The sequence below is a fragment of the Vicia villosa genome, linkage group LG4, assembly GCF_029867415.1.
Source record: "Vicia villosa cultivar HV-30 ecotype Madison, WI linkage group LG4, Vvil1.0, whole genome shotgun sequence".
In the NCBI taxonomy this organism is placed as follows: Eukaryota; Viridiplantae; Streptophyta; class Magnoliopsida; order Fabales; family Fabaceae; genus Vicia; species Vicia villosa.
In genome coordinates, this window is record NC_081183.1 from 11,081,152 (window position 1) to 11,152,135 (window position 70,984).

The following is a 70,984-nucleotide window of genomic DNA, read 5'->3' on the forward strand; positions in this document are numbered from 1 at the left end:
GATATGAAATTTTATAATGTTTTTGTTACTTGCCTTGCAACCTTTGCTAGGCGCCTTGCAGGTGTGATAGTGTTTGACTTGAATTTTTTTTTTCTTTTTGATGAGAGATTTTAAAGCTTACATAACACTTGATCCTGACTAACACGTGAAATTGGTCGATGTTCTTTTGAAATTCCGAGGAGTGAGAAGTCTTGAAAAATGCAAGATGTTTGTCCTCACTTTGAAAGTCGTGGCTTGGTTCAAAGGGATGAGAAATGAGTCAATTAATTCATGAGGAAAACTTTATAAGTATATTTTTGTGCCTTTTATGGAACCCAAAATTCAACCCAAGTGAGTGGAGAGATTGAGATCTATCGGATAGGAAAAAGATGAGTCACTATGATCATACATTTAGAGGTTCAATAGATAAGCATAATACTATTGAAAAATGTTGATGAAAAGATAAAGAAATACATGTGACACTACGCCAAATGTTACATTTAGCAGCGCAGCTACGACAGCGCTTTTGAGAGAAAGCGCTGCTATAGCTTTCACTAAAGACAACAATATAAAACAAGGGGAATAAAGCGCTGGTATATGGGGGACCTACGAAAGCGCTTTTAAAAAGCGCTGGTAAATGGGGGACCTACGAAAGCGCTTTTAAAAAGCGCTGGTATAGGCTGGTCTACAAAAGCGCTTTATAGAAGCGCTGGTATAGGGTAGTCTACGAAAGCGCTTTCAAAAGCGCTGCTATAGGGATATCCTACGAAAGCGCTTTTCTCTTAAAAAGCGCTGGTATAAGGGGTGTTACTAAAGCGCTTTTCAAAAGCGCTGTCGTAGCTATTATAAAATTAAATTAATTAAACTAATGAACAGGATAACACGTTTTGCCCCAAATTTCTCAGTCTCTCTTCTTCTCCTCGCGTACGGCCTGAAGCCCTAACCACCCTCATCACTGTTTCCGACCGTTCCCCTCCGTCACTCCGCCACGACATTCATCTTCAATCGCAGCTCTCCGACCGTCCCTCCCCCTCTGGTTCGCCGTCTCAGCCGCTGGTTCCCCGTTCTCAGCCGCTGGTTTGCCGTCCCTCCGCCTCTGCTGTGTCGACATTTTTATCTCCATTTTTGTTCAAATCAGGTTTGACAAATTTCTTGATTGCAAATATTTTGTCATTGGATTTGGAAGCATACTTTTCAATTGTGAATCTGAATGAATTTGGTATTACATGAATGCTTTGAATCAATGAATTGGTGTAGGTTTTGTTGAAAAATTAAGTCACATTTTCTTTTGGATTTCTTCTACCTGGTGCTATTTGTGGCTTATAGAGCTACTGTCCTTACTAGAGTTAATTGGCTTATAGAGCTACTGTCCTTACTAGGGTCTATGGCATATGTTTTGATACATTATTTTGATACATTGTTTTGATACATTGTTTTGATACATTGATACATTATTTTGATACATTGTTTTGCTCTGTTTGAAGACAAAAGAGGTTTAGTCACAACAACTTACAAATTATTATAGGTTTTTGAGTGAAGATAATTTGAGTGATTGTAGGTTATGTTGTGTGTAAATACAACACGACACCGACAAATTAGTGAAGATATTTTGAGTGCTATCTTATTGATTATTAAGATTTAATAGTATCCTTTGAAATTAACGATAGAATAACATTCTTAATTAGATTTTTCCAACTAACATGTATATAAATATTGTTCACATCTTTTCATTGTTAATGAGAAATATTCAATATTCAAGTAAAAAGAAATTAATATCATTGATGTTAGAAGTGACTCTTAAACATAACTTAGGCACTATTTAGATAAATAGTTTAATTAAGTACTATATTACATTAGTGCATATCATATAAGTGCCTATCTATAAGCTATTTCTATAACAAAAGATAAAGATAAAGCATCTAGCCAAAACATATTTGAGCATTTCAGTTTTGTAAATTCGGGTGTTTGTAGTTACTAGCTAATTCATAATTGATTTCATAATTGAGAATATATTCTATATTCATATTTTGCTTTCACTTTAAACTATAAAATTATAATTTTGTTTTCATTTTATTTACCATTTTAAAATAATTGTACATGAATCAAGTTTATTGAACAAATAGTTGAATATGCTACAGTTTGCATATTCAATTTAGTGTTTATTGTTTATAGTTTATTGTTTATGGTTCTATTTAATATCAATTTAGTGTCTCTCAACCAATTTTTTGGTTTGTGGACTTATATTACCTTGAAATAAGGTAATGTCTTCTTTAAGAAATCGGGTATTCTGATTAGGTATTCTATTATGATGATAGCTATTTATTATCTTGACAGAATTCCTTAGTACCTGATAGAGAAACCAAGACATGGATAAGACATGGATGAGATCAAACCGATTGTCGAAAGAGTACGAGAAAGGGGTATGGGAATTCGTTGAGTTTGCGGTTGCGCACTCCGAAGACCCGCTTCGAATGCCGTGTCCTTGCTTGGGTTGCTGTTATGGGGATAAGGTTGACGGGAAAAAGTTGGGATCCCATTTACTACGGTTTGGAATTGATAGAAGTTATACATGTTGGACAATTCATGGTGAGAAAAGTAACGGGAATGCTGGGTCGAGTTGTAATAGGAAGTATGCTTCAAACGACGATTGCACAGACACATACGATTGCGATCGAGTCGAAGAGATTGCAGAAGCGCTTGAAGAAGATCTTGCGGATTGTCCCAAAATGTTTGAGAGGTTGGTAAGCGATGCAGAGAAACCGTTGTATGATGGTTGTTCAAAATTCACAAGATTGTCTGCGGTGTTAAAGTTGTACAACTTAAAGGCGGACAATGGATGGTCGGATAAAAGTTTCACAGAGTTATTAGCCCTTATGAAAGATATGCTACCATAGGATAATGTTCTTCCCAATCGAACGTATGAAGCCAAAAAGATGTTGTCCTCTATTGGCATGAGCTATGATAAGATACATGCATGTCCAAACGATTGCGTTTTGTTTCGAAACGAGTATGCAGCGTTGAATGAGTGTCCTAAATGTGGTGCCCCTCGATATAAGAAAAAGTTGTCTCCTGCTAAAGTCTTATGGTATTTTCCTATAATTCCGAGATTTAGACGCATGTATCGTAGTGAGACCGATTCAAGACACTTGACTTGGCATGCAGATGAAAGAATTATTGATGGAAAGTTGCGACATCCGGCAGACTCACCACAATGGATGAAAGTTGATACTGAATATCCTGAATTTGGAAAAGAAGCAAGAAACCTTCGGTTGTCATTGTCTACTGATGGAATGAACCCGCATGGTATTCAAAGTATCTCGCATAGCACATGGCCTGTGATTCTTATGATCTATAACCTACCTCCGTGGCTATGTATGAAGCGTAAGTACATGATGTTATCTATGCTAATTTCTGGGCCTAAACAACCAGGGAATGACATAGATGTATACTTGGCACCCTTAATCGAAGATTTAAAGTTTTTGTGGGAGAACGGTGTGGAGGTTTACGATGGGTATAGGAAGGAAAGTTTCAACTTGAGGGCGATGTTGTTTGGAACAATTAATGATTTTCCAGCATACGGAAATCTATCCGGGTACAGCAATAAAGGTCAAAAGGCGTGTCCCGTTTGTGAAGATGAAACCGATACGACACGATTGGAGCTTTGTCAGAAGAATGTCTTTCTCGGCCATCGTAGATTCTTAAATTCTAATCATCACTACCGTGGGTGGAGAAAAGCATTCAACGGAAAGGCCGAACACGGTACAGCCCCGCCTTTTTTGTCAGGTGATCAAATTTTTGAAAAGGTGAAAGATGTGAGCACTCAGTTTGGCAAGCCTTTTGCACATTCACTTGTCAAGGGTGGGTGGAAGAAGAAGTCAATTTTTTTTGAACTTCCATATTGGAAGTCGTTGTACGTAAGACATTTCCTGGATGTTATGCATATTGAAAAAAATGTATTTGACAGCGTCATAGGTACGTTACTCAATATACAAGGAAAGTCTAAGGATGGCCTTAACATAAGGAAGGACATGGTAAACATGGGAATGAGAACTGAATTGGGACCCGTGACGAAAGGAAGACGAACATATCTGCCACCTGCTGTTTACACTCTATCTAGAAAGGAGAAGAAAACATTGTGTAAGTTTCTCAGTGAAGTTAAAGTTCCAGAAGGCTACTCTTCAGATATTAGAAGACTTGTGTCCATGAAAGACCTCAAGTTAAAGAGTTTGAAGACGCATGATTGTCATGTTATAATGGAACATTTTTTACCAATAGGTATACGTTCTATTCTTCCAGAAAAAGTAAGAAGCGCAATAACTAAGCTGTGTTTCTTCTTCAGGTCAATTTGCAGTAAGGTGGTCGATCCCGCGATCTTACCAACATTGCAAAAAGAGATAGTTGTTACTTTATGTGATCTTGAAATGTATTTTCCTCCCTCGTTTTTTGATATAATGGTTCATCTAGTCGTGCATCTTGTGAAAGAGACACAATTGTGCGGACCAGCTTATATGAGATGGATGTACCCTGCTGAACGTTATATGAAAATATTAAAAGGGTACGTGAAAAACAGAAGTCGACCGGAGGGCTGTATTGCGGAACGATACGTTGTTGAAGAAGCGGTTGAGTTTTGTACTGAATATCTGTCAAATGTTCAATCTATTGGACTCCCTAAGTCTCATATTGTCGGAAAAAAAGAAGGAAAAAGGCTAATTGGAAATAAAGTTGTGACAGTATCAATGGTCGAACGGGATCAAGCGCACTTGTATGTTCTGCACAATGAGATTGAGGTTGAGCCGTATGTTGAAATGCACAAGATTGTTCTCCGAGATTTAAATCCAAATAGAAATGAGAACTGGATAGTACGAGAGCACAATCGAAGTTTCATACCGTGGTTTAGGGATCATATTTATTCAAAGTATCGTTCAGATCCTGCTTCAGTAACAGAAAGGTTGAGATGCTTAGCCTATGGTCCAACTGTAATTGTGCTTTCTTATAGCGCATACGCAATTAATGGATACACATTTTATACCAAAGAACAGGATGATAAAAGTACTATGCAAAATAGTGGTGTTACCTTGGTGGCTGAAGCAATGCACATATCAAGTGCGAATGACTTAAATCCGAAATTTGCAAATTTGTCATATTTTGGGGTTATCGAGCGCATTTTGGTGTTTGATTACGCGAAGTTTCAGATTCCTGTATTTGGTTGCAAGTGGGTTGAAAATAATAGTGGCATACGAATGGATAAGTCAGGATTTTTGCAAGTGGATCTCAATAGGGTAGGGTACAAAGATGAGCCTTTCATTTTAGCCTCTCAAGCTAAACAAGTGTTCTATGTCAATGATCCTTCAAGTACGAAATGGTCTATAGTGCTTTTATCTAACAAAATAGTTGATGAAAACATTGAAGATCAAGGTGATATTGGTGTTGGCATTGATTCTTGTACAAGAAGCGATCAAAATGAGAATGAATCTTGTACTAGAAATGATCATAATGAGGGTATTTGGATTAATCCAACCGTCCGCGTTGTTAAGAGACGCGTTGAACACAATGCTACCAAGAAAAGAAAGAGACGTTAGTGATAAAGGTAATAGTTTTATTCACTTTGTACCGATTGTTTTATTCAATAGTATAGTACTTATTCAATTTGTTTTATTCAATTTGTACCGATTGTTTTATTCAATTTGTACCGATTATTTTATTCAATTTTTACCGACTAATTTGTTTTGAACCATGTATCCGTTTGTCGACTTCTTTACATGTAAATATACTATTTTGACGATTCCGGATCTGCTCATGCACTTATCTTTACATTTCGGGACTGTTTTTTTATCGGTTTTGCTTCTGCCCGTAATCAAAAGTCGGGCTTAGGGTCTGAATTTCGGAAAACCGACTTTATTTTTGAGTCCGTGGGGACGTTTTACCATAGCCATGTAAATTTCGTTCAATTCCGACAACTTTCTTTTTTGACGCTCATTTTGATTTGTACCGATTTCGTTTCCGATACACTTGTTCATGCATGGTTTAACTTGTATAGATTGTAAGCTTATTAATAGTGTACTAATGTGCTTTACTTTGTTTGATACAGGTTCAATGGCTTCAGATAAAGATGCTCCACCTACAAACTCACAAGAAAACTCACAAGAAAGAGATGCTCCGGATACAAATGCTCCACCTGATACTGAAGCAAAAGAAGTTGCACGAGGCATCACGATTATGAAGGGAATCATACGACATAGAGACCAAGGATTAGTATACCCTTTGGAATGGAATTCTGAAAACCAACCAATTGGTCCTAATTCTGCAAAGTTGACAAGTTACATTGGTACACTTGTTCGTATGCATATTCCAATCTCCGTAGCTAAATGGAATATGAAGAGTGACGACTTGGATAATAAAAAAAAGGCGATTTGGGAAGAGCTTCAGGTATATACCATATATGGTTGTTGTTATTATATTGAAGATAAATTGTTTACATTACTTATACTAACACACTATGCGTATGTTTTTTTGCAGAGGACCTTTGACATACCAGATGAGCGTAAAAAGTACATACTTAGTTTGGCCGGAAAAAGATATAGAGGGTGGAAAGCTTTTTTGACAAATAACTATCTTAAGGATAAAGATGGAAACTTTCTTGAAGAGGCGCCGGGAAGACCACTAAAGTATAAGATCTTCATTGATGAAGAAGATTGGGTTAAGTTTGTAAATCAAAGAGATGAAGCTTTTCGGAAAAGGAGTGTCACAAATAGCGCGAGAGCATCAAAACCCGCATATCCATACAAAAAAGGGCGTATGGGATATGCACGCTTGGAGGATAAAATCGTAAGTAAATAGAAATGCGTTTTAATTAATTGTCTAAATGTGTTTTATTTGACGATTTTGCGATTTGTGTCAATGCATAGTTGGAGGAGTCTAAAAGTGAGGAAACCTCACTTCCTGTACATGTGTTGTGGAGGGAAGCTCGGGTGGGCAAGAATCAAGCCGTCGATCCCGAAGTTCAGAGAGTGTATACTGAATGTGTAAGTATAATACTGTGTCTTTATTTAAATCAAATGTTTTTTAATATATAAATGATTTTTTATCTCCACTAATAATTATTGAAATATAAATGAATTACAGGAGACCTTGTCGCAATCGGTGTCCACCGGTGAGGATCATGATGATAGGAGCGTACTTAGTAGAGCCCTACATGCTCCTGAGTATCCCGGTCGGGTGAGGGGTAAGGGTCATGGTGTGACTCCAACCTCTTATTACAAGAATCCTAGGAGAAGAAATCCTTCAAATGAAGAAGTGTTGCAAAAGTTGGCGGAATTGCAAGCACAAGTCTCTGCATTGCAAAAAGATAAAGATTTGTATATAAGAGAAAAGTGCAATACTGCATCGGTGAGAGAAACTAGTGATAAAGCTAGTTTCAACGGTCAAAGAAAATTTCCCGAGGTATTTCTTACAAATTTTTCTATTTCCTTACAAATTGTTCTATTTTGTTAACGATAATGACTTTATATTTACTATTGGTTTAGGGCATTTCTTCTTGCCAACTATTCTTATCGGCACCGTGTTATCGCCTAGTTGGCAAGGGAAAAGTGCACAACACTGTGGGAGATTTACTTCACCATAGACCGCTCCCGGATGGACACCTGAAAGTATCGGTGGATGTTGTAGTAGATCATGATGCGATGCTACCGGTACCTGACTTGGTCTCAGAGACGACATTGCTGCGAGATGCAATAGGATCATTTGTTGCATGGCCCTCAGAGCTCATTGTCATTAGTGATGAGGTATATTGAAAACGATTAAGAAATCATTTAGTTTTCGAATGTCAATTCTAAACCGTTTATTAACTATTTTTTACATTTTAATTTTAGATTGCTCCTATAAAACCCGCAAATAAGGGTAAAGGGATTTTACAGGAGGAGGAGTCTGTTGCATCACTAAAAGAGGTACATTTAAAGTGTTAATAATTAATCTGAATCTAAATCTGCATGATTTTATATTTTACCTAACTTATATGATTTTTAGGCATCCGCTCGGGAGTCACAACAAGTGACGCAGCATGTTCGTACCGTACCACCCACTGGTCCTCCGAAGCCAGCGGGAAAAAAAGGCGGTGCTTTTGTGCCTCGGTACCGGTCGACGCTCGCAACAATGGTTGATATGTCCGATTTGAAGGACGGTGCTTTACGTGAAATCGTTATGGATGAGAGTGTCTTCGGTATTGAATTCAAGTCACTTATTGAACTTGATGACTTGGAGGAGATTTTTAAGCATGATCAACTAGGCGTCAATAACATGCACTCATACATCCGGTAATATTCCCTCATCCGATATATTATTTAATTAGTCTCACAATATAATTTATTTACACATTTCAATGAAAATAATCTAATGTTTGTTATGTTTTTATTTAAGGTTGTTGTATGACAGAGTGTTGCGCGGGACTCCGTTGTCTAACAGATTCCGTTTCGTGTCTTCCGCCCACTGCAGCGGAATGGCAATTGCTTCGGAACCGGAATCAGTTAGACAGCACTTAGTCGATAGATTCATGTCCACCGGCAACACAGAAAGTCTGCATCTTTGGGCGTATAATACCCGACCAGTAGGGTTAGTTTCTCATTCTTTGTTCATCTAATCTCTGTTTCTTTTGTGTATAGCAAAATTTTCATATAACCTATTGTTTTTATTTATAGAGCACACTGGTTGCTGCTTGCTATCAACCCTATAAGGGAAGTCGTGTATTATCTGAATTCGGTAAACGGTGAATGGACCAATTATCAGGCCATGAAGGACATCGTTGATTTGTAAGTGGGATCGTTCTAAATATATATTCGTGTATATTTATATATATTTACTTATTTGTGGGATTGATCTAAACATATGCTTTTATATATTTGTTAATTAGATCAATACAAGTGTTCCGAAGTCAACGGGACGCACAGGTATCCCGAACTAAATCTAGCAACATTACTTGGATCCAAGTGCAGGTACATTATTTTTCACAATGTTGCTTATAATATATTTATGCTACTTGATAAAACAATGCACAACTATAGAATCTTATTTGTTTTTCTATGTAGTGTCCGCAACAGCGAAACAGTTACGATTGCGGATACTTTGTATTGCGGTATATAAAAGAAATCCTTCAGGCAAATCAATTAGAGATTCCGCTCACGGTATGAATTTATAACTTAAGATAATTTCATATAACTTATTACATTTAACTAAATGTATCATTCATATTTTTTTTTTGTAGTACCTTGACGAATTCCGTGTCGCTTCATACCCGAAACTTAAGTTGGAAGAAATAAAAGAGGATTTGAGTCATTTTTACATTAAGCACTTTTTCATGTAGGATTTGTGTCGATTTACTTACAATTTTATATAACATTATTGATGTTGTAATATATGATGTATATATATAATTTTGGATATTATTTTGGTATATATATTGTCTTACTGATGGCTGAAATAATATCGTCGAAAATAAATTACAGGTCGAAAATAAATTACAGGTCGAAAATATTACAGGTCGACTGGGAGGATTAAATTACAGGCTGCACATTAAAAAACCTCACAAACCTACTAAAGCGCTTCTAAGTAAAAGCGCTGCCAAAGATTAATAAAAAAAGAATTAAAAAAAAAACGCAACATACGAAAGCGCTTCTGTAAAAGCGCTCTTATAGGGTGGGCTTTAAGAGCGCTTTTTCCTAAAAAAGCGCTCTTAAAGGCCACCCTATAAGAGCGCTTTTCCAAAAGCGCTTTCGTATGCTGCTTTTTTTTTTTTTTTACTCTCACAGGGGGGGCTATAAGAGCGCTTTTCTGGAAAAAGCGCTCTTAAAGGGGGGCCTACGAGAGCTCTTTTTCCAGGAAAACGCTCTTATAGGGGGACCTACGAGAGCGCTTTTTCCAGAAAAGCGCTCTTATAGGGGGGGCCTACCAGAGCGCTTTTAGAAGCGCTTTTGTAGGCTACGCCAGCGCAGCCTTTAACAGCGCTTTTAAGCGCTCTTAAAGCCCAAAAAAAGCGCTGTAAAAGCCCTTGTACGGCGTAGTGTGAGTAGGCAATGACGATGTAAATTTGCAAGCCATACCCCGACTACGCTGTATTAGGCTTGAGGGAAACAGTTCCTACTCGGTCTTATACTTAAATCTTATCTCAAGAGTGGAAGAAGCCCAATAAAAATGTGAAGCCTGAGAATATGGTAATATTCCTTAATGATGTTAGGTGAATGACGTCATAAGATGAAATATTATTCTTATAGCGACTATCCAAAAGAATGTTTTTGAACTTGGGAAATAAGCATGGATCAGTCCTAGAAAAACACATGATCAAGGCAAATGATTGAAAGATATCATAATGAATTATATTGTGACCTTTGTTCTCTTCGACGAAGGTTATTGGAGCGAATGTTATAGGTCTCAAGAAACCTTAGTAGAACTCCTATAAGATACCAAAGACGTTAACTCGATGTACACATAAAAATTGCTTAAACTTTATACTTCTTATATCCGACCGTCACTAAATTGAATGTCAAAGTATTTGCATGTATCACCCTCGTCGATTCATCCAAAACAACTAGACATGAAAGATATCCGGATCCGGAACTGCTACTACCCGACAATATTCATTTTCCAAAGAAAAAACTTTGTTATAGAAAAGAACACTCATAAAGGAGACTCCTTGGTCAAAGAAAGAAATAATTTCTTGGTTGAATTAATGCTACCAAAATACAAACCTCCATAGATAACATTAATAAAATTACATTGTGATTTTCGTACAAGAAATGTCACTCTTTTGTGAATTGTGATCGACAATATATCTCTTGTTTTGTTCATTGAAATAGTCCACATAGACAGATGGACACTTGTTTCTTCAATATATTAAACCCAGTCAAGAATCTATGTATGGAGTTAACTATGGAATTTAATAAAAAAGCTATTCTATATTTTTACTCAAAGCTTGAAGCCGGCCATTGCAAATAAAATTAGATAATTTAAGCTGAAAACCTAGGCCATTGTCACTTACAAAGCTTAGAGTCCTACAAGAGACAAATCCAAATTAAGAACACCTAATGCCCCAAAAACTCAAGGAATGTTTCTATTATTAGTTTTTAAAAATAGGGTTAAATATACCAAACCTTTCAGTAATATAGGCGAAATTCGCTTTTTTCTTGTAAATTTTTTTTTCAAACACTCGCTTCAAATATAAAAATACTATGTCTTTGGCCCCATAAGTGTAAAGTTTACCCTCTGTAATATTTTTTTGTTTGATTTTTTCCTCAGATTTGATATTTAAATTGCATGCTTAAGAGGTAATTCAAACAAAAAAATATTACAGGGAAGAGTCTAAAAAAATATTACCAAGAAATAAAGTGAACTTCGCCTATACTATAGGAGTTGAAAAGTGGTATTCACCCTTTAAAATATTATCAAAGTTATATTAGCATTACTTTTAACTTAATACTCTTAACACAAATGCCATTGGATCTAACGTTGGAGGACAAAGAAAAAAACAATATCTTATTTCTTAATTTTGTGTATAAAAGGGTTCACTTTGGTCACATAAAATAACAAGAAACATAATTAATAAGAGAAAATATCTTTTGAAGTAAAAATGGTGTCAAAAGCTGCTATCAACTCAATGCTTTTTCTGAGAATAATTACACTTGCAGCCTCAGTAGCAACCGTGGCCTTAATTGTTACCAACATTGCAAAATTTGATGGTGAAAAGGCAAAATTTCAAGATTTAATTGCATTCAGGTATGAAGAAAGCGTCCTAGCTAGCTAGTATTGATATAATCACATGTATCAGTATCGAGTTGAATAGAATGTTGAACATGCTTTTTATATCAGAACTACTTAGAATTTATTACTCAATATGTTAAAATTCTGCAGGTATGTTGTCGCAGTTGCATCAATTGCTGGTGCATATTGTATAGTGCAGCTACCATTTTCTATTTACTATGCTGTACAACAGAAGAGGTTGATACGCAATGGATTCTTGCCAGAATTTGACTTCTATGGAGACAAGGTCCTCACCTTTTTTTATTCTATATATAATGATGAAAACTATGGACAAGGAAAATCAAAAGAAAAGAAAAAATATTATGGCAATTCTTTAAAAATAGGTCTAAATTGGTAAAGTTGAAAATAGGTTAGTTCACTATTTGATTCAACTCGATATGAATTATAGTATAGTCGAACACATTTTGAATAGGATTATCTCTGCGAAGTTTTAAATAACCATCGTGGTTGTTTTACGATCACGATCACGTAAAGATACGTTTTTCCGATTTCGGTCAATACAGATGTTGTATCACGGTCGCCGCAATATGACTTAATCACAATTTATTTTTTATTATAAAAATTGTGCATAACGTTATAGGTAGCAGCATAACATTATAGGTAGCAGTATCTTCCAATGCCATTTTATAACGGTCGTTTTCGTAGTAACCGACCATTTTATAAAACCTTGATCTCTAGTGGAACTTATGAAAAACTAATTATAAAATATTAAAAAAAAATCTTGGAACACTTGTTTTTCGCGTGTGTGACATCTACTTGATTTTGTGTGAAAATTTTATTAATTTATTCGATCATCTGTGACATTTGATTAATTATGTGTAAAAATATGATTAATTCATTTGAGAAAATATTTATTTTAATTCACAATAAAAATTATATGAACTAACTACATTTTACAAAGTGAACGACCATCTGACCATCTGCTCAATTGAATTAACCATATTTTTATGTATAATCATTACAACAAGTGTATGAAAAATATATGTAAAATGTAAGATGCAACTATAAAACATGAAGTGATATTAATTTATGCAACTATATGTTTTATATGCACTATAAATCCAAAAGTGAGTTCATTGAAAGACTATTGAAATTGCAGGTGATTAGTGGTCTTCTGGCCTCAGGCATTGGTGCTGGTTTTGCAGTATCCATTGAATTCAAGAGGCTCATTGATCAAATATTTGATGATTCTGGTGTCTCAAAGCAGGATCCAACGAGGAGCACAATTACCAAGTTTTATGTTCGTGGAATTATTGCTTCTGGTGTTCTTTCTGTGGCATTCCTTGCCATGTTTGTGGTGTCTTTCCTTTCCTCCTTCAATAGAAACAAAAGCAAAGGCATTTTTGGGTGATGATGATATTGTTTTGTCAACAACAAATATCAATTGAAGTAGAGTTTCTAATAAAGACTATTAAAGATGAATTTCTAATGTATTTTGATATTCATCATGTTTTTTATTTATTTATTTTTGGCTATGTGAACATGCAAAACATTATTTGTTTTCAATTGATTTATAATTTGTGTCCAATAATTTATTTATTTTCTGATTTAGGTGTTTTTTATTATTGAAGTTCAAGTATTGCATTTTTTATTTAAGATAATATATATCTATTATCTATTAGGGTTAAGTATATTTAAAATTCCTCTAAAGTTATGTACTTTTACTTTTCGTTCCATTAAAAAAATTTGTCAAAGAATCGTTCTTCAAAAGTTATATATTTTAATTTTAAATCCCTACTGTAATTTAGCGACGATTTTTATAACTTAACGACTGAATTAGCGACAGTTTTAACACGATGGTCCAAAAGTTAAAATTCCTAACTTTAGAGGGACAATTCTTTAAGGAATTTTTTAGAAGGACGAAAAATGAAAATCATTAATTTTAAAGAGACTTTAAACATATTTAATCATATCTATTATCTATCTATTATAATATATTAAATAAGAAGTGCACTTTGTTGACCACTCAACTCCATATGTACCACGCCACCATTATTCTTATGTGATGTCTCTCAAAGCACATACTATTTATTTTTTGAGGTCTTGAGTTCGAACTTTGGCAAAAACAAAAATATATTAACATAAATAGATAATAGAATTCGAGTCGGTGTGTCGATGCTCTGATGCGTAGCACTCGGGGGGTGTTTGCTTGTTTTGATTTTGTTGTTATATCTTGTTGGATTTTGTTGATGTTATCGTTTTGTTGAGACATGTTGGATAGTTATTGCAATGTTGGCAAAGACGTTATGATTGAATTATATTGGTATTGAATTCTGATGCGATGGTAGAAAGTTGTTTGGATTTACATGACTAATGATGTATGATTTTCCTCCGATATAAGTGTTATGTATCCATGACTTATGAGCATGATTTGTGATTTGTTTAATTTAATATATGTGACGCCTCAAATGTGATGTTGGTTTTTGAGATTTTATACTCTGATTTTTCTATTAATTGTGGGGTAGGTTTGGGGTGTTACATTAGTGGTATCAGAGCAGGTCGGTCCAAGACCTTTTTTTCACTTGATTTGGTGTTGGTCTTGGTTGGTAGGTGAGGGGGACTTATTTTTTTCCGTCTTTTTTGTATTCTTGTATTCGGGTTAAGCACCCCTAGTGCTTGTGAAATATACCTTTAGCTTATAATAAAAAGAGCAGGTTGGTCCGTCTGACCATGTGTCGTGTCGTAGTGTAGTCTAATAATACTCGTATTATTATTTGTGCTGATTGCTTTTGTGTTGTAGTGATGAGTTGAGATGGCTGGGAGGAATGATGATGCGATTGCTGCTGCTTTGGAAGCAATGGCTCAAACTTTGGAACATCAGCCGAATGTTGGTGAGAATGTTGTTTCTCGCAATTTGGATACCTTTCAAAGGGAGAATCCTCCTGTGTTTAAGGGAACTCATGATCCTGATGGCACATTGACTTGGCTAAAGAAGATTGAGAGAATCTTTCGTGTGATGGATTGTACTCTAGATCAGAAGGTTCGGTATGGGACTCATATGCTAGCGGTTAAGACTGGTGACTGGTGGCTAGAGACTCGTCAGAGGTTGGAGGCTAATGGTGAGGAGATCACTTGGGTTGTGTTCCGTAGGGAGTTCTTGAGGAAGTACTTTCCTGAAGATGTCTGTGGCAAGAAGGAAGTCAAAATTCTTGAGTTGAGGCAAGGGAATAAGTCGGTTGTGGAGTATGCTGCCAAGTTTGGTGAGTTGGCTAAGTTTTATCAACACTATGATGGACCAGATGGTGAATTTTATAAGTGCATCAAGTTTGAGAACGGATTGCGCCCAGAAATCAAGAAGGCGGTTAGTTACCAGAAGATTTGTATCTTTGCTGATTTGGTTGATAGTTGTCGGATTTATGAAGAGGACAACAATGCTCATTATCGGGTTACCAATGAAAAGCGGGGAAAGAGTCAACAAGTCAGTGACAAGCCTTATGATGCTCCAGTTGGAAAGGGTAAGTAGAAAGCTAATGAAGGCAAGAGAACTAGTGGGGGAGATGCTCCTGCTGGTATTGTGTGCTTCAAGTGTGGCAAAGCTGGTCACAAGAGCACTGTGTGTACTATTGACGCGGAGAGGTGTTTCCGTTGTGAGAAGTTTGGACATGAGGCGTCTGAATGCCAGCATAAGTAGATGGTGTGTTTTAATTGTGGTGAAGAAGGACATATTGGAAGCAAGTGTCAGAAGCCCAAGAACGAGCAAGCTAGTGGAAAGGTGTTCGCCTTGTCGGGAACTCAGACCACTAGTGAGGATGCACTCATTAGAGGTACATGTTTCATTAATAACATTCCTTTGATTACTATTATTGATACCGGTGCTACGCATTGTTTTATCTCTAGTGATTGTGTTGAAAGATTGGGTCTTGCGTTGTCTGCTATGAATGGAGAGATGGTTGTCGATACTCCGGCTAAGGGATCGGTGACTAGTTCTCTTGTGTGTTTAAAGTGTCCCGTGTCGATTTTCGATAAAGACTTTGTTGTTGATTTTGTTTGCTTGTCGTTGAGAGAATTGGATGTGATCTTGGGTATGAATTGGATAGAGCATAATAGAATTTGAGTATTAATATAAATAAAGATAGTTAGCTTTAATTTGGTACAATAACAATAAAATATAGTCTTTTGGGTGTATTGGAGATTTAAATAGTTGTGTGTCTAGAAAGGATTTTCTATTTTTCCATTCAAAATAGTTTGTTGAGCGACTTTCAATTTTTCCGTCCGAAAATTGATGTTGAGAGAAAAGGTTTTCAATTTTTCCGTCCAAAAATTGCAGTTAAGAGAGAGTTTGCAATTTTTCCGTTAAAAAGTTGTAGCTGAGACAGGATTTGCAATTTTTTGATTCAAAAGTTGCAATTAAGCTAGTGTTTGCAATTTTATTTCTTAAAAATTGGAGTTTGAAGGGTTAGCAATTTTATGAGAGGTTTTATAATTTTATTCTTATAAATATTATAAGATTAATAATGAATTTGTGAATTTTGTTTTGAATTTTTTTGTATTTTTTCTTATTTTGTGGGTATGCTTCCGCGTGCATAGAAATATTTTTTTGTTATTTTCCTAACAACTGGTATCAGAGCTAAGATTCTAGTCAAGGGAGGAAGGAAAACTTTGATCAAGCGATAAAGAAAGAGTAACAAAAATTATAATTAAGAGAGGAAGAAGACAAAAAGATTGAAGGGCAATAATTTTGTAAATGTAAGTAATCATTATAATTATAACAAACGTTTTCAAGATGAAATTGAAGACAAAGTGAAGATATGTAACACTTTTGATGAATGGAGGATTTATTGGGTCAAAAATTATATTCATCCAAGTCTCATATCGAGTAGAAGGAAGAAAATAAAATTTGAATATTAATATAAATAAAGATAATTAGTTTTTATTTACAACAACAAAATATAGTCTTTTAGGTGTATTGAGGATTTGGGTAGTTGTGTGTCTAGAAAGGATTTTCTATTTTCCTTTCAAATATAGTTTGTTGAGTGAGTTTGGAGTTTTTTTGTCCAAAAATTGCAGTTGAGAGAGAGTTTGCAATTTTTTTGACCAAAACTTGCAGTGGAGAGATGACTTGCAATTTTTCCGTTCAAAAGTTGCAGTTAAGAGATAATTTGCAATTTTTCTATTCAAAAGTTGTTATTGAGGGAGTATTTGCAGTTTTCTCCTTAAAAATTTCAGTTTGAAGGGTTTGTAATTTTCTCATAAAAATTGCAATTTTATGAGAGGGTTTATAATTTTGTTCTTGTAAAAATTGTAAGTTTAATAATGAATTTGTGAGTTTTGTTTTGAATTTTTTTTTTGTATTATTTTCTTCTTTTGTGGGGTATGCTTCCGTTTGCATAGAACTTTTTTTTGTTATTTTCCTAACACCTAACACGACTGACCCAACACATATGGAGGCCCGAGTAAAAAATAATAAAATGCGGTATTTAAAAAACTTATTAATATCAATATCTTATAGATGGAGTTGAACCGGTTAGGCACTAAAACTCACAATAACCACTAAACTACATGTTAAATATTGCTTATTTTCAAAAATAGAGTTAATTATTATTTATTTCATTAAATTTCTATAAAGCCCAAAATAAAATTGAGGTCCTAAATTATTTGTGGCTCTATGTTGTAGCTCTTACTGCACATGCAAAGAACTTACACTTATCCTTAACCTAGGTTTCCCTATATACCTTAAAGGATTCATTTCACTAGTAACCCTCTCATAATCAACTTTGACACATTTGTAAATAAGACCAGGTGTGGGAACAATAAAAAAGTATGAAAGAATCTAGCAAGAAAAGTGAGAATTTGAGGAATCAGTCATTTGGTTCTAACCTTATTAGAGACTTTACATTTTTTTTGAAGAATTAAGGATATATTAATTCAAAAAGCTGATATGTACAAAGGTGATCAAAAGATCCAACCCCTCAAAGACACTATACCATCAAAGCAACTATGTGATGCCTAATCCTTTTGGATTGTCATCCCCTATACACAATGCAATCTATTATGTTTATCTATTGTATTACTAGAATTGTTATTTCCAAACACTATATCATTTTTGTATGGCCAAATCCCATAAATCGCTTCAGCAAAAGCTAGCTTCAGTACTTTAGCACGCCACCTGTTCTTCTTAGTGGACTGAAGGACCCAATCGAGCTCCTCTCTCCAGCTTTGCGGATGGTGATCCACCTCAAGCCAATGGAGCACATCCAACCAAATGTTTTTTGTCTTCCTACATTGAAAAAACAGAGAGACTTTACACATTGGTGCTACCAAATAACACCTTAAAAATCTTTTGAATCATCAAAATGAATAAAAAGACAGATAGCACCATTCATTAATTCCCTGAATAAAAAATAAGGTAAAATTTCAAACTTTAAATCATGGGTTTGAGCGTAACTTTGAAGTTCAAAAGAGAAATAAGCAAAACCCATTTGAGCAAGGAAGATTGAGGTTTATTGGAAGGTCCATGATATGTCGTTGTTGTAGCCATGAATCATGAAGATGAGAGCACGTGGTGGAGTTGTGAAATTTGGAAGCCATGATTTGGTGAAGAGGGTGAGGTTTTTTGGTGTTTAAAAGGAGGAAAATGAGTGCGATGAAATACGGAAAAAAAATATATTTAAATATAAATTAATTAACATAAATGTTTTTAAGATTTTATCAAAAAATTAATAAATCCATTTATTTAAAATAAAAATACACAAATGCTTACTTAGCACAATAGTGACAGTGCCACATATGGATGTCAATGGGTTGGGGCTGAGGATACATTTCCATCAAACACCCGCCCTCAAATCTATTTCTTATCCCTGCTACGGGGGAGGGGGGTTGTCCCACATCCCCGCTCTCGCGGATCTTCGCCGGTCTCCACGCATCCCCAAGATTCATGCGGAGATCCGTAAACATGATTTTTTATTTATTATTTTAAACTAAATTAATAGTAAAAAATTCAAAAACTAACCACAAGAAATTTAAAATTATTGCTTTATGATAAATATATTATTTTAACAATATTTAATCTATAATATTGAGTGTATAAGATTAATTATATGAAATGACAAATAAACTTATATAATAATTTAATTATATAAAAATTAATGACATTATGCTATTTTAGGCGGGACGGGGACTCCACGGGACAAAGAATATTTACGTCATCCCGGTCCCTGAAGTACCTTCGGGAAGATTTTGTTCCCCATCCCCGTCTCCGCAGGAGAAAAATTCCCCGTCTTTAAGGCCCCGGACGAAAAATCTCTATGAAGATCTCGCTAACGAAGACAAATTGACATCCCTACTCTCTAGTGTCACGTATTAAACGATGACACCACATGTACAAAAGTGAAGCGGGGCCAATAAAATAACATAAAAAGTAGAATTGGGGATCAAAAACTTAAGTTTTGAAATAAAAATTAAAAAATTAAAAATACCTAAATAAAATGACCTAAAGTGTGATTAAATGTAATTAATAAATGAGATATTTTATTCAACAAAGCACTCTTTAAAATTCAAATATAAATTATTCTTTGAATAATTAGATTCATTTCATACTTTTTTTAATATATACTAAAATAATAATACCAATAAAAAATCAATTTGAACATATTTAAAAAATAAGCAAGTTAATACCCCTAATTCTTTTTGAACGTTTCTTTTGTAGAAAGAAAATCTATTACTTTATCATTTTAAAAGTTCAATGTAATAATAGTTTTTTTTGTCATAACCCTTTTAATTACTCATTGTATTGAAAAAATAATATTGTTATAAAATTTCATATTAATATTCATTAAATATCTATATTGATTATGATATTTTATAATTTATTTTCTAAAATATTATATCATTGTTCCGTTAAACAATCTAAATTTATGAACGGACAAAGATATTCGATTGCGAGAGTGCGAATTTAAATCTACAACACCAAAAATTTAACCATTAATAAAAGTTTAGCAATTAAACTACTACACCAAAAAAAAATCTTAAACAATTTATAATAGTCAACAAAAGGAAAAATCAATGTATGAAATCCACCTCATCATTTTTATCTAAAAAAGAAAAAAGAAATGAACCTTATTGTGCCTTAAAAAACACTAGGAAATATTATAAAAGAGAATTCATACTTATTAAAAAAAAGTATACATTATTCATAAGGATAAATCCATCTAATACATCTAAATTAATTCAAAGAATTTAATAAATTATTCAATATGATAAAGCAAAGTAACATTGACTCATCTTTTACTATTACATACTAGGTAGAAAGGTTGTCACATAATATAAATTTGATAATCTCAATCCCTTTGATACCATAGAAACAATATGGAATCAAAATTTATCCCAAAAGTGCTTCTAAATTCAGGTCACAAAATGCCAATGCTAGGGTTTGGCACTGGAACTGTACCCTTACCACCATCTCATGAACTCATTCCAGCATTCATCAATGCCATCAAAGTTGGTTATAGGCATTTTGACACTGCAGCTTATTATGGTTCAGAAGAATCTCTTGGTCAAGCAATAGCACAATCATTGGAACAAGGTTTTATTGAAAATCGTAGTGAACTTTTTGTCACTACTAAACTATGGTGTACTGAGGCTCATCCCGGCCTTGTTCTCCCCGCACTCGAAAACTCACTCAAGTAATTCAATTACTCTGGCATATAATTTTTTTTCAAAATTATCGTAATTAAGATTTTTTACGCTTCGATTGATCTTTAAAGAATCTAACATTTTTGTCTTTTTTTTTTTTTGTGGTTTTTTTTGTGGTTCTTTAAGGAGGTTGGGCCTAGAATATGTGGATCTATACCTAATACATTTCCCAGTGAGGTTAAGACAAGGTGTTAAAGGGATTAACTACAACAATGGAGACATTCTTCCTTTTGACATGAAAGGAACATGGGAAGATATGGAAAAATGTGCTAATTTGGGCTTGACTAAGTCTATTGGTTTAAGCAACTTTGGTGTCAAAAGAATTTCTGAAATTCTACAATATGCATCTATTCCTCCTGCTCTTGTCACGGTAATCTTTTTCTCTCTCTTTTTAATTTTACATTGATATATAATATACGTTATAACAGTTAAATCTATATCAATTTTAATCAAAATTACAATTTTGTATTGATCCTACATATCTAACGTATAAAACTCCTGCAATTAAATATTCTTTACTGTCTGATGTACTTTAATAGGATAATTCAAAAAGATGTCTTCGGATATGCATTTTTGAATTATAAGAATATTTTGGAGTTTTCACCGTGGATCTGTGAGGAGGTATACTATATGGGTTCAGTGAGAATTTTCCATCTCTAGTGCCCTTGGTTGGGAGAATAGACCACCTTACCGGGCTTAGGAAGAAGCCCATTCAAAATGGCCAGCAATGGAAAGCCCATTTTATGTTGGGTTTTTTACTTAATATGGACTAATTAACTTTCATTTGAAAAGAAAGCTACTTTTAACACCCTCCTAAAAATTTTCGCACCCTTCTTAATTGGTCATTCCTTCAAAGGATCTTGCAATTCTTAAATGATAAAATTATTTCATTATTTTCCATGTTGATTAAATATTCCAAGAAACCAACTATATATTTAGAGATTGTTTATTTAAGTAAACTATTTAGTTAAAAAAAACTACCACATGAAAAAAAATAGTAATAATATTCATGAATGAGTTCTTTCTAGGTGGAAATGAATGTAGCATGGGCACAAGAAAATCTTAGAAATTTCTGCAAAGAGAAAGGAATTCACGTGAGTGCATGGTCACCTTTAGGAGCTAATGGAGCTGTGTGGGGTTCACTTGCTGTTATGGAGAGTCCAATACTCAAAGAAATTTCAACTTCATTAGGAAAAACTGTCGCACAAGTGAGTAATTTTCTCATTAACCATATTTCTATACTATTGCATGGATAAATAATATTTTCAATTTTAGGAATTTAGAGGTTATAATTATATTATAAATATTAATTAGCTACTAAATTGTGTTTCACTATTGAAGGTTGCATTGAGATGGATAATAGAGCAAGGTTCTACTCCAATTGTGAAGAGCTTCAACAAGGAAAGAATGAAAGGAAATCTTGAAATATTTGATTGGAAGCTAAGTGAGGATGATTTGGAGAATATCAAGAAAATACCACAATATAGGGCTTTTAAAGGAGAACGTTTTATCACAAAAAATGGACCTTACAAAACTGCAGAAGATCTTTGGGGTTAGGATGACATGAATTTCAAGAATGTTTTCTTTCTATTTACTTCATCAATAAATTAAATAAAAAAAAGTTATGTGTATTAGATTTTTTGAATTAAAAACTTCAAGTTAAAGTTTAATAATTATTATAAAAGATAATATAGTATAATAAATCTACTCTTTGTTTTGTGTGTAAGTGTTTTATATATATATATATATATATATATATATATATATATATATATATATATATATATATATATATATATATATATATATATATATATATATATATATATATAGTATAATAAAGTAATAATAAGAAAATAACATATCTTCTTGATGTCGGATCTAGTCGAGATTGTTATCTTTTGTGTGTCCAGATCAATAATTTATATTTTAGACATAATCTATAAAACTCTTCTAATTAGCATTGGAAATGTTTGCCTAAGTTATAGACAATCAGAAATTAACTCCTTACTTGCATTAGTGTCCTATTGTAGTTAAGATAATTCATTGAAGAAAAAATGGAATTGTTATTAAATGTGATTCAATTATTAAAAAATAGAAATTAGAGATCGTATACCTTAGAACCCTTTATGAAGGTATTTATATCTTGGGCCTGGCGGAGTAAATTAGGTAATACGTCTTGTGCTATTGGGCCTTGGCCGGTACAGAGCAACGGGTCAACAGTAAGGTTCTTGTCCCTGCCCCTAGCATTGACCTAGTTCGGGTTTGGCATCTTTGGGCTCCACCGCCTACGCTCTTGGAATGGCTAGTTCTTTATAGGGGGTGCGCCAGCTGTGCTTGAAGCGTGTTAACAAAGTGTGGAATCTACCTCAGAAGAGTGGCTTATGTCATCCTGTACAAGATTATAAGAACCTTTGTGGTTGCAATTTCTCATAGTTAACAGACCAAATATTGAAATACACAAAAACTTTACGGAATACTTAGCTCGTCGAGAAAGTCACAACGGTAGATAGTTCTACTTCTTCTTTACTCATTCCTCGGCTGACTGTGTCGTCGTGGATGCGGTCCTCCTTTTCGTATGTATGGTGGATGTGCTCTTCCATCATGATTTTTTTCCGTGTACCGTTGATCCATGGGCGATACATGGCGGTCAATGTCTTCGTAGTTGTCACTCGTTCATGACCGTGTAGAGACTCGACCGCCTGTGAATGGATGCTCTGGGTTGTATTTTATGAACGGTCAACTAAGTAGTACATCATTTTTATTACTTTATTTTGAGGTAGACTTTGTTCTCCACAATCCATTGAAATTTAAATAACAGTGTGCTCTTAGGGGATGTAGAAAATTATTCCTTGGGATCTTACTAGATTTGGCTTGCTCCGAGACTATTGTCAAATGGAGATAAGATTTCTTAAGAGCTTGTACACTAAGTCCATCTCTGGTTAGTGTGGATCGAACTTGACTTTCATCTCTGATGTGCTGTCTCCAAGCGGATTTGTGAATATGGGAATTTAGTTTGAGAATATGATCGATCAGAGATATCAAGGACGATGTTTCCCTTCGAGGTTATTAGACACTTGAGGCATATTCCTCTCGCGTAATCTTCCTTGCTAAGGATGCGATATTTGTTATTCTGTGAGAGTAAGATATCAAGTTATCTAAGGTCAAAGGATCTCCGCTATCATGTGTGTTTATATCCAATTGTCTGAGATTTAACTGCTCGACTATTCTGGATAAAAAGTTATCTGGGGGAATCCATCATCTACGAGGTATCTCATGGCATTTCATCAGTTGTGGGGATTGTCAAAACCACTGGTAACTTCGTACCTGAGATTCTTCGTATCTTCTCGTATCTCGAGTATCCTAGTGCACCTCGATATTTGCTTCTTGACTCAATGTCAATTTTCCATTTGGAAGAGGGGTCCTAATGAAAGATCGACGTTGAATTTCCTTATGTTGTAGACCTCAGTGGCGGAAATCAAATACGATGGAATAGAATCAGAATATACCTAACAATTTTTGTCATTGTAATGCGTAGTGCGATTCACAACGGTAAGTGTACTATAATTGGTGGTAACTCTGCGTTCGAGGCTCTGTTTACCCCATTGTGATCTAGGAATTCTTAACTACTACAAAACGCATAAACAACAACGCCATGGTCACCACGTTTCTTCACTACATTGTGGTGACATCTCTAAAATAAGGCGCTACAATATTAATTTTGCTTTTTGATTAAAAATTAATTGTATATAACAACGGTTGAGCAGTAAATCGCGGTAAAACCATTAAGCTTTCATGTGTTCGAACTTCAACGACATCATATATATTTTTCCTTTAATGTTAAAGCGCGTCTTTTATTTTATTTTTTTTTATATAAAAAACTTAAAGGGATATGACTACGGTTGGTACGTTCCATCGTTGTGATATATTTATAATATATAAATACTTATCAATACGGTTGATAGATAATCATTGTGAAATAATTTACCCATATATAAGCGGATTAATTATCACTTATTGACAGTAGCGTCGTTTCCTTCACAGTGAAACTCTAGCACCCATTTTTCTCTTCTTCTTCTTCGCCATTGGCTGTGAATCTTGTGCTTTATACATTAAGGTATTCTTCTTCTTACATCCTATTGTTACATAGTTCCTCATTATCTCGTTTGTTGCATGTTGTTTTTGCTGATTAATTATTCTCATTTTTTCAGATTCGTTTTCACTACCTTAACAAAGACCATACTTTGGCTATGGTACATATTGTTTATGTAGTTATGGAAAAATGTACAAGAAGCATGAAGCTATGATGGAAACTTCATCAACCTAGTACTTCTTCTTCATAGATTCACAAACAAGACGTTTTTCACATGATTTTCATAATATTTTTTTCACTTTTTCAGCGTCATAAGATTTGTTGTTGTATGTTATTGTTGATAAAGTTTGTTGTCATGATTTTTTTAGATTTGTCTTCACCACCTTAATAAAGCGCATGCGTGGCTATCGTACATATTGTTTGCATAACTATGGAAAAAATATAACAAGTATGAAGTTGTTGTGGAAACTTCATCCACCTTTGTATTTCTTTTCCATAGCTTCACAAACTAGATGAACTTCATAATTGTTCCATTTTCACGATAATTTTCTATAAAAGGTGCGTCGTAAAATGTATGTTTTTTTTATGTTATTGCATGTATTTGTAGATGAAGTATAGTTTATTATATTGACAGTAGGTGAAGTATAGTTTATTATATGCTATGTAGATTGTTTGTTTCATTAACATGTCATTGAAAATACATTCATTCAAATTGACATAGAAACTTATAATCTGAAAATTAAGTTGTATTTGAAAACTAAATTATAATAATCAACATTTTCCGGATTGCTTGCATCTCATCATTTATTTCACGTTCTTTAGCATTTGGAATGTGATGCAATGACTTGATTCCTTCAATACATCGATATCTTCACTTATAGTTTAAATTGAATAAAATCTACTTATTGGATGGGTCTACCTCATTGTCGTCACTTATCATCGTGATTGTTATAATGATAAGTTATTATAACAATCACGATGACAAGCGACAACAATGAGATAAACCCAGCCAATAAATTGATGTTGTTCAAATTAAACTAGAATCGAAGGAATCGATGCAATGAAGGAATCATACCATTGAACCACAATTTATGGGTTAAAGATCAGGAAATGAATGATGAGAGGCATGCGATTCGGAAAACAGTGGTATGTTTAAGTTGGTTTTCAAGAATAGTTTAATTTTCAAATTATATATTTCTTCATCAATTTGAATGGTTGTATTTCTCTAATGAGGTGTATGAAAAAAAACAATCTACATAGTATATAATAAACTATGGGTACTTATCACAACGATTATCGAATGTAACTGTGATAAATTGTAATTTATGTTCCAAAATGTCGGTGCTGAGAATTAAAACTAGGACCTTTAGGTCTATCACAACGGTTGAGTTAACTAGCCATTGTGATAGCACGCACACTTTCCAGTATAATACAACGGTCCCAAGATCGTGATTGTAAGTAACTCATCTACGACAACACTCTACATAACAACGCATAGAACCGCGTGATTATATGTATTTTATAATCGTTGTTAAATAGGTTTTCCTTAGTAGTACTAGTATTGTGTGTTTTTCGCTTATCGCTATGAGATTACTTTCCATATGGAGGAAGTACCCTGGTAGTGGATATATGTTGAAAATTGTTATGGTACGGATCTCATCGATGCTGGATAATTTAGGCGATATAAAATTTGGAGGTTGGTCGAGGATCTTAGGTGTGATATTGGAGGTGTATGTCTCTATTTCTCATCGATTCTGGTAAGGATCCGAATTTGGATCTAGGACGATCTATTTATGAATTTTTTGCGGGAATTAAGAGTCAATTCTCACAGACGGGATTAATGTTCCTCTCTAGAACCAAAATTAGGTGTACGTTGGTAGTGAGGACTCCTAAATCATTTGTGTTGATCTCTGATACAACGGTGTGGGGGTGGACCTGCAAGGTTAGCACTCTAACACCCAAGTTGTTTTAGAATTCAAGATGAGTGTAGTACAAGTGGAAATCAGAAAGCGTGCCTTGAATTTCCTGTATGATGGCTTTTATACCTTGGTGCATTTGGATCAGATTAACATTGGTTGGGACCTTGGCTTTTTAGGACTTTGACCAGCCCAATACCTTATATGTGAAAACAAAATCCTAAAGTAGGAGAGAATTTAAAGGAGAGAAAGAGAGAGAGAGAGAGAGAGAGAGAGAGAGAGAGAGAGAGAGAGGGGGGGAGAGAGAAGAAACTATTGGATCGAGTTGATATTTAGACACAAGGTTTGTAAGACACGGTGCTACACTTTCATTGTTTGGATCGACAAAACAAGGTCGGAGGAAGGAGATATTATGTTTTCACAGGATCATGGTTTTATGAGATACTCTGCTAGGATTTGAAAGAAAATTTCATTGATATGGGCACTTCCGGTGCAGGTCATCGTCATGGAGACCTTCCATGGTCAAATTTTATTCCTCAAATGCCTCCTATGTTTCCATCCAAAGCAAAGCTCAAAAGAAATTATTTGCACAAGCTCTTCAAAATGCATGTAACACATTAATTTCTAATTTTGACAAGTCTTTCCCCAAAAGTAATTGTCTCTTGATCAAGATACTTGAAGAGGCTTACAAAGCTGGACTCGAACACTGTAGGAATAATTTTTATGGGAGATTGATCACTATTAAAGGTAACATGTCATTTACAGCCTCAAAATTATGTGACAAACTCGTAAAATTATGGAATCCAATTATTAATTGAGATTTAACTCCTTAGAGATGTGGCTATTTTGAATTTTTAGTCAAATCAAGAAAGATCTCAACAAAATTCGAAGTGTATGGACATAGATAAAGAATTATTTATTATGGCTATTCAGCATGAGGATGAGGTTAATGCTAATAAGAGGCATTTTTCAGAAACAAGCTTTTTGAATGAAGAAGAAATAGTAGTAGAGAATCTTAATGATTTGAATGAGAACTTGGCGATTGAGAAAGAAATAGATGATGATATAAAGGAGCAAGTTGATCCTAATCTTGTAGTTATGGAAATTAGTAGTAAGAATTCACTGAGATATCCTTATGATGGTTTACATTTGGAGAAGAATAATAATCATTGGGATGATGAAGATAATCCTCCTGAGCCACATCAGGAAGAATTTATCGTGGTCAAGAAAAAGGGTAGGGTAAGGAATAAACTTATTCAGTCTAGAATGAAACATAACATTTGAGTCATGTCGAGTAAACACTATATCAATCAGTGAAAGTTACTCATTGGAATGCTAGAGGAGTAGGAAACATTGATACTAAGATGACTATTAAAAATATTTGTGATCAAAAAAGTCATGTCTCGCTTTGATTGTTGAACTAATGATTCCTTCTCATTAGAATTAACCTCATTCTAATGCTAAATGACCACAACAAAGTATTTCCATTAAATTTTAGATAAAATCATGGTTCAAACTGATGAGTTTTTTAAGTAATAGATATAAATCCCATTTTGTTGAGTTTATCTTAACAACATGTAACTTTTTCTATAGTAGTGGATCAAAATAAATTCTTTATTATAGTTGTATATGTAAGTAACTCTCATGTGATTCGAAGACAGCTATGAAATAAACTTACCAATCTCCAAAAGGTCAATCCTGGTCCTTGGTGCATGCTAGGTGATTTCAATAAAGTTATTGGTTCCCATGAGAAATTTGGTAGACGCCCTCCAAACAAAAATTTCACTGATGAGTTTATGCATCTTGTGACTAATGATAGATATTATACTTGTACCAGTGGTAGTAAATATGGTGCATACTCTTTTGTTAGGCTTGGCATTACCATTTGTAATCAGAATTTTCTAGATAATTGAAACACAATCAATTGCTCCACTATGATTAAGAAACACTTAGACCATTATCATATTTGTATCCATTGTGACAAAGGTAAGGTTGCATTATGTTTGTTTTATTTTCTAAGTTGAGGTTTGAAATTTATCGGATATGTGTAGACAACTGATTGTTAATAACTAGAATACTCGTGTAGTTGGTAGCCCTATGTTTGTTTTATTTTCCAAGTTGAGATTTCTTAACTTCTACAAAAAATTGTATAACTTTGTATGCAATTACATTTATATTGATATGGTGGAGAGAACTGTCCCAAACTTATAACTCATGTGGATAATTAAAATCTCATTAGAACGCCTCATTCGGAGGAAATTAATAATGCAGTACACAATATGAATGATAATTCCGGTCTAGGCTCTAATGGCTTTGGGGGATGTATTTTCCAAGCTTACTGAGATATAGTAGGGACTGGTGTAATCAATGCAATGATTTAATTCTTATAACAAGTTTAAATCCTTCTCACTCTCAATTTAGTCAACGTGACTTTGATAACTAAACAATATGGATCAGATTTATACAACATTATAAACATCTTGCATTTGCAAATTTTCAATTCCAAATCATCATTAAGATCATTGAGTTTATGAACATCTTACCTCCTAAAATTGTTTATGAACATTCAATAGACTTCATTAAGGCCAGACATGTTTATAATTGCATTGAGTTTATTTCAGAAACCATTAACATGTTTGACAAGAAATTTTTAGTAGGTAGTATGACATTGAAGATAGACATCAGAAAATCCTTTAATACTTTAGATTGGAAATATCTTATTTAAGTTTTTGTTTAATTTGTTTTGGTTAAAAATTTGTGATTGGATATTTACCATTCTACACAAAGTCAAACTATCAATCATGCTAAATGGAAAAACAACTGGATTTTTTTCTTGATGGATCAGGGTAAGTTAACGTGCATATCTGTTGGTAAGACAATCATTCCTAGCTACATTTTTTATTGCACATTACCTTATTATATTTTGTAAAACTATCATGAAAATTCTCAAGTTATTAACCATCTCCTTCAAGAAAATGCTCAAAATTAAACATTCATTTTCCTTTCTGGAGGAACATAGTAGATGGCAGATTAGTAATGTGAAAAACATTGATTTATGGATTAACAATTGGTTGAGATGCTACTAATCTTTGTTGGAGATCCTCAGGTTTGTCCAATCTTCTTGATTCTCGTCTTCATTTATCCACTGACTTCAAGGCATTTATTTTTTATATTTGTAAGAAAGAGGATAAAAAGTTAGCAGGAAGGTTTGCGGTTATGCTTGAATTAATATGGAAGAATAGGAATGACTTTATTTGGCGCCAAGAACGTGAAGAAGCGTCTAAAATGGGCTTGTGTGTGTTTCATAGGTGGAATGATTGGTTTCATGCACAGGATGTTAATGGCAACAACGCTCAATCATCTCATGAGTTGGAGTGGAGGCCTCCGCCAATAGGTTGGATAAAATGCAATGTTGACGCGGCTTTTAATAATAACAATGGCACTACTAATAGAGGTTGGTGTATGCGTAATCACCTGCGAAATTTCATTAGTGCAGGTATTGTTTGGGATCCAGGGACTCTCAGCGTTGTTGAAGCGGAGGCTTTGGCCCTTAAAGAGGCTATCCTTGGAGCCATCTCGATGAATCTGAATTATGTTATCTTTGAGAGTGATTGCCAGAGAGTTACACAAGCTTTATACTCTAATAATAAGGGTGCTTCTGAATTCAGTATTATTATTAAGTCTATTTCTAGTTTACTTCAGTCTTTTTCTAACTTTGAGGTTAAGTTTGTAAAACGTCAAGCGAATATGGTTGCTCATTCCCTTGCAATGGCGGTCAATTCTTGGGCTAGACGTAATGTGTTGAATTCGATTCCTCTTTGTATTGAACATGCTTTATTAAATGAAATTCATTGAGTTTGTTGTGATAAAAAAAATTGGTTCAGATACAAAATTAAAGATTTACACTTAGTATTGCCCTTGAATATTCAATTTATGTAAATTGTTAAAAATCAATTCAATTATCTAAGATATTAATTAAATATTCTTCATGGCTTATCAAATTTTCTCTACAAATTGTTAAGACATTTTAAAAATTAAATTATCATTTGATAATATTATTACTGATAATCTTATTTGAACATGATTCGTAAATGATGATTTATTTTTTTAAAGATGCATGTGATTGTATTAAAAGAGATCACGTATAATCTTCTTGAACAAAATTTATTTAGTATCCCTACATATCATCTACTAGTTCATTAATGACTTAGAAATTAATACATAATATTATTGCACCCTTATAAATTCATACTAAACCATTGTTGAAGTGACATAGTTAACATTATTTTTGGGTGTAGTTACTATGCATAGATAAAAATTTATGCACCATGCATAGATTATTATGGACCCTTAGATCATTGGATCAAATTCTAGACATCAATTGTTATTACTTAATATTCAATACTCACCACTCAATACTCAATACTGGATTAAAAACATGATCCAATGACTTATGTAGGCTTATGCATGGTGCATAAGTAAAATCCTTATGCATATTAGTCAAAGCCATTATTTTTCTTTAAAGTTAGATATTAAAATGCATTAAAATATTTGAAACCATTGTTAGGTTAAATAGGGTGCTCTCATTAAAATTGATTTCCGTTAAAAACTGCTTTTGAAATAGTTTTTTTTTTTTAATTATTCTTTATTTTGGATTATAATAACTTATTTAAGGTTACAATTTTTTTTGTAACAAATTAATATTATTATTTCAATAACTTATATGAACAAAAATATTTATATTATATTATAAAATAGACGCTCCTATTTAAAAGTATTTTTTTAGTTAATATAGTTAAAAACACTCATTTAAAAAAATACACGTACAAAAAGAATATTTCAACATAAACTGCATTAGTGAAAACATACTTTTAATCAAAAATAGATTTGTTTCTTCAAAAGTTCAATTGAAAATGTTAGTCCAAATATGCTTATTTTATTTTTCTATTTGTATTAAAATTTTAAATATAATTTAAGCATTTTTAAATTCTCATTTTTTTTGCGGAAATTAAGAGTCAATTCTCACAGACGGGATTAATGTTCCTCTCTAAAACCAAAATTAGGTGTACGTTGGTAGTGAGGACTCCTAAATCATTTGTGTTGATCTCTGATACAACGGTGTGGGGGTGGACCTGCAAGGTTAGCACTCTAACACCTAAGTTGTTTTAGAATTCAAGATGAGTGTAGTACAAGTGGAAATCAGAAAGCGTGCCTTGAATTTCCGGTATGATGGCTTTTATACCTTGGTGCATTTGGATCAGATTAACATTGGTTGGGACCTTGGCTTTTTAGGACTTTGACCAGCCCAATACCTTATATGTGAAAACAAAATCCTAAAGTAGGAGAGAATTTAAAGGAGAGAAAGAGAGAGAGAGAGAGAGAGAGAGAGAGAGAGAGAGAGAGAGAGAGAGAGAGAGAGAGAGAGAGAGAGAGAGAGAGAGAGAGAGAGAGAGAGAGAGGGGGGGGGGGAGAGAGAAGAAACTATTGGATCGAGTTGATATTTAGACACAAGGTTTGTAAGACACAGTGCTACACTTTCATTGTTTGGATCGACAAAACAAGGTCGGAGGAAGGAGATATTATGTTTTCACAGGATCATGGTTTTATGAGATACTCTGCTAGGATTTGAAAGAAAATTTCATTGATATGGGCACTTCCGGTGCAGGTCATCGTCATGGAGACCTTCCATGGTCAAATTTTATTCCTCAAATGCCTCCTATGTTTCCATCCAAAGCAAAGCTCAAAAGAAATTATTTGCACAAGCTCTTCAAAATGCATGTAACACATTAATTTCTAATTTTGACAAGTCTTTCCCCAAAAGTAATGTCTCTTGATCAAGATACTTGAAGAGGCTTACAAAGCTGGACTCGAACACTGTAGGAATAATTTTTATGGGAGATTGATCACTATTAAAGGTAACATGTCATTTACAGCCTCAAAATTATGTGACAAACTCGTAAAATTATGGAATCCAATTATTAATTGAGATTTAACTCCTTAGAGATGTGGCTATTTTGAATTTTTAGTCAAATCAAGAAAGATCTCAACAAAATTCGAAGTGTATGGACATAGATAAAGAATTATTTATTATGGCTATTCAGCATGAGGATGAGGTTAATGCTAATAAGAGGCATTTTTCAGAAACAAGCTTTTTGAATGAAGAAGAAATAGTAGTAGAGAATCTTAATGATTTGAATGAGAACTTGGCGATTGAGAAAGAAATAGATGATGATATAAAGGAGCAAGTTGATCCTAATCTTGTAGTTATGGAAATTAGTAGTAAGAATTCACTGAGATATCCTTATGATGGTTTACATTTGGAGAAGAATAATAATCAATGGGATGATGAAGATAATCCTCCTGAGCCACATCAGGAAGAATTTATCGTGGTCAAGAAAAAGGGTAGGGTGAGGAATAAACTTATTCAGTCTAGAATGAAACATAACATTTGAGTCATGTCGAGTAAACACTATATCAATCAGTGAAAGTTACTCATTGGAATGCTAGAGGAGTAGGAAACATTGATACTAAGATGACTATTAAAAATATTTGTGATCAAAAAAGTCATGTCTCGCTTTGATTGTTGAACTAGTGATTCCTTCTCATTAGAATTAACCTCATTCTAATGCTAAATGACCACAACAAAGTATTTCCATTAAATTTTAGATAAAATCATGGTTCAAACTGATGAGTTTTTTAAGTAATAGATATAAATCCCATTTTGTTGAGTTTATCTTAACAACATGTAACTTTTTCTATAGTAGTGGATCAAAATAAATTCTTTATTATAGTTGTATATGTAAGTAACTCTCATGTGATTCGAAGATAGCTATGAAATAAACTTACCAATCTCCAAAAGGTCAATCCTGGTCCTTGGTGCATGCTAGGTGATTTCAATAAAGTTATTGGTTCCCATGAGAAATTTGGTAGACGCCCTCCAAACAAAAATTTCACTGATGAGTTTATGCATCTTGTGACTAATGATAGATATTATACTTGTACCAGTGGTAGTAAATATGGTGCATACTCTTTTGTTAGGCTTGGCATTACCATTTGTAATCAGAATTTTCTAGATAATTGAAACACAATCAATTGCTCCACTATGATTAAGAAACACTTAGACCATTATCATATTTGTATCCATTGTGACAAAGGTAAGGTTGCATTATGTTTGTTTTATTTTCTAAGTTGAGGTTTGGAATTTATCGGATATGTGTAGACAACTGATTGTTAATAACTAGAATACTCGTGTAGTTGGTAGCCCTATGTTTGTTTTATTTTCCAAGTTGAGATTTCTTAACTTCTACAAAAAATTGTATAACTTTGTATGCAATTACATTTATATTGATATGGTGGAGAGAACTGTCCCAAACTTATAACTCATGTGGATAATTAAAATCTCATTAGAACGCCTCATTCGGAGGAAATTAATAATGCAGTACACAATATGAATGATAATTCCGGTCTAGGCTCTAATGGCTTTGGGGGATGTATTTTCCAAGCTTACTGAGATATAGTAGGGACTGGTGTAATCAATGCAATGATTTAATTCTTATAACAAGTTTAAATTCTTCTCACTCTCAATTTAGTCAACGTGACTTTGATAACTAAACAATATGGATCAGATTTTATACAACATTATAAACATCTTGCATTTGCAAATTTTCAATTCCAAATCATCATTAAGATCATTGAGTTTATGAACATCTTACCTCCTAAAATTGTTTATGAACATTCAATAGACTTCATTAAGGCCAGACATGTTTATAATTGCATTGAGTTTATTTCAGAAACCATTAACATGTTTGACAAGAAATTTTTAGTAGGTAGTATGACATTGAAGATAGACATCAGAAAATCCTTTAATACTTTAGATTGGAAATATCTTATTTAAGTTTTTGTTTAATTTGTTTTGGTTAAAAATTTGTGATTGGATATTTACCATTCTACACAAAGTCAAACTATCAATCATGCTAAATGGAAAAACAACTGGATTTTTTTCTTGATGGATCAGGGTAAGTTAACGTGCATATCTGTTGGTAAGACAATCATTCCTAGCTACATTTTTTATTGCACATTACCTTATTATATTTTGTAAAACTATCATGAAAATTCTCAAGTTATTAACCATCTCCTTCAAGAAAATGCTCAAAATTAAACATTCATTTTCCTTTCTGGAGGAACATAGTAGATGGCAGATTAGTAATGTGAAAAACATTGATTTATGGATTAACAATTGGTTGAGATGCTACTAATCTTTGTTGGAGATCCTCAGGTTTGTCCAATCTTCTTGATTCTCGTCTTCATTTATCCACTGACTTCAAGGCATTTAATTTTTATATTTGTAAGAAAGAGGATAAAAAGTTAGCAGGAAGGTTTGCGGTTATGCTTGAATTAATATGGAAGAATAGGAATGACTTTATTTGGCACCAAGAACGTGAAGAAGCGTCTAAAATGGGCTTGTGTGTGTTTCATAGGTGGAATGATTGGTTTCATGCACAGGATGTTAATGGCAACAACGCTCAATCATCTCATGAGTTGGAGTGGAGGCCTCCGCCAATAGGTTGGATAAAATGCAATGTTGACGCGGCTTTTAATAATAACAATGGCACTACTAATAGAGGTTGGTGTATGCGTAATCACCTGCGAAATTTCATTAGTGCAGGTATTGTTTGGGATCCAGGGACTCTCAGCGTTGTTGAAGTGGAGGCTTTGGCCCTTAAAGAGGCTATCCTTGGAGCCATCTCGATGAACCTGAATTATGTTATCTTTGAGAGTGATTGCCAGAGAGTTACACAAGCTTTATACTCTAATAATAAGGGTGCTTCTGAATTCAGTATTATTATTAAGTCTATTTCTAGTTTACTTCAGTCTTTTTCTAACTTTGAGGTTAAGTTTGTAAAACGTCAAGCGAATATGGTTGCTCATTCCCTTGCAATGGCGGTCAATTCTTGGGCTAGACGTAATGTGTTGAATTCGATTCCTCTTTGTATTGAACATGCTTTATTAAATGAAATTCATTGAGTTTGTTGTGATAAAAAAAAATTGGTTCAGATACAAAATTAAAGATTTACACTTAGTATTGCCCTTGAATATTCAATTTATGTAAATTGTTAAAAATCAATTCAATTATCTAAGATATTAATTAAATATTCTTCATGGCTTATCAAATTTTCTCTACAAATTGTTAAGACATTTTAAAAATTAAATTATCATTTGATAATATTATTACTGATAATCTTATTTGAACATGATTCGTAAATGATGATTTATTTTTTTAAAGATGCATGTGATTGTATTAAAAGAGATCACGTATAATCTTCTTGAACAAAATTTATTTAGTATCCCTACATATCATCTACTAGTTCATTAATGACTTAGAAATTAATACATAATATTATTGCACCCTTATAAATTCATACTAAACCATTGTTGAAGTGACATAGTTAACATTATTTTTGGGTGTAGTTACTATGCATAGATAAAAATTTATGCACCATGCACTAGTGGAAAATGAACAATATAATTTTAAAATTTACACCTGATATACAAAAAACGGGTGTAAATAAGAAACATGGTGGCACTTTTGTAAATAAAGTATAAGTTTATGATTGATCATGTGAAAATTACACCCTATTTTTTAAAAACGGGCGTAAATTAAAAATATTACTATATTTAAATCTCAATTACTCCCGTTAAATTAAAAATTGGGCGTAAATTTAAATAGATTTAAAAAAATATTTATTTTTATAACTCAAAATATTATTGTTAATAACTATTTAAGTGAATATTATGAATATTATGAAATTAATGAGGGAATATTAATGGGTTTAAATTTATTAGATGAATAAAATATACTAAAACTCTTTCACCAAACCCATCGCGCATACATTTCACCAAACCCATCGCGCATGCATTTCACCAAACCCATTTTTCAGCTCTGCGAACAATCTAGCACACAAAAATGGAGGAAGCATCTAAACCATTGCACACCAAATCGGAGGTATCCAAAACGACGAAGAAGAGAGAATTAACATTTCATTTTTCATTTTTTTGTTAAAATAAAATCAAATTGGTTCAATCTTCGTTTTCGTTCCCAAATTTTCATCGATCTGGGAAATTCTATTCGAATTTTTAGGTTTGAGGTTGTTCGATTGAAATTCATTGCAACTTGGATGTTGTTGATTCGTGAGATTTTGAATTTTGAAGATTTTGAAATTCTGTTCTAGATCGTTTGTTGTTGTTCAATGGCGTCGGCTCAGGTGCTACCGAACAACTCTGCTTCGTCTCGGAAGCAAGAGCATCTGGAAGCTGGCAAGCGTCGGGTATGTGTTTGATTTTGATTTTGTTTGATATTCTGATTATAGAATTAGGGGGTAGTAGTTTTGTGATTGTTTATGTTATGGTCTAAGAATTTCTTTCTTGATGCTGATTGTATGATGTTTTGGTGCTTCACTTTGTTTTGTAGCACAGTGAAATCAGCGGAGCATCAGTAATCGCTCATGCAGCCATTCAAAAGATAAGTTTGCTATTCTTTTCGGTCATGAGTATCAAGTGTTTGGATAAATGTTTTATATACATCTAAGTATATAATATCTATATACACTGACCATGGTGCATACTCCCAGTTTGGACATGTTTTACAAAGCATATTACTTATATCTTCATTATTGGATTGACAAAGGTTTTATATGAAGTGTTGTAAATCTTTTAAAATATTTTACAAGCCTAACAGGGATTTGACGTACCTATTGGTTTGGTCAAACATTTGCAGCCAAACATTTCTGCTGAGTTTCGAGCACACTTAGGTCAAGCTGCTGTTTCTGCAGCAAAGGTAAGATCATTTGGTTTCAAAATGCTAATTAGTATTTTTCTCAGTCATTTATTATTGCTTCATTAATCTTTGACGAATCCGAAGTCGTTGGTTTGTTGGCTTCTACCAAGAATGAAAACTTTTAGATAAGTTGCATTCATGACTGGATTAGTTTCTTTTCTATACTTTCAAAGCTTAAGATGAGAACATCACAGAACGTTAAAATTCCAGGCTTCAAATTTTCAACAAGGAAGTTCCATATGAGTTTTAGCAATAAGGTTTATTTATTTATATAATACATGCATAGTATTTATAATTTGTCTCTGAATTAATTAATTTATATAGTTAATTGGTTAACAGTTTATAAATAGTTATATGGTATCTTTTAGGACTTGTATTTAAGTCAGCAAAGTTATAAGCCTAGTAGAGTGTAGAGGGTATATTAAGAAAAAAGAAAAGTGTGATGAGAGGAGGTTAGTGCAGCGTGAAGGAGAAGAGGAAGAACTTCTAAATTTGTGCTGTGTGACAGAGGACTATCTTCCTTTGAAGAGTCTTGGCTCTGCACCCTTGTAGTCATTACTTTTGATTTGGTTTCATTCAGTCATTTGGGTGCTATTTTTTAGGTTTCTGTTTCCATTCTATTTTGGCATATTAACAGTATCTTTGACAATTTTTATGAAATTGTTTGGCTTTAATTTTTATGCTTTATTTTTCTGCTCGTTGAGCATCTGGTATGGTTATATGCACTTCATTATGCTAAACCCATGCACATGTCTTGCCTGATTTACTTTTAAATTGTAATTAAATATGAAATCTTTATTAAAATATTTTTGAGAAATTAGGAGCAGTTTCCCTTTATCCTCTTGTTTCTTTCTGATGAATGAAGGCAGTTAACTATTACAATGCTGGGACAGTGGAGTTTATAGTTGATACGGTCTCTGGCCAGTTTTACTTTATGGAGATGAATACCCATCTTCAGGTGCTTGGATTGATATTTACTGTCATTTCGTTCTAGAATTGTGGCTTATGAAATATAACATGGGGCATGTTAGTACAGGTTGAACATCCTGTCACAGAGATGATTGTTGGTCAAGATCTTGTTGAATGGCAAATCCCTGTTGCCAATGGAGACCCTCTTCCGTTGAGTCAATCACAGATTCCAATATTAGGTGATTTGGTTTTTCCTTGTCTCTTTTCTTTTGGTGGTGGGTAGGGGTTAATATCTTAGTCCCCCTCCAGTTTAATTAATATGTGGGCGAGGGACTTTTTAGTCGGTAATACTGAAGTAGGAATTGAGATGAGACTAAAAAGAATACAATATCAAGTTCTGGTTTTTGTAATGCATGTGCCAGAACTAAATATTTTGATTGCTACGGATGATGGCATAGAAATAGGTTCTGCAGTGAGATTATCCACTCTGTTGAATTTTTTTAGGAAGGTTGTGACTGAGCGAGCTGCTCATGAAACTTCATCTTGTAAAGCTTTTATTGAGCAACTGAAATGGTTTGTTGGATCACAGATAATTCATAAGAAATGTTTCATCAATTGGTGGGAATATATGTACTGCCAGCCCAATATCAGACTTGAATCCTCTCTGGATGGCAGCTAGAGTAAAGTTTCAAATTATTGACTCAAAAGGAAACATCAAAACAGTACTGGCAGAAAATTTCTTTTATGGTGGGGTGGCACCATATTCACTTTCTGCAATTAAAACTAAGGAATTTCTCATTGAAAATATTTGGGACCAAGATCTGTTGAAAAATGCATTGAAAATTTTGCAAAAGGATATAGTAATTAAGGATGATGCTCCTAGTGGAATGGTAGAGTTCCGGAAATCTTTGACTCTGAGTTTCTTTTTTAAATTTTTTCTATGGGTGTCACATCAAATGGATGACATCAAAGAGTCTATACCGTTATCCCATCTATCTGCAGTGTACTCAGTCCACCGCCCACCAGTTACAGGATCTCAAGACTATGAAATCATGAAACAAGGGAAAATCACATCGCAAATTTGCTTATATTTTGTGATTGAGCATCATTACCCATGCTATTATATAGAGTGACGATAATCACATAAATACACAAACAAACACCAAATCTTGTAATAAATATAGGCTGTCCCAGATATGCTTAAAAAGAAAGATATAATGGATGTTTTGTCCTAAAATAGTGCTAATACATATATAGAGCACTGAGAAAATTCTAATTATATCAATCAAGGTTTTTCTAGTTTTGTTACTTGTTGTACATATTAATTGCTTGCATCCTTTTTTACCTTCACTCTCTACCTCTCTCTGTGTCTGTCTCCCTCCCTCCCTATATGTCATGTTTTCAATTGGTAGTCTCTATCTTTCAGTTATGTTTGGCTTACATTGTCTCTTTATCAAATTGTCTTTTTCTTAGTAGAATGCTTGGCTAAATGATTCTTACAACTTACATTCAGGTCACAGGAGAAGCTTTATATGCTGATGACATACCAATGCCTCCAAATGGCTTGCATGCTGTCTTATTTTTTAGTAGAAAACTGATGATTCAGGGGCCAGGACTTCACCTGGATTTGTGGGCTTGTTTCTAGCGAAAGATGTACCAGGTGATAATATGATTGGAGCGGTTGTTGCCGATGAGGAGCTTTTTGCCGTGGAATATGTCACATGTGTGGGTCAGGTATCTAGCTTACTGAATATTCTGTCACTTCTGATCTGTTTATTATGATTCTGAGTTAGTAATCCACTACACCGGCACCACACATGAAATGGTGCTGGACTGTGGTTTGAGATTTTTAGGCGCATAGAAGAAGGAAGTTGTACGTACGTGAGTTACTTGCTGGTAGTGAAATGGTTCTTTGCGTTGCTCATTGGCATTTGCAAGTTACTGAATTATTACTAGTAATCTTAGCTTTGGGAGTTCAGTTTAAATGCTAAGTTGCTCTTTAATTTCAATTTTGGGCTTATTGATTTTTAATTGATGGTTTAATTATTACATACTTACGTTTTTTTTAAGAGTAGAAGCACATTTTGTATTGTATGGGTTGGTTGACTGTTTTTTTATAGATATTAGTGTATCAGAATTATTAGGGAGGTCATAGAATGCTTTCAGATTAATATGCACATTCATAATTTAGGCTTGTCTTCCATGCTAGAACTTATATTATTTTGGTATACAACACTTCACGGTCTATATATTATAATTTTAATTCAGCATATACAAAGAACACTAGTATGTTACTAATCCCATTCTCTCTCTCTTCTTTTTCAATTTCATATTTTTTTATTCTTCTCCATTTACCTTTTGTCGGATCTACTAATTTCTATTGTTACTAATTCCCCTTTTTGATTAGGGTTTTGGATTTTGGATGTTGCTAATAATGTTACTCAAGGTCCTTGTAGAGCTTTGCTTGCTAACTATTGCTGGGACTTTACTACTCACTCAGAAACTGGGCTTCAGTGATACGATTCAATATTTTTCAATGCAGTGTTTCATTCTTGGGTTGCTTTGGAATTATGGAAAATCCTAAAATTGAATATATGTGTGACAATTGAATGTAATGTCGCAATGCAGCTTAGAGCATTTTTACTAATTATCGATATAACTTTGTTCAACTACATGATTTTGATAACTCGTGGATTTCAGGAACTACTGCTCTGACTTCAAGGGGATTTGTTGAAGAGGATTTCGTTAAGGTAGGAGAGTATTTTGATGCAGCTGTGAATTTGGCTTTGAAGGTTAAGGCAGAGAGCAAAGGTTCATAATTTTCTGTGCCCTTTCTGTATGCTTGTGATTGTCTGTTGTTGTGTGCTTCAATAAGCTAACAATGTTGTTGCCGATGAACTTTTACAATTAGAAAAAAAATTAAAGGACTTCGTGAAAGTATCTTATTCTATTTTTAATTATTTTTTTCTATGTATCATTTATAAATTAATATTTGTTTCAACATTTCAGATATCTTTGGGCAACTTTGGGCTAAAATATTTTTGCAACTCGTTGAAAATAAAAAGGTTGAGGAGCAAAATCTACAAGATCAAATGCAAATGGTTGAAGAGGATAAAGACATAGAAATGTTGCCAAAACAAAAGCCAAAGAAGAAGAAAAAAACTTATATATGAAGAAAGTGTTATGACTTAGTTAAAATATGATATTTATGTGTATGATTTTATAGTACTTGAAATGACTGTACATGATTTTGTATATTTTTTGGTTAATATTAAAAATATTATGACTTAGTTAAAATATGATTTTTATGTGTATGATTTTATAGTATTTGAAATATTATGACTGAAAAATGAAATATAACTAAATGGTGTATATGAAATAGGGTGTAAATAGATTTAAATATAATATAATTGTTCATTCATAAATGGCGTATTTACACCCAATTTTTATTAAAATAAGGTGTAATTAAAAACGTAATTATGCTCAATTACACCCGATTTTTATTAAAACAGGGTGTAATTAAAACGTAATTACGCCCAATTACACCAGATTTTTATTAAAACAGGGTGTAATTAAAAATGTAATTACGCCCAATTACACCCTTTTTTATTAAAACAGGGTGTAATTAAAAACGTAATTACGTCCAATTACACCCGATTTTTATTAAAACAGGGTGTAATTAAAAACATAATTACGTCCAATTACACCCGATTTTTATTAAAACAGGGTGTAATTAAAAACGTAATTACGTCCAATTACACCCGATTTTTATTTAAAATAATGGGTGTAAATTCGTTACACATTTCTCACCCTGTGGATATACACCCGATTTTTATTAAAAATAACGGGTGTAAATTTAATAAAAAACGGGTGTAAATTAATATTTTTGTACTAGTGATGCATAAATTATTATGGACCCTTAGATCATTGGATCAAATTCTAGACATCAATTGTTATTACTTAATACTCAATACTCACCACTCAATACTCAATACTGGATTAAAAACATGATCCAATGACTTATGTAGACTTATGCATGGTGCATAAGTAAAATCCTTATGCATATTAGTCAAAGCCATTATTTTTCTTTAAAGTTAGATATTAAAATGAATTAAAATATTTGAAACCATTGTTAGGTTAAATAGGGTGCTCTCATTAAAATTGATTTCCGTTAAAAACTGCTTTTGAAATAGTTTTTTTTTTTTTTTAATTATTCTTTATTTTGGATTATAATAACTTATTTAAAGTTACAATTTTTTTTGTAACAAATTAATATTATTATTTCAATAACTTATATGAACAAAAATATTTATATTATATTATAAAATAGATGCTCCTATTTAAAAGTATTTTTTTAGTTAATATAGTTAAAAACACTCATTTAAAAAAATACACGTACAAAAAGAATATTTCAACATAAACTGCATTAGTGAAAACATACTTTTAATCAAAAATAGATTTGTTTCTTCAAAAGTTCAATTGAAAATGTTAGTCCAAATATGCTTATTTTATTTTTCTATTTGTATTAAAATTTTAAATATAATTTAAGCATTTTTAAATTCTCATTTTTTTTACAAAAGTTTTAAATATAAAATAATATCTCATAGGATAAATTCTACAATTGTAATATACGCTTTTCTTATTTGATATAAATTAGTTTAATAAATAGTCAGCATATAAACTATAAAATTATTTAAAATAATTTTATAATACTAATAATGATTTGATAATTACATAGTTGTTTTTAAAACGGACAAAGTGAAAAGTAATTTGTTTTATTGTGACGTGTTTCACTTGCAAGATAGTCTCGTGTATGTGGACCTACAATTGATAAGAGACACCACATCAGAGGTTGGAATAGAAGTGACAAAAAAAGGTCGGCATATGAGTTGGAGGGCAATACCTTCATAAGATGCAAGTGAAATTTAGGACTAAGTTATAATATATATATATATATATATATATATATATATATATATATATATATATATATATATATATATATATATATATATATATATATATATATATATATAAAAATATATATGAGAATAACATTTTTATGTGAGAACATGAGAATACATGAATCTGAACCACTTAGATTTTAAAATAAATGGTGAAGATTTGTGTCATTTTTTTTTCTCCTCCATTATTAAAATAAATTGGTTCATGCTAACATGTGCCCTAAGGGCACATGTTAAGGATACTATAATTAGAAAAAGTTAAATATAATTAAATGCAATAAAGTCATATTTAAAGTTTCGATACATTGAATGCACAAGTTTCAAGAAAAAATTTCTATAAATATCTCATTAACTTGTGCCCTTAGGGCACATGTTAGCTTTTCCCAAATAAATTATGGAGGAGAGAGAAAAAATGACAAATGATATAAATCATTTATTTTAAAATCTAATCGTTCAGATTCATTCTCATGTTCTCACATAAAAATGTCATTCTCATAATTTTTATTTTTAATAAAAATTTTAATTAAAATAATTTATTGAATAAAAACTAATGGAGATGTAAAACCTAACACATAAAAAACTAAAATCAATAGTTGAAAATATCCAAACCATTTCTGAAAAAAAATTCAAAAGTACAAGTATGTAAATTTCACCAAGTGTCATGATCAACACAAAAAAAAAACATGTATTGGTTAATCTATATACACATACATTTTCTTTTTTGAAAATGTAAGATATCTTAAATCTAAAGAAACTTACATAGTTTAACACATTCTTCCATTTAATTAAAAGATGGTAAGAGGCAATATTCACATTAGAAAATGCATGAATGACTAGCATTGAGTCTAAGCTAAAGATTTGTTCAATTCGCCATGTTAGCATATTCAATAACCAACATGATTTTATGAAATTCAACTGAAAAAGAGGTACAAACTCCAATTTTAGCTTATAAAGTTCTAAAAAAATGTTTATAAAATTTTCTTAATATGCCACCACAAGTTAATATTTTAATATTTCCTCTTACTTCTTCATTATTGTTACACATAAGCCAGATATAACTAAGAAAACCTCATTTAATTTGTACTTGTACATGTGACGAGTTTTACCTACGGGTATGTATAAGTACAAGTTTTTTTATCATCCCTATTCACCACACGCTTAGAAATGATTGCAATCAATCACCAGAGCGTGAAGCCAGGTGGTGCGAGTAAATACAAAGTGATATCTCTCAATTGACGAATGCAAGTGCAGATATCAAAGGACGACACATGAGAGTGAGTACATCACAATCATTCACAAGTACTGATACTTTATATATATATATATATATATATATATATATATATATATATATATATATATATATATATATATATATATATATATATATATATATATATATATATATATATATGAATTAAAAAAATCAAACATCTACAAACTTTAACGATTATAAATTCTTGACAATATAAAACTTCTTTACGCTGTCAATACATTTCAATTAAATTATATATGACTCTAACTTACTCATCGCCCCTAAGTCACATTGATATGCCACATACTTTGTATGGAGTTACAAATTAATTTTATCGTCTTAAATTATAAATTATCTTGTTAAAATCTAAAAATTTCATCACTACTTTCTATTATCATTTATGGTGTTTTGCTTTTGGTTTTCTTCTATTTTAACTTCACAACACTATCTCCTTTCTAGCTAATTCACCTTTTTTTCAATTAAGTGTGAAATATATTAATTATAAGTGGCTTATTTAACTTACTAATTATTTTTATAAGATTTTTGTTTGAAGTAGTCGGATCATGCTACCACTAAACGAGACGCGTAACGGGGTATTAATACTTGTACCAGTGGGTACCCATTTTCATCCCTAGTGGTGAGTCAATGACTTTGATCTCTAGTGAGCCATTCTCATTTTGTTTGACAAATGTTGCATTGCGATCCTTCTAGGTCGACACATATTGTCATTGTTTCATCATGTATATTATGGTACTTCATCTTTAGGTGGACGAAAGGGACTACCATATCTAAAGTTGTAGAGAAAGGCTTCCATAAGATGCAGTAGTATACATTTTAGAATGGGGCACCAAGAATTGGACGGCTACCGCCTTCGCAACTCTTCCTTCTCCCAAAGAGATCATTAACTGTATACTTCCCCAATGGGGTGTTACTTAGTCGTTGAATGCATGTAGGTTGGTGCCTCAATAAAGAATAATTTCTTTATCTTCAACCCTAATACTTCAATGAGACTGACATGCATGATGTCACATGTGTTTCCTCCGTCAATCAAAATTGCCGATACTTTGTGATTTGTTATCCATGCCTTTATCACCAGCATGAGCACTTTATTGGAGACATTGTCCACCTTTTCACTATCTTAGAACCCTAGAGTGGATCTTTCATCCTTCAATATTTCATTTTCCTCCTTCGTCTCTCATCCCGGGGTTCTTCTCTTTGTGGATTTCTTGAACGACTCTTTTAGGCTAGATGATCTTGTAGTAATCGAGGAGAATGAAGGAGGTTGTGAAGTAAAAGGAGTTGAAATAGTTGCAATGGTGTCTTGGAGAATGATTGGTTGAGTTGCTTTGGATGATGCCATCAACGAAAATTATGCGGCGTGGAACGATCAAATTAGTTAATAGAAATAATTCTAGCGATGCAACGAAAAACAATTAGATGAATTCGATTTAGAATTTAGTGAGAATCAGGAGACCTTCCCATAGATGACACCAATATTTTGGTGTGGAATATGAGAATAATGGTGTGTTGATGAAATTTTTCGTAGAAGTTCCTTGGTACGACGATGAAGGTCTCTAGTAGGTAGAGTAAGGGGTGTACCAGCAATGTTAACATTTCAATACTTAAGTTAGTGAGGTTAGAGAGATATAACTTGTCAGAGTGAATGAATTATACCTACCAATGGTGTGTGATCATGTTTATATACGAATTACGACTAAAACTGCCTTTGTGTGAATTGGTGTAAAATACAATAGACCGAATTGATTCCAATTGTTGTGATGAGCGCAACAACTCTAGATTCTGGTGTGCGACCTCTTTGTGAGAATTTACTTGGTTTTTATCTTTAAGTGATCAAGACTCTGGATTGAGCTTTTGAGTTGGACCAGTCTTATTTGACTCTCTTGCTGATTCAGAAAAGTATTTAATTTATATATTGTATAATGTATATTATCAGTTGATTATAATTGTTGAATGATTATAATATTTAATTTAATCTTAATTGTTTTCAAAATTAGATAATTAAAAATATGGTTGTTAAATGATTATAATTTATATTATCAATAATTATAATTGTTAGATGATTAAAATTATAAGTAACTATAATTTGTTGATAGTGTATTACACTAAAACCAATTATATTTTTTATATAATTCATTTATTTATATAATTTTAATATTTCAAATTTTGATAAACTGAATAATGCAAAAGCATTGCTATTGCATGCCTACAATTCTTTTCATAATCAAATTATATTATAGTACTATTTTCTTAAACTACCTCTGATAATATTTTTGCAAACATTTATACCATCACGTAATTTGATTTGATTCATATATACAAAAAATAATGCAAAGCATTGAGTCATACCTCAAATTTAAAGTAAAATAATAATTGATGTACTTGAAATGTCAATTTTGAAGTTTGTTTGGTAGTTACCTAAGCAGCATAGCCAGAAACGTGTACCAATACTCTCATAACAAATGTCCTAAGTCCTAACACTATATCACAAAAGTGCTCCAAGAGCCATTATCTCTTTTCTTTTCATTCTATTATTAATCACCAATGGCCATAGATAGATGTATAGGTATCACATATCAAACAACCGTTTAATATTAACAATGATTACTTGTGATCAACCGACATAAGCCGATATTATTAGGTTCAACGTCATCAGTAAAATTCGAATCCTGATATTCATGGTCGTTGTATGTGAATTATTAGTAGTTATTACCATTTCGTCTTGCAAAACCAAAAACAAAAACTTTATCATACTTTTCCCCACCACATAGTACTAACCACATTATATAGATTATATAGATGTAGTACCACCAATAACCAATCATGCATATTTTGTAGCACAATTAACAAAAAAAACCAAATAGAAGAAAAAACCATGGCAGGAAACAAAATCCCAGAAGTATCACTGAATTCAGGACACAAAATGCCGGTAATAGGAATGGGAACTTCAGCAGACAACCGTCCATCAAATGATGTTCTTGCTTCAATCTTTGTTGAAGCAATCGAAATTGGTTATCGCCATTTCGATTCTGCGTCGGTCTATGGTTCAGAAGAAGCAATAGGCCTGGCTGTGGCAAAAGCTATAGAACAAGGACTTATCAAGAGTAGAGATGAAGTTTTCATCACTTCAAAACCATGGAACACAGATGCAGATTATGAGCTTATTGTTCCTGCTCTCAAAACCACATTAAAGTAACAAAATTCTATAATCTCCTTCATTAGTTTGTTTTACACCTTTTTTTATCTTACCATTTTGTTATGTATAATGTTTTTTAGAAAGCTAGGAATGGAGTATGTGGATCTATATCTGATTCATTGGCCAGTGAGATTGAGACATGATCTTGAAAACCCTGTCATTTTTACCAAAGAAGATTTACTTCCCTTTGATATTGAAGGGACATGGAAAGCTATGGAAGAGTGTTATAAGTTAGGCTTAGCAAAGTCTATTGGTATATGCAATTATGGTATCAAAAAACTCACCAAGCTCTTGGAAACAGCTACCATCACCCCTGCAGTCAATCAGGTATGTACCATAATCAAGGGCGTCTTTGAGGGCCTGCAGTCAATCAGGTATGTACCATAATCAAGGGCGTCTTTGAGGGCAGGCTACCGCACATGACCTAAAATTTATCACAGTTAAACTAAGGTTAAGTAGGGTCTTGTAAAATGTTTGTAACAGTTAAATTGTGGTAAAATAGGGTCTCTGTTGGTTTTTACCATTGTTAAACCGTGACTAACATACACAGGCCTTCCAAAAACTTGAGACGGCTCTGATTATGAAAATTTCTACTCATGATTATGAAGAAAAAATTTGTGTATTTTTTTTCAGGTTGAAATGAATCCATCTTGGCAGCAAGGGAAACTGAGGGAATTTTGCAAGGAGAAAGGGATTCATGTTAGTGCTTGGTCAGCTCTTGGAGCTTATAAGGTAACATGGGGTTCAGGAGCTGTTATGGAGAATCAAATTCTTCAAGACATAGCTGCTGCAAAAGGGAAGACCATAGCTCAGGTAACTTAAAACTATCTCATATTTGGATAAACAACTTAATTGAGCGCTTATACGGTAAACTCTTGTGATATAAGTATTTATGCATAAATTATTATGATTTCATTTTCAGGTTGCACTTAGATGGGCATACCAAATAGGATCAAGTGCAATGGCTAAAAGCTTCAACAGGGAAAGGATGAAACAAAACCTTGAAATATTTGATTTTGAGCTGAGTGAAGATGATTTAGAGAAGATTAAGCAGATTCCACAAAGCAGACAGTACTTAGGAGATATGTGGCTATCTGAAAATGGATCCTGCAAGACCTTAGAAGAACTTTGGGATGGAGATGTTTGAAAATCTTCTCAAATTCCAAACAGTATTCTAAAATAATGTACTAGGAAAATAAATTTCAAGATTTGATTTTCATGTTATGTATGAGCTTCTTTAATATTATTGTGCATTATCAAGCACGAAAATAAATTATTATGTACTAGGTATGGCTTCGTTTCAAGCACGAAAAATAAATTTCAAGATTTGATTCTCAAAGTCTAAACAATGATGTTACCTGTGTTGCCCTGGTTCGGGTACGGGTATAGAATACGACATTTTTTGATAACCGTACAGGTATGTCCAATGTAGTCAAGCACGAGAACTTAAGTATGATCGGTCAGCTTGTGAAAGATCGTAAAACTCAGATCCTACCGAAGAGAAAAAATTCTAATTTCATATATTGAGAACATGATGTGAAATTTTGTTATATATTTAACAAAACCCACCAACTATAATAAAAACTCAGTGACCAACCAAACCCTTGAATCATTCACTACCTTACATTGTTCATATTAGGGACCATGCATTCATCATCATGGGCAAAAGAGTCAAAACTGTCATAATAAAAGCTTGCTTAACCTATGGCTAAAATATGTCTTGAAATTATATCTATGGAACCTTAAAGTGTGGACACAATACAGCCACAAGCCCACAACAAAAAGTTAACATCCATATGGAGACAATTGTGAATTTTGAGAAGCTTGAGCATTGAACAAAACACGAGAAGATGGAAGCAAAGAAAGTCCGTGAGGTGTTACTAAATTCGGAGAAAAATATGCCAATGATAGGCCTAGGAACTGCAACAGCTCCTCTTCCTACAAATGAAGCTCTCACCTCAATTTTGCTTGGTGCCATTGAAATTGGTTACAGACATTTTGATACCGCGTCTATCTATGGTACTGAAGAGCCTCTAGGCCAAGCTGTTTCAAAAGCTTTAGAACTCGGCCTTATAAAGAATCGCGACGAAGTGTTCATTACTTCCAAGTTATGGTGCACTGATGCTCACCATGACCTTGTTCTCAAGGCTCTCCAAACCACTCTTAAGTAAGAACAAGAACAGTTCTCTAACTTTTTCTTTGGAATTTGCATCTCTTTTCGTCTCTAATTTCGTCTTTTTGTGTTTTGGTTGGAAATGTTTAGAAAGCTGAAAATGGAGTATGTAGATCTCTACTTGATTCACTGGCCGGTGAGGTTGAAACCAGATATCGAAGGCTTTAACTTTACAGGAGAAGATGTGATTCCCTTTGAAATTAAAGGAACATGGAAAGCTATGGAAGATTGTTATCGATTAGGCTTGGCCAAGTCTATTGGTGTTAGCAACTTCGGCATCAAAAAGCTTTCCTTACTCTTAGAAAATGCTACCACCTCTCCTGCAGTTAATCAGGTATAAGAATCAATGAAATGAAATAACCAAATATTTTCACATAGTAAACGATTCAGGGCCGTCTTCGAGTGCGTACAAGGCAGACACCGCACAGGGCCCAAAGTTCAACACATTTAACCGTAGCTAAAAAGGGCCAAATAAAATATTTGTCATACTTAAACCATGACAAAATATGGTCCCTATTTGATTTTCCTCACTTCAACCATAGTTAACTTACACAGGGTCTCCGAAAACTTAAGACGGCCCTGCAATTTAGTATTACGTTAAACAGTGGAATATTGTGTCGGTTTACAGTGTCAATTCACATGTGTCAAAAAATCAAATGAAATGCATTAAATTGGTTGTATGTATCTTATTTGGATTCAGGTAGAAATGAATCCATCATGGCAACAAGGAAAACTCAGGGAATTCTGCACGAAGAACGGAATTCATGTCTGCGCATGGTCACCACTAGGAGCATACAAAGTATTTTGGGGTTCAAATGCAGTGATGGAGAATCCAATTCTTCAGAAAATTGCCGAGGCTAGAAATAAGAGTGTACCTCAGGTTCAACAGATCAAATATCATATGCAGTTATGCATACTACTCTATTATAATGACTGTTATGATCTAATCTCTAAGTTGGATATTTTGCAGATAGTACTAAGATGGATCCATGAGCAAGGGACAAGTGTAATTGTGAAAAGCTTCAACAAGGAGAGGATGAAACAAAACCTTGAAATATTTGATTGGGAACTGAACAAAGAGGAACTGGACAAAATCAATAAGATTCCACAATGTAGACTTTACAAGGCAGAAATGTTTGTATCTGAAAATGGACCCTACAGATCCTTGCAAGAGCTGTGGGATGGTGACCCTTGAGAAAAATCTTGTTTAAATAATCAAAATCTTGTTTGAATGATTTATCTGATTTATTTCTGTGAGCCTAAGATAATAGTCAGGAATATAAAAGTTGGCATCCCCTAATAGTAAACTAAGAATTTGGTTTCTGACTTCATTATTTATCAGTAATTTAGAGATTTTGGCTTTGAAATTGACACTATGACACTGCTATTTTGTATGCAAGAGGAACCTCTGAGAAAAAGCTTTTGAGCTATGCCTTGTTAAAAGCCGCGATGGGCCAATATATGACACTAAGACCTTGTTCTTCCAGCTCTCAAAACCACATTGCAGTGACTATACCAAATTTCAAATATATATGCAAAAAAATTGGTATTTCCCGAAGATTATGTTACATTACATACCGGAAAATTTCTATAATTTTAGATATTTTGTCTCCGAAAATTTTGTATTTCCCACATTATTTCCCGTAAGTTTTATAATGAGCGCGAATAAGATACGTATCCAATATGGCGATACGTTACTAATTAAATAATATAAGATACAATACATATAAAAATTAAAATTAAATAGTATATTATATAATAGAAATAGAAAAGAAATATTGATAATTGAAAAGTTATCATTAATAAATAATTTTTAATATAGGAATAGAAACGAAATAATAAGAATTGAAAAGTTATGAAATTATGATTAATAATATTTAGAGTGAAGATCCATTTTAGTCCCTCACAAAAATTGCATAGGTTAGATTAGTCCCTAAGAAAAAAAATTCATATTAAATTCTTTACAAAATTTAACCGGGTCATGTTAGTCTCTCGCAAAAAAGGAAGTGTCTAAATTAGTCCCTTAGAAAAAATGTCTTATTTAATCCTTTATAAAATTTAATCAAGCCATGTTAGTCTCTCTTTTAATATTTTTTTCAAATAGATTTTTTCTTATTTTTAATCTTCTGTTGATTTGAAATTATTTGTGAAGGGATTGCAGATAAATCACCGCGTTATTACAACGTCCTTTTCTTTGTTGGGTTTATGTTAGCTAGTAATTTCGACGGTAGCTGAATCGAAGAAGAAGTCACTTTTATGTGGTTTGTGCTTTATTTGAATAAAGTTAAGAAATGCCCAAGTTGTTTTAAGAATGAAAAGGTTGGATAAAAGTTGTTCGTTGGCGAATTCAAATTTGAAGTTATTCGTTAAGGACACGTCGAAGACTTGGCGCCTTCAGGAAGGGAGAATTTGAATTCGAAATTGATCAAATTGTCCGTCGAAGACGCGTGGAAATCTATTATTCAAAGGGATCGTGTAAACATCGAACGTGGCGTGTTTATGGAGAAAGACCGTTAGGGTCGAATTGGTATAAATAGGGGTCTTAATGTTAGGATTCAGGATGTTCACTTTGTACAAAATATTCAATATACTCAAAGTACCAGCATAGAGAAAAGAGTTTGCAGAGAATGTATGTATGAGAAACACTATTGTTTATTTTCAAAGTTATTTACTTTATGAATACCAAGTTGTTTACAAACCTCTTTATGAGTCGAATGTCCTTATTGTTAAAGTCATTTATACATCTTTAAGTCTTTCTAGTTTTCAGTCGAAACTCTTTATTTTAGTCATTTAAATCCTTTTAGTTAAAATTCCTTTAATCTATGTTCTTGAATAGTCACAACATTTAAGAAGTCTTTAATATTTATATCAACGAAGTGTTCTCGTTAACAACACCAATTTCACTCCTCAAGCCAAGAAATTGATCTGTCTTGATTGCCTTCGTCAAAACATTTGTCAGCTGCTTCTGGGTGCTGCAGTGCAGAACTTCTAACACTCCTTGTTGTACTTGACTTCTGAGAAAATGATACTTCGTCTCAATATGCTTGCTTCTTCCATGCAACACTGGATTCTTGACAAGATTGATTGCAGACTTATTATCAATCATCAACTTCAGAAGTTTCTCTATCTTAACCTTCAGATCTTCTAATAGGTTCAGAAGCTAAACAGCTTGACATGTAGCTACAGCGCCTGCAATGTACTCAGTTTCACATGTTGATAGAGCAACAACAGGCTGCTTCTTGGAACTCCAAAAAATAGGACCTCCCAGAAACTTAAACAAGTATCCAGAAGTACTTCTTCTGTCAACTCTATCTCCACACCAGTCAGAATTAGAATAACTCATTAATTCTGGTTCAGACTTTCTTCTAGAAGGAAATAACACTCCATACTTCAGCGTTCCCTTAATATACCTCAGAATCCTGACAGCAGCTTGGTAATGGGACCACTTTGGTTTACCCATGAATCTGCTAACCATCCCAACTGCATAACAAATATCAAGTCTGGTATTACACAAATACCTTAGAGAACCAACAAACTGTTTGAAGGTTGTAGTATCCACAAAATTACCATCAGAGTGATCAGAATCCAATTTATGATTGGTTTCTGATGGTGTTACAGCAGTTTTATAATTCTACAGCTTAAATCTCTTCAGAAGTTCAAGTTCATACCTCAGCTGATGTAGAATGATACCCTTCTTTGAGTACAAAACTCCATCCCTAGAAAATATACCATATTTCCTAGATCTGTCATCTCAAACTCATTCATCATAACTTCCTTGAACTTGACTATATCTTCTGAACAGCTTCCTGTTAGCAATATATCATCAACATAGAGATACACCAGAATCATATTGCCTTTAGAATGTTGCACATAAACGCCATACTCCATTTCACACTTCTGAAACGATTCGATTCGGGTAACCTTATATAATTTTTCGGTTTGGTTCAGTTTTCTTAGAGAGCTGCACCATAAACTCAATATCTCCCAATTCTTATCTCTAAAACTCTTATCTCTAAAGCAACCTAAGGAGCCGTGGTTTCAGGATGTCCTTACAGCATCTGGTCTGGATGACATATGTTAGATTGGGTACAACATTATCTACAAAGGGATGCTCATGGAATTTGTAGAGAGATGACACCCAGAGACGTCCTCCTTCCATTTATCTCATGGTGAGATTACTATTACCTTAGATGACATCTCATGCTTATGCATACACCTATCAGGGGTGTCCTCCTCCGTCGTGGTAGGATGATGAAGGAGAAAGCGGAAGACCTTCTAGTTGAGGAGATACGCTAGAAGAGGTGGATAACACCCGCGACACGCACGTGAGATTTTCCTTCTTGATCTGGAGATACGATGAGGAGTTAGTTGCAACACGACAGGCTGTTGGTGACCTAGTTGAGGTGGAGATACACAGATATCATGCACTTAGGTGTTACTTACTATTTTTGATCGGCACTTAGTTGTTTGTGGACACGAGATCCACGTATACGGATGTCGCTTACCTCAAGTACTTTTTTGATTCCGAACGGATCCATGAGTACAACTGAGGAGCGGCAATGTTGACATATGCCTATTTTAGACTGGGGAAGGGGTGCATGTGGAAGGCCAGGACTGTCGAAGGCAATTGTTCACTACTAGTGGTAACAACTTTATATCCGTCTACTTGTTTCCACAACTTTTTATTCTATATTCATGATTATGTTTGATCCCGATATTTTTTAATTTCATTTTAGGGGTGGATAACACTTCTCGATGATCATTGGTTGGGGATATGTGTCGGAGTATACTGAGGCATGGCCACGTGCTCGTGCATACATCCACATGAGGGGGAACCAGGCGGTGGACCTTTATAGATCCTACTTAGATCGTAGGTTGTCGAGGACATCCGCTACGATGTCTACGCTGCTCACTGTGAGACACATCCGTTTAAGGATATCACACTATTTCCTGGATGGTTGGCATGCAATTTGATCATCACTGCTCCCTATTTTTTGGAATGCGTCATGCGGCAGTTCGACTACTGTCAGACAATACCTCGCCACCCTTCTGTCTTCGCTCCTCTCGGGTTGACCCGTCGACAGATAGATAAAATATTTGTTGACTATCAGCAACACATGGTTTCGGACGACGAGAGCAGAATCAAACTGGAGCTCTTCGTGTTATTATTATTCTAATTAACTATAACACTCGAGTACAAATAACTCAAGAATATTGTTTTATTACTCAAATTAATATTTTTATTTGGAATTCTTAAATAATTTCTTTAAGATATTTAATTTTAATCGAAATGTCATTAGTATTATAAAAATCTAAAATCAAATATCTTATCAATTATAAATTTAAAAAAAAAAAAAAAACCATTTTTAATCTTGGATTGTGACCTTAGTTTGAGACAAATATTAATAATAAGAGAATAATAAAGTTGAATTGGTGGAACTTGAAACAAGGTCCACACGCTATTCTGTACTAACATCTCTTTCAACAAGGTCCACAGACACGTTTGTAGCTAGTTGTAAGAAGTTTCCTAATAGACTTTTGGGTCCACAAACTATTCTTTACTAACACCTCTTTCAAGCTAGTTGTAAGGTAGTTTCACATCATTTTCTGTTACAGTTACACTTCTTATATTTATATTCTTACCAAGAGACCAATTCTGCATAACAAACAAACTCACCTTTATTCTCAATTCTTATTATGGCTAGGCAATCACCTACCTCTTCATTTTCCTATGAATTCACTTACCAAGTATTCCTCAGTTTCAGGGGCACTGACACTCGCTATGGTTTTACTGGAAATCTCTATAAGGCTCTCACCGACAAAGGAATCAACACCTTCATTGATGACAATAATCTTCAAAGAGGAGATGAAATCACACCATCACTCATAAAGGCCATTCAAGAGTCTAGGATTTTCATTCCTGTGTTTTCTATAGATTATGCCTCTTCATCATTTTGTTTGGATGAACTTGTCCAAATCATTCATTGCTTCAAGTCAAAGGGTCGTCTAGTTTTGCCTGTTTTCTATGGGGTGGAACCTACTCAGGTGCGCCATTGGAGTGGAAGTTATGGCGAAGCATTGGCCAAGCATGAAGAGAGGTTCCAAAATAACAAGCAAAACATGGAGCGGTTGCACCAATGGAAGATAGCTCTTAACCAAGCTGCTAACTTCTCCGGCTACCACTTTAGTTCAGGGTACGTACCCCTCTTCACTTCAAATTGTTTTCTCTTCTTATATTATTATCATTAGATTTGATGTGATTATGATACTGATGATGCATTTACAAATTTATTTTATTGGGCATGAATAGATATGAATTCAAGTTTATCACGGAAATAGTCGAATACATCTCTACCAAGATCAATCGCGTTCCTTTACACATTGCTGATTACCCTGTTGGATTACAGTCCCGAGTACAACATGTCAAATCGCTACTTGATAAGGGATCTGATGAAGGGGTCTACATGGTAGGACTCTATGGTACCGGAGGCTTGGGCAAATCCACACTTGCAAAAGCAATATATAATCTTATTGCTGATCAATTTGAAGGTTTGTGTTTCCTTCATAATGTGAGAGAGAACTCAACTAAAAATAACTTGAAACATCTCCAGGAGGAGCTCCTTTTGAAAACAATTGGCTTGGAAGTTAAGTTAGGAGATGTTAGTGAGGGAGTTCCAATCATAAAGGAAAGGTTGTGTGGAAAGAAGATTCTTTTGATTCTCGATGATGTTGACAATATCAAACAACTGCAAGTTTTGGCTGGAGGACTTGATTGGTTTGGTCGTGGAACTCGAGTCATTGTTACCACTCGAGATAAGTACTTATTAACTAGTCACAAGATAGAAAGCGTGTACGAAATGGAAGGGCTATATGGGATAGAAGCTCTTGAATTGTTGAGGTGGATGGCTTTTAAAAATAGCCAAGTTCCTTCAAGTTATGAAGAAATTTTAATCCGTGCAGTTACATATACTTCGGGACATCCCTTAGCCATAGAAATAATCGGCTCCAATTTATTTCGAAAGAGCATAGAAGAATGGAAGAATACATTAGAGGGGTATGAAAAGATTCCCAATAAAGAGATCCAAAAGATACTTCGAATAAGCTATGATGCTTTGGAGGAAGAGGAACAAAGTGTTTTTCTAGACATTGCTTGTTGTTTCAAAGGGAATAGATGGGTGGAGGTCGATGTTAGGAGTAAATTAATGGTAAATTCATGTGTTAATATAAGTGATTTCTTCTCTAAACCAATGCAAAAATGTGATGAATCCATAGGTTTTTATTAAGAATTGAACTGAATAAGTTTAGTTCGTGCGTAAAGCAAATCGAATCACTTGTGGGTGTTATTGTTGCAGGTTTTGAGCTGAATAAGAACTTAAGAAGAACATGAGGAGGAAAGAAAGCTGGAAGTCTCAAAGGCTGAAGAAAAAGATGGAAAGTACAAAGGGCGCGCCGCGAGAGTTCCTAGGCGCGCCGCGAAAATACTTCTGTTTGAGGGGCGCGCCGCGCCAGCCCGTTGCCGCGCCGCGGCCTCGGCGTTAAAAGCCCAAAAGTTCTGTTTTAAAGCCCTAGTTTCCAAGTGGTTAGATATACTTTGTGGGAGCGAAATTAGGAGAGCTATCTGATTCTGAAGCTGAGAACAACAATTGAAGGTGGATTCTTTACCAATCGAAGACATTCTATTGATGAAGATGAATTCCTCCATTGATTCTTGTATGTTCTTCATGTCTATGGAGAGCTAAATCCCTCTTGTTGAGTCTAAGGTAGTAGTTAACCTATGAATATACATTACCATTGATTAATCCCTGTGAACAATTGTTTGAATTTATTATCAATAAGAAACCTTGCTTTTAATTTACATTATTGTTGAATCTTTGATCGAAAGAAAGGATTTAACTTTTGCCCTAGGTTACTATATTGATTCAATTGCAATTTGCAGAGATGAAATTGTAATTGGGTTTTCATAATTATCGTTCTTAATTACTATTATCGTTATTGTGATTTGGATAGATCGAATCTCATACCGGTAAAAGTTATCTAATTTGATTTGCAGACATGGAATCTTATTTGAGGATAAGTGAAGATAATGATTCAAAGGATTGTTCTATTGTGAATTAATTGATAATTGTATAGGATTAGGTTGATGAACCCTAAAGACTCAACATCTTTCTTTATTTGTTAACACAAAGTCCTTTACTTGCTTTTATTTTATTATTTGCTTTTGATATTATTATTAGTATAAAACAAACCAAACCAAATTTCTTAACTCAAAATAAACAACTATAGAACGGCAGTGATATTAACCAATCCCTGTGGATACGATATATTACCGAAAATATTTACCCACAAATACTTTCAACAAATTGGCGCCGTTGCCGGGGATTGGTGTCAATATTGCATGCATTGCAATAGTTCTTATTTTGAGTTTTAATTTTTATTTTCTCTATTTGGTTGTTTCACGTATTTGCTAGTTTTGCAGAAGATTGTGTATGCGCAGCAAAGTTTCTAGCGATCAACTTCTTTTTGATCCCGAGATCGAAAGGACCGCTAGGAGGTTAAATAGCAAAGCACGAAAAAGAGCGAACATAGCAAAAGCAAGAGACAACGCAACCGCGACATCGTCACAACAACTTGAAACCATTGACGAGTCGCAAGAAGGATTCTTCTTTCACGAACTATTCACGGAGGAAGAACCGGAAGTTTTTATACAACCTACTGTTGGCAACATGGCTGCTAATGGTCCATGTGCTAATAGTCCAAGACTCAATCCTCAGTTCGCGAGAACTGCCGCCAACGGGCGACCGACAGAACTGAAGACCGGTATCATACAATTGATTTGTGCAAGTCCTTTCGCCGGATTGGACCATGAAGACCCGTACACGCATCTTACTCGATTCTATGAGTTAGCGGGTACTACGGGTGTCGCTCAAGCTGATGAGGAAGCATTATTTAAGAGGTTGTTCCCACACTCTTTGCTATCTAAGGCAAAGGATTGGTATCTGGATCAACCCGAGGTAGTGATGACAAATTGGAACACATTGGAAGAAAAATTTCTGGAAAGGTTTTACTCTCAAAACCGATTCTTCGAAGCAAAAACAGCAATAGCAGTATTTTCTCAAGGTAGTAATGAATCTTTGAATGAAGCATGGGAAAGGTATAAAGCTATGTTGAGAAAGTGCAAAGGACACGGTTTTTCAGACGTTGACCAAATCCATATGTTCCGTAACGGTCTCACAGCTACAAACAAGACACTTTTGGACGCCACAGCTGGTGGTTCTCTCATGTCCAAAACACCTGAAGAAGCTACTCAGATAATAGAGCGAATGGCTCTAAATGATCGTCAAGGCAATCATGATCGAACGGTAAGAGATAAGAAACCCGGAATGTTAGAGTTGAACAACAGTGATGCTCTACTTGCTCAGAACAAATTGCTAACTTCACAAGTGGAACTTTTGACACAACAAATGTCTAAATTACCACAACAGATCAAGGAGCTGAACTGGGTATCTAATTCATATCAAGTTGCTAAGTGCGAGTTATGCAAGGGAGATCATCAAACAGGATTCTGTCCACCAGTGCAGGAAGAAGAAGTGAATTACATGAACAATAACCAAGGACAAAGGCAGAATCAATATCAGAATCAGCCATACCAACAAGGTTATCCACCAAGATACAACAACCAAGGGTACCAACAAAGGCCACCGAATCAAGGGTATCAACAACAAGCATTCCAGCCATACACTCAACCACCGCAACAACAGCAAGGAGGACAATCCAAGTTAGAGGAGACAGTGAATCAGTTCATTCAAACATCAGTAATAAATCAGAAGAATCAAGAAGCGGCTATAAAGAGTTTAGAAACTCAAGTGGGCCAACTTGCTAAGCAGATTGCAACTCATCAATCAAATGCAACTTTCTCGGCCAACACTCAAGAGAACCCAAGAGAACATTGCAAAGCAGTGGTAACAAGGTCTGGACAGAAAGGTGGCAAGGATGAAACGAAAACTAATGAGGTTGAAGACGATAAAGAAAAAGAAGATGAAAAACATGATGGAGAAGATGAAGAATATGAAATTATTAGAAAGGGGGATGAAGAGGAAGATTTGAGTAGAGAAGTCAAGAAGGAGAAATTAAAAAGAAGGAGTGCTAAAGATAAGATGGCGAACAACACGATTCCAAGTCAACATTTGCCATATCCTCATGCTCCTTCAAAGAAAGACAACGCTAGACAATATGCCAGGTTTATGGAAATTTTTAAGCAACTACAAATTAATATTCCATTCTCTGAAGCTATTGCCCAAATGCCAAAATATGCGAAATTCATGAAAGATATTTTGACAAAGAAGAAAAGACCGGAAGAAGAAGAGGTTGTTATACTTGATGCACAATGTAGTGCTATCATATCGCATCTTCCTCAAAAGGCGAGAGATCCTGGAAGAGTCACTTTACCGGTTACAATAGGGAATCAAAATATTGGGAATGGATTGATTGATCTCGGATCCAGCATAAATTTAATTCCTTTATCAATAGTAAAGCGGCTGGGAAATATTGAGATGAAAGCAACAAGAATGACTCTGCAACTAGCTGACAAGTCTACCACTCTCCCATATGGAATTGCACAAGACATGTTAGTGAAAGTTGACAAATTTTTGTTTCCGGTAGATTTTGTGGTAATCGATATGGAAGAAGATAAAGACTCACCTATCATTCTTGGAAGACCATTCATGAAAACAGCCCGGATGATGATTGACATCGATGACGGTATAATGAAGCTAAGAGTCCAAGATGAAGAGGTATGTTTTAACCTCTTTGATGCCATGAAACAACCCAAAGACAAGAATGATTGTTTTCGCATGGATGTAACTGAAACAAGTGTCGAAGAAGTAGCAAGCCAAATTCATCTTTCTAACCCTTTAGAGAGGTCTCTTGTTGAGTCATTTAATGTACTCACTCAAGAAGAAGAAAAAGAAATTGAGTTGTTTCTAAAAGAATTAGAGAAAGGTGGCAACACATCCAACAAAGAAGACAAAGTGGAGGATTTGGAGCTGAAAAAAGAAGTGAAAGAGTCGAAGTTAGAATTAAAAGTGCTTCCAACTCATTTGAAATATGTATTTTTAGATGAAGAAGGAAGAAAGCCGGTCGTTATTAGCTCAAAGTTAAATGCGACCGAAGAGGCAAGACTCATACAAATCCTTCAAAAGAATAAAGCAGCAATCAGATGGGTATTAGCAGATTTGAAAGGTATCAGCCCCGCATATTGCATGCACAAGATTATGTTAGAAGAAGACTTCAAACCAGTGGCCCAACCACAACGAAGACTGAACCCAACAATGAAAGAGGTAGTAAGGAAAGAGGTAATCAAACTCCTTGAAGCAGGAATGATTTACCCAATTTCTGATAGTGCATGGGTAAGTCCGGTACAAGTTGTTCCAAAGAAGGGAGGCATGACGGTAATCCGGAATGACAAGAATGAACTCATACCATCTAGAACTGTGACCGGGTGGCGCATGTGCATAGATTACCGGAGACTCAATAAAGCAACGAGAAAAGACCACTTTCCATTACCATTCATGGATCAAATGCTTGAGAGATTATCGGGGCAGAATTACTATTGCTTTCTGGATGGATATTCCGGATACAATCAAATTGTAGTCAACCCAGAAGATCATGAGAAGACAGCATTTACATGTCCATTTGGAATTTTCGCATATAGGAGGATGCCATTTGGACTATGCAATGCCCCAGCAACCTTTCAACGATGCATGCAAGCCATATTCTCTGACCTTATTGAAAAGAGTATTGAGGTATTCATGGATGACTTTTCAGTGTTCGGAAAGACATTTGATACATGCTTGAATAATCTGGACGTGGCGCTTGAAAGGTGTATTGAGACCAACTTGATTCTTAATTGGGAGAAGTGCCATTTTATGGTAACAGAAGGAATTGTACTCGGACACAAAGTATCTTCAAGGGGACTTGAAGTAGACCAAGCCAAGGTGGAGGTAATTTCAAAACTCCCACCTCCAATCAATGTCAAAGGAGTACGAAGCTTTTTAGGTCATGCAGGATTCTACAGAAGGTTTGTTAAAGATTTTTCCAAGATTGCCAAGCCTTTGAGTAATCTACTCAACCAAGGTATGTGTTTTAATTTTGATGAATCTTGTGTTAAAGCCTTCAATGACCTGAAAGAAAGGCTAGCTACCGCACCTGTGATAGTAGCACCAGATTGGAAAAACCATTTTGAACTGATGTGTGATGCTAGCGACTATGCCATAGGTGCGGTGTTAGGCCAACGGAAAGGTAAAATTTTTCATGTCATACACTATGCAAGCAAGGTGCTAAATGACGCTCAAGTCAACTATGCTACCACAGAAAAAGAATTTTTAGCTATAGTGTATGCTCTTGAAAAATTCAGATCCTATCTCATTGGGTCAAAAGTGGTGATTTATACTGACCATGCAGCAATAAAATATTTGCTCACCAAACCGGATTCGAAGCAAAGACTCATTCGTTGGGTCCTTCTCTTACAAGAATTTGACATAGAAATCCGGGATAAAAAAGGGTCAGAGAATGTGGTAGCAGACCATTTATCTCGGTTGGTCAATGTAAATGTCACCAACCAAGAAGCTGAAATAAATGAGACATTCCCGGATGAACAACTTTTTGAAATACAAACAAGACCATGGTTCGCCGATTTGGCTAATCATAAAGCAACCGGTATGATACCGGAGGACTTTGACTGGAACAAAAAGAAAAAGTTGTTAGCCGATGCAAAGTACTATGTGTGGGACGACCCATACTTGTTCAAGATAGGTAAGGATGGAATTCTAAGAAGATGTGTGACTGAAGAAGAAGCTCAACAAATCTTGTGGCATTGTCATAATTCACCAAGTGGTGGTCATTTTAATGGATGGAGGACAGCAACAAAGGTCCTCCAATCCGGATTTTTCTGGCCAACAATTTTTAAAGACGCCCATCACCATGCAAAGAGTTGTGACAAATGCCAAAGAGTTGGAGGGATAAGCAAACGGGATGAGATGCCACTTCAAACCATCATTGAAATAGAAGTTTTTGATTGTTGGGGCATTGATTTTATGGGGCCATTTCTTCCCTCTTTTGCTAACGAATATATTTTAGTTGCAGTAGATTATGTTTCCAAGTGGGTTGAAGCCATCGCTACACCAAAGGCAGATGCCAAAACAGTGCTAAAATTTTTAAATCGTAACATATTCACACGTTTTGGCATGCCTAGAGTGATCATAAGCGATGGTGGATCTCATTTTGTTAATGAACAGGTGGCAAAAGTGCTGGACAAATATCATATCAACCATAAGATAGCTTCGCCTTATCATCCCCAAACCAACGGGCAAGCAGAGATTTCCAAACGAGCAATCAAGAACATTCTCGAGAAGACAGTGTCAGAATCCCGTAAAGACTGGTCGGTAAGGATAGATGATGCCTTGTGGGCATATAGGACAGCATACAAAGCACCAACGGGTGCATCGCCTTTTCAAATGGTTTACGGTAAGGCATGTCATCTACCGGTGGAGGTGGAGCACAAAGCACTATGGGCCCTTCGCTTCTTCAATAGAGATGATAGTTTGGCGTATAAGAAGAGGAAGAATCAACTCCATGAACTTGAGGAATTCAGGTACCTAGCATATGAGTCTAATAAAATGTATAAGGAAAACATGAAAAGGTACCATGATAAGAGAATCAAGAAGAAAGAGTTCAAGGTAGGCGACCTTGTATTACTATTCAACTCCAGACTCAAGCTCTTCCCAGGCAAATTGAAGTCTAAGTGGTCAGGACCGTTTATAATCAAGGAAATTAAACCCTACGGAGCCATTACTATTGAAGATGGTAAGACCAAAGACAGTTGGACCGTTAATGGAGAACGGTTAAAAGGGGAGAGTTTGATAGAAAAGTATGCACAATCTCCCTGTTGAACTCCTAGTCAAAGGGGTTTAACCGTCGAGCCATGCGACGTTAAACGAAGCGCTTGTTGGGAGGCAACCCAACAGAGTAAGCATCTTTCAATTTAAGTAATTTTCTTTTATCTTTTTAGTTTATTCAGTATCATCAATCAGTGCCATCAGCACAAGGGAAGTTGCAAAAGAGCGAAGTGGGGGAACAAGGAACAAAAGAAATTTTTTTTTTAAAAAGGATCGCGCCGCGGGCGTTAAGCGCGCGCCGCGACGCAAAACAGAAACATTTGCGCGCCGCGGAGGTACGCTTGCGCGCCGCGGTACAAGGCTAAAAATAGGTTTTATTTTGAAAACCCTCACTTCCCCCTCATTCTATCTTTTACAACTTCCAAGTCCAAAAGCGCAACCTCCGGTTCAGAGCTCCAATCAATCACCCAGTTCGCTATTTTTCTTCGTTACTCATTCGGCGGCAAGGTATGTATCTCTCTCCTCAGTATTTTGTTCTGGTAATGGGACCTCTCAATAGGTTCTCGCAAATCTTCAAGATTAGGAGCCAAATGCTGTTTCCTTTGCAAACCCTAGGGTAGACAACTTCTATTTATGGTTCTGAAGTTTCTGATTCTTTGAATAAAGGTGTGGGGCTGAAAGAAGGACCCATACCAAGGCAAACCCTTTCAGTTGCGCCGCAGCCGCGCCGCGGTAACTCGCAGTCGCGCCGCGGCTGGAGAAATTTTTTTAACAGAATTGTATTACTGTGTATTAACCCTATCTATGGTCTGTTATGTGTGGTGTTAATTGCAGATGAACCCAGCCAAGAGAGTGCGCACAAAGTCCACAAGTTTAGGTCCTCGCGGATCGCGTGCTGCGGGCAACCAATCTGACAAGTTTTTAGGTCGGGCTCAGGCCGACAGGTTCAAAGTTCTGGGCTCTAGAACCATCCTGGCTGAGAAAGTCGTTGTACCTCGGGGAGATGAAGATGCGCCTTATGCTAACATGTGGGGTTTTCTGGAAAACAGGAACTGGGAAAAAGTTTTCGAGCCACACACTGTGATTGACTATGACATAGTCAAGGAATTTTATGCCAATGCAATCAAGACTACTGATGAATCTGTCGCTTACTCTTATCAGTCCTATGTAAGAGGCAAAACTGTGGCGTTTGACAGAGAGTCAATCAGTGAATTCTTAGGGGAACCACTCCAATTGGGTGAGAATGAAAAATGCTTCTACCGGCAGAATGTCAACAATTGTGTCGACTTTGTGGAACTGATGACGGAGAACATTTGTACTAGGGGGCGAGGACCAGAGCTTAGTCGGCAAGGGAATCCAACTCACTACAACAGGAAGGATCTAACGGTTTCAGCAAGGGGAATTCTGTCGGTGATCCTCTACAACATCCGACCAAGGACTCATGTCACCACCATTCCTCTTGATGTGGCTTTCTTAATAACCACAATCATGACGGAAAACTCTGTTGATGTCGCATTCATCCTCTCCCAGGAATTGCGACGAGCTGCTTTGAGTGACACACAACATGGCATTAATGCCAAATGTGTGTTGCCATTACCTGGATTGATTATGGGTCTTTGTAAAGACGCCGGAGTGGAAATTCCTGCACAGGGACATCACGTTATTAACACTTTTATTGATGATGTTTTTATTGACAGGTTTTGTACGAAGCCGTATTACAGGGATCAAGCAACCGATCCTCCTCCAGCTGGACCTTCCGTTTCTGCAGCACCCCCTCAGGGTAGTGCAGCCCCTTTTGACCCTCTGGTAGCCCATCATTATTATTCTGCTATGTTTGAAGCAAATCAGAGGTCCCAGATTTTTCTGCACGATGCTTTGCAGCAGCAATTCAGGAACATGTCTATAGCCCCTGAAGAGAGAACTTTCCCCACCAGGGAAAGCTATTTCACTTACTGTGGTTGGCCGGAGACCAACCCTTTTCCTGTTGGGGGGGATGCAGGTGGTAGTACAGGTGCAGATGCAGGTGGTACAGCTGGGGCTGATAACCAAGGCCAGGATAATGAGGCGAATATTGATGATGATATTGACGCCATGTTTGTATGAGATGATTAGAGGTGATGTGCGAATGAGTGAAAAACTTGTTTTGTGTTGGTAACTGAATTGATGATAAGACTGCTGTTTCTTTTTTGTGGTTATCTGATCTAGACTCTAGTGAACCTCAGTGGTCACTATGACTTGTTTTTTTTAAATTAAGTTGTGTTAAGTATTGCAATTCGTTGTTTCTTTCAATTCTAGTTTTTGTACTCCCAGTTAGAGTAAGTAGTCCCATAACAAAGCAAGAACCTCAAGCGAAGTATCAACAAGGAAGCAACATGTATGAAAAGTGGTAGGAAGTGAATATGTTCAAAAAGAATTTCAGTTTCACTTTCTTTTTCAATAAGTAACAAAGCAGGTATGAATTTTTGAACTCAAACTCTTAATGTGTGCAATGAAACTTAAGGTGTTAGTAAATACTGTCAGAAGTTCTTTATGGTACATTGTTTGTTGGATCGGCTTAGCCTTAACCATTGTGAGGAAAGCTTTCCAGTGTTTACTATATGCAGGAAGACCATCAATTATTTTTGACGTGTTCGTATCATGCTAAACCGGTTGTTGCATCGTCTGTGGAAATCTGTGGAAGTGATTTAGGCAATTGTTTGAATTTGAGAGTTCTTTGAGCCGACTCCACCGTAAAAATTATCTTCTTCTGTGAGAGTGTGATCTTTTGCTAACCATTCTTTGAGCCTGAGGTCAAGATAAGCATCATAATATGCACCAAGGAAATACCTGGTGAGTTTGATCTCAATAAAAAATTTTTGTTTTGGACCATCAACCATAAAATTTGGTGATGTGTTTTCTCTTTGACCTTTTTAGAAAGTAGGGGAGCATTCATATAATCTGAATACAGGTTGATCTCCAAGTTGGGGAGAGTCACATTCAAAAGAAGAGTAAGTACTTATGGTAATTGGTGAAAGATTAAAGAATTCGTAGCTTGAAAAAAAAAAAAGAGAAAATTGAAGGAAAAAGAACAACGTTTGAATATAACGGTTGTTGAAAAAAAAAAGTGAAAAAGAAGAATCAAGTTACGAATGAATGAGAAAAAAAGATGTGGAGTTTTAGAGAAAAAGAAATAAGTTATGAATTGGATGCTTCCCTATATTAGGAACAACCCTCGATTATCTTCTTTTCTTTGAATCTAAACCACATTACAACCATAGAAAGACCTTCTGATTCTCAGATTCCACAAGACTTGATGCGAGCAATTTGGTAAACGTATGATATGGATCTTTGTTGATTTAATTGCTTGGATGAGTGTTTAACCCCTCTTTTATTCATCATACTTTTTGATGAGAGTGATTAGTGCTGATTCAATTACAATTGTGTAGTGTTTTGAACTTCTGGAGGTGATTTGCTTTCAAAGTTTGTTTCATGTGTATGTTCTGAGTTTGCAGGTAGAAGAGGAGTATTTGACTTGGTTACTGGATTGAACCACTTGAGAAAAACTTTTTGAAAAAAACTTGTTGCTTGATTGTCGGTAAACTTTGCTGGAGGTAAGTAATTTTGTTTAGGGACAAACAAAACTCTAAGTTGGGGAGAGTTTGTTAGGAGTAAATTAATGGTAAATTCATGTGTTAATATAAGTGATTTCTTCTCTAAACCAATGCAAAAATGTGATGAATCCATAGGTTTTTATTAAGAATTGAACTGAATAAGTTTAGTTCGTGCGTAAAGCAAATCGAATCACTTGTGGGTGTTATTGTTGCAGGTTTTGAGCTGAATAAGAACTTAAGAAGAACATGAGGAGGAAAGAAAGCTGGAAGTCTCAAAGGCTGAAGAAAAAGATGGAAAGTACAAAGGGCGCGCCGCGAGAGTTCCTAGGCGCGCCGCGAAAATACTTCTGTTTGAGGGGCGCGCCGCGCCAGCCCGTTGCCGCGCCGCGGCCTCGGCGTTAAAAGCCCAAAAGTTCTGTTTTAAAGCCCTAGTTTCCAAGTGGTTAGATATACTTTGTGGGAGCGAAATTAGGAGAGCTATCTGATTCTGAAGCTGAGAACAACAATTGAAGGTGGATTCTTTACCAATCGAAGACATTCTATTGATGAAGATGAATTCCTCCATTGATTCTTGTATGTTCTTCATGTCTATGGAGAGCTAAATCCCTCTTGTTGAGTCTAAGGTAGTAGTTAACCTATGAATATACATTACCATTGATTAATCCCTGTGAACAATTGTTTGAATTTATTATCAATAAGAAACCTTGCTTTTAATTTACATTATTGTTGAATCTTTGATCGAAAGAAAGGATTTAACTTTTGCCCTAGGTTACTATATTGATTCAATTGCAATTTGCAGAGATGGAATTGTAATTGGGTTTTCATAATTATCGTTCTTAATTACTATTATCGTTATTGTGATTTGGAGAGATCGAATCTCATACCGGTAAAAGTTATCTAATTTGATTTGCAGACATGGAATCTTATTTGAGGATAAGTGAAGATAATGATTCAAAGGATTGTTCTATTGTGAATTAATTGATAATTGTATAGGATTAGGTTGATGAACCCTAAAGACTCAACATCTTTCTTTATTTGTTAACACAAAGTCCTTTACTTCCTTTTATTTTATTATTTGCTTTTGATATTATTATTAGTATAAAACAAACCAAACCAAATTTCTTAACTCAAAATAAACAACTATAGAACGGCAGTGATATTAACCAATCCCTGTGGATACGATATATTACCGAAAATATTTACCCACAAATACTTTCAACAGTCGAAAATATACTTCATGTGCATTATGGTCATTGTATAAAACATCGTGTTGGAGTGTTGGCTGAAAAATCTCTCATAAAGTTTAATTCTCATAAACATTGGGGACCTTATGATTATGTGAGATTACATGATTTGATAGAGGATATGGGTAAAGAAGTCGTTCGACAAGAATCACCTAAAGAACTTGGAGAACGTAGTAGGTTGTGGTATTACGAGGATATAATTCATGTCTTAAAAGAAAACACTGTGAGTAAGATTGATATTTATGAACAATGTTCTTTTTAGAGTTATATATAACCATCTCATACTAATACTAGTTTTTTATTGCATATAAATTTCTCTATATGTGTTGTGGCTCATTGACTTTATTCTTTTTTTCTTGTTAAAAGGGAACTAGCAAAATTGAAATGATATATCTCGATTTCCCTTCAACGGAAGCAATAATAGACTGGAATGGAAAAGCCTTTAAGAAGATGAAAAATCTCAAAACACTTATCATAAAAAATGGTCATTTTTCCAAAGGTGTCCGACATCTTCCAAGTGGTCTGAGAGTATTAGAATGGCCAAAATATCCTTTAGAATGTATACCTTTTAGCATCTCAAACAAGGTAAGTCAAATACATTTAGATTCATATTTGTAAATTCATAAGAGATTATTTATTTGACTATTATATGTTTTGTTTTTTGTTTATGCAGACATTTGAGAAGATGAAAATTTTAAAATTTGACAATTGTGAATACTTAACAAATATATCTGACATCTCGTGTCTCCCAAATTTAGAAATTTTTTCATTCAAAAACTGTGAGAATTTAATTTCAATTGATGAGTCTATTGGGTTCCTCAATAAGCTCCAAATCTTGAATGCTAAGGGTTGTGACAAGTTATCGAGTTTTCCACCTTTAAGGCTGAACTCTCTTCGAGAGCTACAACTTTCATTTTGTACAAGTCTCACGAAATTTCCTGAAATATTGGACAAGATGAATAATATCAACAATATAACTTTGTTCAGTAGTGGCATAAAAGAATTTCCATCTTCATTTCAAAATCTTACCGAACTTCATAACTTATCGATAAGTGGACATGGAAAACTTATATTTCCAAGTAGCATTCCCATGATGTCAAATTTGTCCCAAGTTAATTTTGATGGTTATAGTCAGTTTGTCACAAAACCAAATGATGAACTGAGTTCCTTGTTGTCTTCCAATGTGAAAGAGATTATAATTCGAACAAGCAAACATAAATTTCTAGCAGTGACTCTTACCTTGTTTTCTAATGTGGAAACCTTAGACATATCCGGCAGCGATATCAAAATTCTTCCTGAATGCATAAAAAACTGTTGCTTTCTAAAGAGCATTTATTTGGATTATTGCCAATATCTTGAAGAAATAAGAGGGATTCCGCCAAATCTTAAATCATTGTCTGCATTGGGGTGCGAATCATTGACTTCATCGAGTAAAAGCATGCTAGTGAATCAGGTATTGTTGTTTTTTTGTTTCTTATATAACCCTTTGATTTATTATTTCATGATTCATCATGGTGTAATTTATCTTATGCTAAAAAACATATAGAAACTGCATGAAGCTGGAGGCACTGAGTTTCGTTTTCCATCGTCACAAACTGAGAGGATTCCGGAGTGGTTTGAGCATCAAAGAAGAGAACATTCGATTTCTTTTTCGTTCCGTAACAACTTGCCTTCCTTGGTTTTCTACTTTTCTCTTATAAGAATGCATGAATGGATCCTTGGGGTAGGATTAAGAGTCTTTTTGCTCATCAATGACTATGCATATGCTCTTGATGTTCTTAAGTTTAGTAATTCTTGTGATATTCCAAGGAAATCTACATATATATTTTCTTCTGATTGGAAAAACTGGTTAGAACTAGGAGACTATATACCAAAGGGACTCAAATCTATGTTGGATGATGCACTATTGAAAAATGAATGGATTCATGCTGAAGTTACGATTGCGATTGAATTGAATGAGGGTATTGCTGAAAGTGGAATCCATGTAATGAAACAGTTAACTAGCGTGGATGATATTCAATTCACTAATTCTTCCTTATCCAAAAAGAGAAAATTAGATGAGTTTCTGAATGAATCAACATCAGAATGAATATGGTTGTTGTAGAAAGTGGACTCCACCTACTCAATCATTTAACTAGCAGGTCAGATTGCATTCCCAATCGAGTTCCACATGGACAACAATAGAGCTATACGTTTTTGCTGCAACATTTGTGTATCTGAAACTCCCATGTCCACTAGCTGCTTTTTCTGCGGAAGGTGTAACAACCAACTAATATACCCTCTCCACTTTCAGTTACATCAGTTATTACCATATAGTTGATTCGTGATTCGGCGTTGCTTGGTGATCCTGTTTTTGTATTGCAATTGACTCTCCTTTGCGATCGTATTCGGTGTTTGTCTTGTGCTTCGCTGTTTGTTTCTGAGCTGCCTTTTGTTCGGTGATTTCTTTCAGTGAGGCTTGTGGATAGGTTCGACAATTGTTCTGTCC

At 34.5% G+C, this 70,984-nt stretch overlaps 8 protein-coding genes and 1 pseudogene across 9 annotated transcripts; 8 read left to right on the forward strand and 1 right to left on the reverse strand.

Moving 5' to 3' along the window:
• Nucleotides 1-6,065: 6,065 nt before the first annotated feature.
• On the forward strand, nt 6,066-7,769 carry LOC131596766 (uncharacterized). The gene is made up of 5 exons (XM_058869509.1): nt 6,066-6,405; nt 6,496-6,804; nt 6,885-7,001; nt 7,102-7,419; nt 7,503-7,769. The coding sequence occupies exons 1-5, from the start codon at nt 6,073-6,075 to the stop codon at nt 7,767-7,769; spliced, it is 1,344 nt and encodes a 447-aa protein (XP_058725492.1). The 5' UTR covers nt 6,066-6,072.
• Nucleotides 7,770-11,590: 3,821 nt separating this feature from the next.
• LOC131596767 (CASP-like protein 4D1) lies at nt 11,591-13,132 on the forward strand. Its single transcript, XM_058869510.1, has 3 exons — nt 11,591-11,736; nt 11,872-12,007; nt 12,881-13,132. The coding sequence occupies exons 1-3, from the start codon at nt 11,591-11,593 to the stop codon at nt 13,130-13,132; spliced, it is 534 nt and encodes a 177-aa protein (XP_058725493.1).
• A 1,446-nt stretch (nt 13,133-14,578) lies between these two features.
• LOC131596768 (uncharacterized) lies at nt 14,579-15,244 on the forward strand. The gene is made up of 2 exons (XM_058869511.1): nt 14,579-15,023; nt 15,144-15,244. The coding sequence occupies exons 1-2, from the start codon at nt 14,579-14,581 to the stop codon at nt 15,242-15,244; spliced, it is 546 nt and encodes a 181-aa protein (XP_058725494.1).
• Nucleotides 15,245-17,398: 2,154 nt separating this feature from the next.
• LOC131596769 (caffeoylshikimate esterase-like) lies at nt 17,399-18,347 on the reverse strand (annotated as a pseudogene).
• A 1,738-nt stretch (nt 18,348-20,085) lies between these two features.
• On the forward strand, nt 20,086-22,046 carry LOC131594490 (methylecgonone reductase-like). The gene is made up of 4 exons (XM_058866638.1): nt 20,086-20,402; nt 20,539-20,782; nt 21,441-21,620; nt 21,754-22,046. Exons 1-4 carry the CDS (start codon nt 20,086-20,088, stop codon nt 21,967-21,969), a joined length of 957 nt encoding a protein of 318 aa, XP_058722621.1. The 3' UTR covers nt 21,970-22,046.
• A 24,941-nt stretch (nt 22,047-46,987) lies between these two features.
• LOC131594485 (protein REDOX 2-like) lies at nt 46,988-48,936 on the forward strand. The gene is made up of 4 exons (XM_058866633.1): nt 46,988-47,593; nt 47,678-47,924; nt 48,231-48,410; nt 48,520-48,936. The coding sequence occupies exons 1-4, from the start codon at nt 47,277-47,279 to the stop codon at nt 48,742-48,744; spliced, it is 969 nt and encodes a 322-aa protein (XP_058722616.1). The 5' UTR covers nt 46,988-47,276; the 3' UTR covers nt 48,745-48,936.
• Nucleotides 48,937-49,066: 130 nt separating this feature from the next.
• Nucleotides 49,067-51,077, forward strand: LOC131594486 (methylecgonone reductase-like). The gene is made up of 4 exons (XM_058866634.1): nt 49,067-49,764; nt 49,861-50,104; nt 50,471-50,650; nt 50,741-51,077. Exons 1-4 carry the CDS (start codon nt 49,448-49,450, stop codon nt 50,963-50,965), a joined length of 966 nt encoding a protein of 321 aa, XP_058722617.1. The 5' UTR covers nt 49,067-49,447; the 3' UTR covers nt 50,966-51,077.
• Nucleotides 51,078-55,419: 4,342 nt separating this feature from the next.
• LOC131594482 (disease resistance protein RPV1-like) lies at nt 55,420-57,856 on the forward strand. 2 transcript variants are annotated; one of them, XM_058866630.1, is made up of 3 exons: nt 55,420-55,964; nt 56,081-56,975; nt 57,123-57,855. In XM_058866630.1, exons 1-3 carry the CDS (start codon nt 55,468-55,470, stop codon nt 57,132-57,134), a joined length of 1,404 nt encoding a protein of 467 aa, XP_058722613.1. In that variant the 5' UTR covers nt 55,420-55,467; the 3' UTR covers nt 57,135-57,855. The 2 variants fall into 2 exon arrangements, with proteins under 2 accessions (XP_058722613.1, XP_058722612.1); XM_058866629.1 differs by having other exon boundaries at nt 56,081-57,856.
• Nucleotides 57,857-69,106: 11,250 nt separating this feature from the next.
• Nucleotides 69,107-70,827, forward strand: LOC131594484 (disease resistance protein RPV1-like). The gene is made up of 2 exons (XM_058866632.1): nt 69,107-69,949; nt 70,043-70,827. Exons 1-2 carry the CDS (start codon nt 69,146-69,148, stop codon nt 70,583-70,585), a joined length of 1,347 nt encoding a protein of 448 aa, XP_058722615.1. The 5' UTR covers nt 69,107-69,145; the 3' UTR covers nt 70,586-70,827.
• The last annotated feature ends 157 nt before the right edge of the window (nt 70,828-70,984 follow it).

Bases quoted from the DNA above. Each gene is read 5' to 3' on its own strand.
- LOC131594482 (XM_058866629.1), top strand. From the start codon at position 55,468: ATGGCTAGGCAATCACCTACCTCTTCATTTTCCTATGAATTCACTTAC. The intron at 55,965-56,080 runs GTACGTACCCCT...GGGCATGAATAG, and splicing joins GGCTACCACTTTAGTTCAGG to ATATGAATTCAAGTTTATCA.
- LOC131594485 (XM_058866633.1), top strand. From the start codon at position 47,277: ATGGCAGGAAACAAAATCCCAGAAGTATCACTGAATTCAGGACACAAA. The intron at 47,594-47,677 runs GTAACAAAATTC...AATGTTTTTTAG, and splicing joins GCTCTCAAAACCACATTAAA to AAAGCTAGGAATGGAGTATG. The intron at 47,925-48,230 runs GTATGTACCATA...ATTTTTTTTCAG, and splicing joins TCACCCCTGCAGTCAATCAG to GTTGAAATGAATCCATCTTG.
- LOC131594490 (XM_058866638.1), top strand. From the start codon at position 20,086: ATGGAATCAAAATTTATCCCAAAAGTGCTTCTAAATTCAGGTCACAAA. The intron at 20,403-20,538 runs GTAATTCAATTA...TGGTTCTTTAAG, and splicing joins GCACTCGAAAACTCACTCAA to GAGGTTGGGCCTAGAATATG. The intron at 20,783-21,440 runs GTAATCTTTTTC...AGTTCTTTCTAG, and splicing joins TTCCTCCTGCTCTTGTCACG to GTGGAAATGAATGTAGCATG.
- LOC131594486 (XM_058866634.1), top strand. From the start codon at position 49,448: ATGGAAGCAAAGAAAGTCCGTGAGGTGTTACTAAATTCGGAGAAAAAT. The intron at 49,765-49,860 runs GTAAGAACAAGA...GGAAATGTTTAG, and splicing joins GCTCTCCAAACCACTCTTAA to AAAGCTGAAAATGGAGTATG. The intron at 50,105-50,470 runs GTATAAGAATCA...ATTTGGATTCAG, and splicing joins CCTCTCCTGCAGTTAATCAG to GTAGAAATGAATCCATCATG.
- LOC131596766 (XM_058869509.1), top strand. From the start codon at position 6,073: ATGGCTTCAGATAAAGATGCTCCACCTACAAACTCACAAGAAAACTCA. The intron at 6,406-6,495 runs GTATATACCATA...GTTTTTTTGCAG, and splicing joins CGATTTGGGAAGAGCTTCAG to AGGACCTTTGACATACCAGA. The intron at 7,002-7,101 runs GTAAGTATAATA...AATGAATTACAG, and splicing joins AGAGAGTGTATACTGAATGT to GAGACCTTGTCGCAATCGGT.
- LOC131596767 (XM_058869510.1), top strand. From the start codon at position 11,591: ATGGTGTCAAAAGCTGCTATCAACTCAATGCTTTTTCTGAGAATAATT. The intron at 11,737-11,871 runs GTATGAAGAAAG...AAAATTCTGCAG, and splicing joins CAAGATTTAATTGCATTCAG to GTATGTTGTCGCAGTTGCAT. The intron at 12,008-12,880 runs GTCCTCACCTTT...TTGAAATTGCAG, and splicing joins TTGACTTCTATGGAGACAAG to GTGATTAGTGGTCTTCTGGC.
- LOC131594484 (XM_058866632.1), top strand. From the start codon at position 69,146: ATGTTTTGTTTTTTGTTTATGCAGACATTTGAGAAGATGAAAATTTTA. The intron at 69,950-70,042 runs GTATTGTTGTTT...AAAAACATATAG, and splicing joins AAAGCATGCTAGTGAATCAG to AAACTGCATGAAGCTGGAGG.
- LOC131596768 (XM_058869511.1), top strand. From the start codon at position 14,579: ATGGCTCAAACTTTGGAACATCAGCCGAATGTTGGTGAGAATGTTGTT. The intron at 15,024-15,143 runs GTGAATTTTATA...GGATTTATGAAG, and splicing joins ACACTATGATGGACCAGATG to AGGACAACAATGCTCATTAT.